The following is a 70980-nucleotide window of genomic DNA, read 5'->3' as shown; positions in this document are numbered from 1 at the left end:
AGCGCGAAATAAAGGCGCTCGGCTAGAAGGCGCTCGACCAAAGGGCGCTGACCAGAAGCATTAGAAGCGACCCCGCCACAGGGCGCCCCATTGGGCGACCAGCTCGGCTCGGCACCCCTGCCGAGCCGATTGCCTTGACCAAATGTTCAACTCCTGCCTAACCCCCTGAGGGACCTGATAACTCCACTACAACCTGCCGCTATCTCCAAGCCATCAAGGCATAAGATCTCCGCAGGTATTTGGCACGACCTGCCATTAATGCATGAGACCCCCTCAAGTCTCCGATGCACTCAGTCATTTAATGAACACGGCTCAAGACGATCTCCGGATCACTGAACCATCAAAGCGTATGGCTCTCCCTGACCGCCGGTTCACTCGGTAATAAATGCACTTACCATCCATGGATCCCGGGCCTACCACGGCCGGCGGTTCAACTACTCCAACAGGTCCGATCGACCGTGACAACTCCCTGGTTCCGGTCTGATTCGGCCTTATTTTCCACTACGCCATTAATGGGCCAAATCGTGCCCAATTATTACAAAAGAGAACAAACTCCCTGTCACCTCCCGGGCAACATAAAATCCTTCTATAAAAGGGAGCCTGGGAGGAAAGAAGGGGGGACCGGGAACACAAGAAAACAGCACAGACACAATTGGGCACAATATTCTCTTCATCTTCTCCACATATCTCTTCCTTGCTCTCTCCACATATTTGCCCCCTCTGACTTAAGCATCGGAGGGCCGGCGCCGGAGAGCCCGGCCACCGGCTTTTTTGCAGGACAGGACAGGACACACTCTCCCTCACTCGTTCACCCTCCAGGAGGACGCAGCCGGCCGGCGCACCGCCGTCCGCCCTCCCTGCGGCGGAGCTCCTCCTCCCCTGGCTCCGTGGCGGCCCCCGGGTCCAATTTCCAGCAACAGGTAGATAGGAAAAAGAATGTAAGGGGCCAGAGGTCGCACGCTGTATCTTCCGATGCAAACGATATGCAGAAACACTATCATCGTGGAACCAAGCTACAATTACCGTTGAATCCTATCAAGACTAATGTCAGTTGCACCAAAATGGAACAAGGCAGTACAAAAGTCCCTCGCTAGCAGCATAGTAGAGAAAGGAATGGCACCAGCCATTAGGATTCATCCTTAGGTCTCCTTAGAATGCTGAAGCTTGCACAAGCAGAAGGTGGATGAACAGATCCATTAAAATTAATTCTGCAAGACTCCTTCTTACACTAACCTCTTTATCCTCTCCATAGAAATATGTCCCAATCTCTCATGCCATAATATAGAGGAATTTTTATCTATAAGGTTCCTTTTATTACCAACTATATACATAGACAAATAATTTTGCTCAAAATCGGAATCTAAATCAATTTTGAATTAATTATCAACCATAGTACCAGAACCAATAGGAATCTTATTTTTGAAAAGTCTCATTTCATTTTCAAAAAGAAAACCATATCCTTTTACAACTAGTCTAGACATAGAAACTAAATTCCTACTAATATCTAGAATATAAAAGGCATTAAATAATCTAAAGCATATCTCGATTGCAGAATTATCCTAAAAGTTTCAATTGCCACACCTCATGAACATCCTTTATTTCCTAAGTAGGCCCATTGTTCACTTGTTGTTAGTTTCCTTCTGTTAAGAAATCCCTGCATAGCATCGGTAAAAAAAGATTCATGACACACAAGAGATATAAGATTACCTCTCTTTTCAAGCCATTTGAGATAGTTTTGGCAGTCTTTCTTCACATGACTCCTTTTCTTACAAAAGAAACAGCTTACTTTATTGCCATCAAATTTTGGTGGCGCTTTATGCTCTCTTTTTGTATGCAGGCCATTCCTGCTTCTTTTGGCTTTTCTTTTATCATGAATAACCATGTGAGCACTTTCTGGTTGATTGTGCTTCATCATTATCTCTTTCTGAACACACATGGCCAATAGTTCATTTATAGACCAGTCTTCCTAATGTGTGTTATAAGAGATCTTGAATTGTCCATACTCAGATGGTAAGAAGTTCAGGATGAAGTGAACCAAGAATGGGTCAAATATCTGTATCTTTAAAGACTTAAGTTGTGCAGCTAAGTTTGTCATTTTCCTGATGTGCTCACGTATGCCCTTAGAGCTATTAAAAATTTTAGCTATGAATTTCAACATCAAGGTACTAGCCAAAGCTTTATCTGAATGAACAAATTGTTCTTCAATAACCTTCATAAAAGCTTTGAGCATTGTTGCTGGAAATTGGATCCGGGGGCAGCCGCGAACCGAGAGGGGAGGAGCTCCGCTGCCGGGACAGTGGGTAGCGGTGCGTCGGCTGGTGGCGTCCTCCTGGAGAATCCTGCAAGAAAGCCGGTGGCCGGATTCCCCGGCGCCGGCCCTCCGAAGCTTAAGTCAGAGGGGGCTAGTATGTGAGTGGAGTAAAAGTGAAGAAGAATGTTTGTTTTTGTCCCCCTCTTCTTTTCCCCAGGTTCCCTTTTATAGAAAGATATTATGTTACCTGGGGGGTGACAGGGCAATTTGTCTTTTTCGTGATAATTGGGCACGATCATGCTCATTAATGGCGCTGTGGAGAATAAGACCGGATCAGATCGGAGTCAGCGAACTGTCATGGTTGATCGGACCTGTTGGAGTGGTTGAACCGCCGGCCGTGGTGGGCCTGAGGTTCGTAGATGGCAAGTGCATTGATTGCTGAGTGAACCGGTGATCAAGGAGAGCCATACGCTTTGATGGTCCAGCGATCCGGAGATCATCTTGAGCCGTGTTCATTTAATGGTTGAGGGCATCGGAGACCCGCAGGGGTCATATGCATTAATGATAGGGCGTGCTGAAGGCCTGCGGAGGTCACGTGCCTTAATGGCTGAAGGATGGTAACAGAGTACGGTGGAGCCGTGTATTTGGTTGTCAAACCTTCTAGAGGATTAGGCGGAGGTTGGATATCTGGCTAAGGCACGGGCTCGGCACGGGTGCCGAGCCGAGCCGGTTGCTTAGCGGGGTGTCTCGTCGTGGGGTCACCCGTTTTTCTGGTTGACCGCTGGTCGGCGCTTCCTGGCCGAGCGCCTTTCTGGTCGGCGCTTCTTGGTCGAGCGCCTTCGGACTGGCACGACTTGGGTTTTTCCCCAACACTACCTCCCGACTTCCGAGTTCTAGCTGGCCACCAGCTTGAGCGCGGGAAGTAGTTTTAGCCGGGCCATTATGAGTCGAAGAAAATTTCGAGTTATCGCGCGTTTCGAGGTGGTTTTAATAGGCGGCGTCTCTTCCTTCCCGAGACGTCTCATTATTAGAGTACCTTCTCTGAAGCGTCCTCGCGTCGTGGGCTCATGATAGGGCCGCACGATCCGACGAGGCGCTTCTGTGTTCGAGGCGTCAGCCCGAATTGAATGTGGCGCTCCGTCTTTCGGGCCAACACGCGTCGTGATCTGGACGAGGAGCAGCGTTTTTTTTTTTCTTGCTGATCCGGGCCGTTGGAGGGATTTATATAAACCCTCACCTGGCTGCCTCCTACTTTCTTATTGTCTCCTTCCTCTAGCTTTTCTCAGTCCGAAACAGCCGCTCCGCTATTACCTCCGGCGAACTCCCTAAGGTGTTTCCCTTCGGAACTTTCTTCCCCCTTTCTTCCTTTTCTCTCTCTTTTAATGGGGCTTGGTCCGAATGAGGTTGGGTCCTCTATGGATGAGTTGGAGGTAGAGATGTGCGAGGAGTGATTTTTTCCTCTGCAGGGGTTCCGTTTGGAACCCGCTGGGTTGGGGGACCGGGTAACGAATCCCCCTGCAGGCCGGATCGGAGTGTACTCGGAGGCACTCTGGGCCGGCCTACGATTTCCTCTTCACGGGTTTGTGAACGAGTTGCTCGGGGAGTACGAAATTGTCCCCGCGCAGCTCGTTCCGAACGCGTGGAGGACAATCGTCGGGTTCCTGTCCTTGTGTACGGCATTCGGGATTCCGACTTCGGTGAATGTCTTCCGAAGACTTTTTTCACTGAAGTCCAACCCGGGGGATGGAGAGTGGCTTTACATCGCCTTTCGGGCGGGTCGGCCACTCTTCCATGGTGCCCCGTCATCCATCCATAATTGGAAGAGGAAGTTCTTTTTCTTGAGTTCCGAGCAATCATGGGGGTTCGATCCTAGGTGGAGGCGTGGCCGGCTTACTAACCGACTCCCCAGGCTTTCCTCGTGCGAGCAGGGAATCCTTGACACCATCCGTAGCCTCGGGGATGGTGTTCTTCTAAACGGCCTCGTGAACGAGGAAGCTTTGATCAATATTGGTCTGAGCTCGGCGCGCCCTCCGGGTAAGGGTGGTAACTAGGGAATAATTCTTTTTTGTCCTCCCTTCCTTTTGCAATATTTGGCTAATTTGTTCGTCTTTGCAGATATTGCAAAAATGGTGACCAAGAGCGACGTCCTGTACGCTCGTTTCCGAAAAAGAGCAGCTGAGCTCACGGGAGAACCAACTGAGCCGACAAAGAAGGCGAGGATCTCGGCTGCTGCCGAGAAGGGCGCTCCTTGCGCCGAGCAGTCCAAAGCTGATCGGGGGCCGGGCCCAAGTTCTAAGGGCGCGAGCTCTACCAGAGCTACGGTGGCGCTCCCTTGCCCGGCACCAATCTCACGAATCCCTGGTCGGGAGGAAGTCTCGAGCGCCGACCAAGGAGGGATGGGCTCCGCGGCTGTTTTCGCGCTCTAGTGCCCTGCCCCAATCTCACAGCAATCGGATCGCTCGCCTGTCCGACCTCAACTTCCCAGCCCCAAGCTGGGGGGCAACCAGGAGGCCGCGGAGCCGGACCCGCTGAGCTCGGCAGGGCCTAGCCAACCGGGTCCGTCGGATCATCAGGGCCACCAGGAGAGGGTGCCCTACGCTCCTAGCTGGGCAGTTTTCGAGGGCGATTCGGCTCTCGACGACCCTCAGGCGGCGCGCGAAGTTCTTCGGGTTGCACTGCTCCCGGCCGACCGAGCTAAGATCCGGTCCATGAACTATGGTGCTTTCATGGACTCGACCCTCTGCTCTTCCATTCGGGTAAGTCGACCTTTACATGTGAGTTTGTTTTGAATGAGATTTGTTTCTCATGTCCCCCTTTTGCAGCGCCTCCACGAAACTGAAACGATGATGCACATTATCCAAGATTATCGGGACCGAGCCCGAAGGCATCAACGAGGGCGTGAGGAGGCTGAGGCAAAGTTCCTCGCATCCGAGGCCGAACAAAAAGTGTTCCGGGCGAATTGGAGGCGGCCGAGGACGAGATTCGGACTCTGATCGCCGAACTCAAAGAGGAGAAGGGCGCACATGCCTTGGCCAGATCTGAAGTGCGCGCCGCAGAGGCACGTCTGGCCGAGGCGACGTCGACGCTCGCCATCCGCGAGCAGGAAGTGAAGGAGGCTTACCTCAGGGCCCAAGAGTCTAAGGCCCGTTCGTCCGATGCGCAGTCCTTGCTCGCCGTCCGCGAACGGAAAATAAAGAATCTGGAGCGGAAGGCCAGGTATCATGAGGCTCGGGAGAGGGAGGCCCGGGAGCAGGCTCAAGACGCCGTCAAGCTCTTTCGTGAATCGGAAGAGTTTTGCGACCTGCTCGAAGAGGAGGGCGTGAACGGGCTTACTCTCGGCTTCAAGGACTTCCGCAACCAACTGCGGCGACTTCTTCCAGACTTCGACCTGGACCTGCTTCAACCAGGAGCAGGGGTCGAAGATTCAGAGGCGGAGGCAGAAGCTCCGACATCTAATGGGGCCGACCAGGAGGGTCCGGCTGAGGCAGGCGAGGCTGCCCTCGAGGTCACCGAGGTGGCTCCCGAGGCTGCTGGGGCTACCGGGGAAGAGGCCTTGATCGCAGAGGAGCCAGCCGCTCCTGAAGTCGCCGAGGACAGTAGGGCTGAGCCTTAGAGTTTTTCGTTTTTCTTTTTGTAAATCGGGATGACCTCCATGCTTGTTAAGGCCGAGCCCGAGCTTTGTACCTAGCCTACGGGCTTTTTTGAATGAATATACACATTTTTTCTTTTGTAAATTGCAACTGCCTTGCGCTTTGATTTTTGGTAGACCTAGGTTTTTTCCACTTGGATCCGCTTTAGGTTCCAAGGACTTGGGCTCGCGGTCCCAACTTCGTCCGCTACGTAGTTAGACTTAAGTTTAGGCTCGGCGTATTTATCCGGTACGAGCTTAGGCCCGGGTTTCCATTGCTCGAACCTTCGACCAGTGATATCGCGATGCTCGTGTCTAGAATACGCTTAGGCTCGGGAGGTCTTTTCGAGCTTGGCTCAGAATTCGGCCGAGCCCTAGGACCGAGGGTCACTAGACTCGAACTTAGGTTGCCGAGGCGGACAATTGGACTTCCTCCGACAACCGGGTTGAATGTTCGTCCGATTCCTGTCTAACTAAAAATATGCTAGACAGATCGTTGTTAGAACCGACGAACAAAAGTTAAATTTAATTTACTCTTACCTGTTCTACTCGAAGAATAGTGGTTGTAAGAGGTCGATCCACAGGGAGGCGATTGGAGTTGCATAAAAATCAGAACGTTCACTCGGATTTGAAATCGATTTTTGAATGATTAAAGAAAAACATTATTTTGAGGATGTTGATGGATTCTCTAGTCTACTGGAGAATGTTTTTTAATTGAAATTAACTAAAAGATAGGTATTTAAATTCGAAAAGCATTTATATATTTAACTAATTAAAGAAAAGCTTTAGCATAAATTAAAATGGATGAAAACAAGAAGATTGAAGTGAACACAATTTGCATAAAGGAAGATTTAATGTATTGCATAAAAAGAACAATTAAAAGATTTCATAAAAAGAAAACAGAAATTAACTTGAATCTAGAACAGGGATTGCATGAAAGAAAATTGATGGATCTCATAAAAAGAAAATCTGATTACAAATAAAAAATGGAGATTAGAGGCCTAATACTCCTTCTACTTTGCAAATAAAATAAAGAAAATAAAACAAAAACAAATCTCTTCTCTCTCTCTCCCATGGTGGAAAATACTAATTCCCTCTTTTTTTTTCTTTCTTCTTCCCCAAAGAAACAGAGTACTCCCACTCCCCTGTTTCTTCTTCTCTCCCTGGACCCGCCGACCACCACCAAGCCGAGGACTCCCCCCGGCTCTTCTCGTTTTCCCCCTTCTTATAGATCGCCACGGCATGGAGAGGAGGAGAAACGGGCGCGGGATCTCGGGAGGTGGATCCAGATGAAGAGCGCCACGGGTGCTTGAATGCGGAGGAGGCTGGACCGGCCGGCGTGATCCGTGGATGCAGATGCTTGGGATTTCAAATCCGGAAGAGATGCGGAATCACCGAAAGCTCTGTGGACGCCGGATTGGAAATGGATATGGGATCCTTTCTTCTCCCTTGTTTCCGCACGGGATGAAGCTTTGGATCTTTGAAACGGGCGGCCGGAATCGGTGCTGGGAGGAGCATTCATGGCTTGGATCGGGGCGCTGGGACATTCACCGTGTGAAGAACGTGGGCTGCTGGGCGCGGAAGAAAGGAGACGCGGTGCGGGATCGATGGGTGCTGATCACGGATGGCTGGTCTTGGGGGATCCGATTGCTGGGAGGAGGCGTGGATCACGGACGCGGCGTCGGAGGCTGGAGATGTGGACGTCCTGGCACGGATGCAAGGGAGTCCGACTTGCTGGGAGGGGCAGATGCTTCACGGGCGGAAGAAGGGGTCTTGAATCCGAAAAGGGGAGATGCGTGCATGGGAGGCTTGATCACGGAGGAGGAACCGTGGAGGAGACGGGAGCGTTGTGATGCGTGCGGACGGCTGGGAGGATCTGGGAGCTTGGATCACGGTTCTGAGATGGGAGCTGGGAGACCAAGTTCCATCCAGTTAGTTATGTAGAAGAAAATAATGTGATATGAAATTTGGCTTGTAGACGGACGCACTAAGTTCGTCACGGGTCATCTGTTCTGACTAGAGGTCAGTTGCAAGTCTTTCAAGTCATGGGTCACCCATCACCTTATAGTTATGACATGGCCAATTTAGATTTGCCCAAAAATTATTTTCCAAAAGCACAAAAGAAATGGATCCGATTCGGACCCGAATCCGACTCGGACCTGATTTGAAGTCAAATTTGTACTCAATGTGCATTTTATCTCTAATTTATACTAATCCATGTGAAATCCAAATATAATATTAATCTAGTGAATTTATTATTATCGGTTAACAATAACACTAATTTTAGTGACATATAGGTCGCACTTTTGTGCTCTCATCATTGAACGTTCGGCAGTTCGTGATGAGGATTCACCGAGCCGCCGGTATAAACTAGGCTAACTACTGAACGATGCATGTAGGACGGGTGAGGCTGAGCGATGGTGAGGCCGAGCGATGATTGGCCCGACCAGATACCTCGACGCTGGTCGGGGGTTTATTCGGGTAATTAATTAACCAAGAATGAAAATGAATGAATTAAATGTAGAGACATTAATTGAACAGGTACCTGGTACCGTGAGCGTCTTACGCCGAGGCTGTGAACTCCGCCTGGCGATTTTGAGGACGCTCCTCTGCTCGGAGTCCGTTCTTTGGGGACGCCGGCATAGTAGAGGGATTCCGTTGTCGTTAAAGACATTTGTTGCAAATCACGGACTTTTCGTTGATCGCGAACAGGATATCAAGTCGAGCTCTATGACCGATGGGGAACAAGCCGAGCTCGAGCTCGTTGGCCGATGGAGAACGAGCTGAGCTCGTTGGCCGATGGAGAACGAGCCGAGCTCGTTGGTCGATGGAGGCCGCATCACGGACTCACGAACATCTTCAGGGAGTCTACGTAGGTACTCCGTCATCCTGAAATATCGGGGCATCCCGACCGTGGTCAGGGTAGGAGAACGAGCCGAGCTCGTTGGCCGATGGAGAACGAGCCGAGCTCGTTGGTCGATGGAGGCCGCATCACGGACTCACAAACATCTTCAGGGAGTCCACGTAGGTACTCCGTCATCCCGAAATATCAAAGCATCCCGACCGTGGTCAGGGTAGGAGAACGAGCCGAGCTCGTTGGCCGATGGAGAACGAGCCGAGCTCGTTGGCCGATGGAGAACGAGCCGAGCTCGTTGGTCTATGGAGGCCGCATCACGGACTCACGAACATCTTCAGGGAGTCCACGTAGGTACTCCGTCATCTCGAAATATCGGGGCATCCCGACCATGGTCAGGATAGAAGAACGAGCCGAGCTCGTTGGCCGATGGAGAACGAGCCGAGCTCGATGGCCGATGGAGAACGAGCCGAGCTCGTTGGCCGTTGGAGAACAAGCCGAGCTCGTTGGTCGATGGAGGCCGCATCACGGACTCACAAACATCTTTAGGGAGTCCACGTAGGTACTCCGTCATCCCGAAATATCGGGGCATCCCGACCTTGGTCAGGGTAGGAGAACGAGCCGAGCTCGTTGGTCGGTGGAGATCAAGCCGGGCGAAGTCTGGTATCGTAAGACAATTAGGAGAATTGGTGAGTCCGGACAAGCATATATAAGCTGTTATAAAATAAAATTTATGATTAAAGAGTGGGGAATCCCTCGGGGTTCTACTGGTAGTACACGCGGAGATTTTCAGAACTCCAGCTTCTTGGAATGGGAGTCCCATCTAGAGACTCCAGCTTGTAAGTTCCGGGCCGCCGGATGCGTGTGACTCGGTAAGGTCCTTCCCAATTTGGAGCCAGTTTCCCTTGCTCAGTTGGTCGGGAGGCCTCGGCTCTTCTGAGGACAAGGTCTCCTGCTTTGAAGGATTTAACTTTGACCCTGGCGCTGAAGTATTGTGCCGTCTTTTACTGGTATCTCGCCATGCGAACTCGGGCAGCCTCCCTTGTTTCCTCGATCAGGTCGAGGTTGCTCCTGAGCTGTGAGGAGTTGGAGCTGGCATCATGATGCTCTACCCTCAGAGAGGGGAGTCCAATCTCCAACGGGATGACAGCTTCCGTTCCGTACGTTAAATTGAAGGGAGTCTCGCTCGTGGGGACACGGAATGTAGTCCGGTAAGCCCATAGGACATTATATAGGTCTTCAACCCACTGTCCTTTGGATTTATCGAGCCTGGCTTTGAGCCCCTACAAAATAGTACGATTCGTTACCTCGATTTTTCCGTTCGTCTGAGGGTGCGCGATCGAGGTGAAGCGGTGGTCGATGCCGAGCTCGGAGCAGAATTCTCTAAAACGAAGGTTGTCGAACTGGCGGCCATTGTCTGATATGAGGATGCGGAGGAGCCCAAATCTGCAAATTATTGACTTCTAGACAAAATTCCGCATCTTCTGCTCGGTGATCCGGGCGAGTGGCTCAGCTTCCACCCACTTGGTAAAATAGTCGATGGAGACGACCAGGAATTTCCTTTGTCCGGTAGCCAGAGGGAATGGTCCCAGAATGTCAATTCCCCATTGGGCAAAAGGCCAAGGGGAGCTGATAGAAGTTAACGGAGCCGAGGGTCGGCGTTGAATATTGGCGTTTCTTTGGCATCGGTCGCATCTTCGGACAAAGTCCACAGCATCCTTCTGGAGTGTTGGCCAGTAGTACCCTTGGCGCAAAATTTTATGGGCCAATTCTCGTCCTCCCAGATGATTTCCACAAATTCCTTCATGGACTTCACGCATTGCATAGTCAGCCTCTGTTGGGCGGAGACATCTGAGGAGGGGAGAGGTGAAAAATCTCCGATAAAGCTTTTCCTCATGCAGTATGTACCGGGTGGCGGAACGCTTTACTCAGCGAGCCGCACGTTCCTCAATGGGGAGGACTTCGTCTTGCAGATAGTCGATGAGCTCGTCCATCCAGCTTGGCTCGAATTCAATGCAAAGGGCCTGCTCGGGCTCCTCCGTACTGGGCTTTTGGAGATACTCCAGTGCCGCCGTTTTGGGGAGCTCACTCATGCGAGAGGACGCCAGTCTTGACAGCTGGTCGGCCCTAAGATTCTCTGACCTGGCAACATGTTGAATGTGGAAGGAATTCAAGGTCGAGATGAGATCCCGTACCTTTCGATGATATTCCTGCATTGTGGGGTCTCTAGCTTCGAAGTCACCCAAGATTTGGTTGACAACGAGCTGAGAATCGCTGAAGGTCTTTAGGTCCTTCACTCCTAGCTCTCTGGCTAACTTGAGCCCGGCGACGAGAGCTTCGTATTCCGCCACGTTGTTGGAAGCAGAAAACTCGAGGCATAAAGCTTGCTCAGCAACCACCCCCTCCGGGCTGGTGAGGATGAGGCCCGCTCCGCTACCCCCCGAGTTTGAAGAGCCATCGACATGCAAAGTCCATGCCGAACTCGGGGTCTGCTCTATTAATGTAGGCTCAAGTTCGGGCTCGACCTCATCCGGTATGGTGCACTCGACTATGAAATCGGCGAGTGCTTGCGCTTTGATCGCCGGTCTGGGTTGGTACTCGAGGTCAAATTCTCCGAGCTCGACGGCCCATTTAGTAATCCGGCCCACACGGTCTGATCTTTGCAGGATCTGCTTTACCGGCTGGTCGGTCAGCATGATCATTGTGTGGGCTTGAAAATAAGGTCGGAGCCTCCGAGCTGAGATGACTAGGGCATAAACAGTCTTCTCCAGCTTGGAGTATCGGGTCTCAGCGTCCCTCAAGACCCGGCTAGTGTAGTATACTGGTTTTTGGAGCTTGCCTTCCTCTCGGACCAGAACCGAGCTTACTGCTACAGGGGAAACAGCTAAATACAGGTAGAGGAGTTCACCCTGTTGAGGCTTTGTGAGCAGGGGAGGGGAAGCAAGAAGGTGCTTGAGCTCTTCAAAAGACTGCTGGCACTCGTTCGACCATAGAAAGTTTTTTGGCTTCTTAAGAGTCGCAAAAAATGAAAGGCAGCGCTCGGCCGAGCGGGAGATGAATCTCCCGAGAGCCGCAACTCGGCCCGTAAGCCGTTGTACCTCCTTGACTGTCCTCGGAGGCGTCATCTCCTGGAGCGCTCGGATCTTTTCAGGACTGGCCTCAATTCCCCGCTGTGTGATGATGAAGCCAAGAAATTTGCCCGAGGTGACTCCGAATGCACATTTGGCTGGGTTGAGCTTCATTTGGTACCTTCGGAGTGTGGAGAATGCTTCATCAAGGTCGGTCACGTGATCTTGCGCCGCCTTGCTTTTCACCAGTATGTCATCAACAAATACCTCCATGTTTCGGCCTATTTGGTCTTTAAAGATCCGGCTGACCAGCCTTTGATAAGTTGCCCCGGCATTCTTTAAGCCGAATGGCATTACTTTATAGCAGTAGGTACCCCGTCAGTGATGAAGGACGTCTTTTACGGATCTGGTTGTATCCGGAGAAGGCGTCCATGAATGCCAACAGCTCGTGCCCCGAGGTGGAGTCCACGAGCTGGTCGATGCTGGGGAGTGGGAAGCTGTCCTTTGGGCAAGCTTTATTCAGGTCGGTGTAGTCCATGCACATACGCCATTTTCCGCTAGCTTTTTTGACGAGGACCACGTTGGCGAGCCACTCTAGGTAGGATATCTCCCGGATGAAGCCAGCCCCAAGGAGTTTGTCAACCTCCTCGGCTGCTGCTCGTTGTCATTCAAGGGCGACGCCTCGCTTCTTTTGTCGCACGGGCTTGCAGGTTGATTTTACTTGGAGCCGGTGGACCATGATCTCTGGATCTATCTCCGGCATATCCGCGGGCGACCATGCGAAGACATCCATGTTGTCTCGCAAGAAGTTGACGAGGCGATCCCTTTCGCGCTCATCGAGGCCAGAGCCGACCTGCACGGTTAGCTCGGAAAAGTTTTTGCGCAAAGGAACTTGGATTAGTAGCTTACCAGGCTCTATCCGCTCCTTCTGAGGGTCGACCCGTGCCTCCAGGGTCTTAGCTGAAGGCTGGTCGGTTGCTGGGATCGGCACCTCGGCTGGTCGTTTCGCCTCATGGGTCGCCAGGTAGCATCGTCTTGCTACCACCTGGTCCCCACGAACTTCGCCAACTCCTTGGCTAGTGGGGAATCGCATGAGCAGGTGGCGAGTTGAGACTACTGCTCGGAGGGCATTGAGACCTGGTCTTCCGAGGATGGCATTATAGGCCGAGGGCAGGCGTATCACAAGGAAGCTCATCCTTACGGTACTTTCGCGGGGGGCGAGCCCGACCGTGACCAGGAGGTCGACCTCGCCCTCTACTGGGACTGAATCCCCAGTAAATCCGACCAACGGAGCATTCATCCTCCCTAGTTGCTCTTCTGCCATTCCCATTTTACAATAGGCATCAAAATACAAAACGTTCACCGAGCTTCCATTATCGATTAAGATGCGTTTTACATCAAATCTACTTATAATCATGGAGATGACCACAGCATCATCGTGGGGAGTTTCGACTCCTTCCAGATCTTCATCTGAAAAAGAGATGGCTTCCGAGGCGCGTAGGCGCTTTGAGGAGGTTCCTTCCCTTGAAGCTTCTCCAACCGAGGGCCCGCCTCGGATGGTGTTGATGGTGCCGGCGATGGGCCTGTTGGCGTTTGAGCCTTCAGGCTGTGCGGCTCCCTCGGCTGGCTTCTTTTCTTCACGCCGGCCTCGCACAAATCGATCGAGCACCCCTCGGCGGATGAGCGCTTCGATCTCGTTCCGGAGCTGGTAGCAGTCCTCAGTATCATGGCCATGATCTCGATGGAAACGACAGTACTTCCGGGGATCACGCCGAGCTCCAGAATCTTGTTTCGAGGGTGGGAGCCGGATATAATCCCGACCCTCAATCTCCATGAGGATTTCGGCCCGAGGAGCAGTAAGGGGAGTGTAGTTTTCATACCTTCCTTCGGGTGCATGGGCCCGTGGTGGAAACCTCGGGCGGAGTGGTGGCCTCTGCTGGGACAGTCCCCGTAATCAGGGTGGACTCTTCATGCGGGGCGGGTTTTTGGCTCGGTGCGGGGACGGGCTTCTGGGCTGGCCACGCTCCTCGCGGCGTCTTTTCTGTTTCTTGGGAGTCTGCTCAGCCCCGCTCCGCCTAACAGCCACGGCTTCCTCGGCCCTGGCATATTTCCGCGCCCGCACAAGCATTTCAGTGAGGTCCACAGGGAATTTCTTCTCGATGGAGAAGAGGAACCTGTAAGACCGGGCTCCAGTCTTTAGTGCCGACATGGCGATTGACTGGTCAAGCTCCCGGACTTCCCATGTTGCGGCAGTAAATCGGTCCAAGTACTCCCTGAGGGACTCTCCTTCCTTTTGTTTGATGTCAAGGAGGGAGTCCGATGTCCGCCGCTGGGGCTGGCTGGCGGCAAAATTACCGGCAAACTGCCTGCCGAGCTGCTCAAAGGAGGAAACGGTACTCGGCTTCAGCCCGGTAAACCAAAGCCGGGCTGGTCCTCGGAGCGTTGCTGGAAAAGCTTTGCACAGCATGGCCTCCGAGGCTCCTTGTAGGGCCATTAAGACCCGATAACTTTCTAGATGGTCAAGGGGGTCGGCCCTGCCGTTGTAAGTGATGCCGAACCAAATTTTAAATGGAAGCAGAATAAGAGGGGAAGAGGAGGAAGAAGAAGAGAAGAAGGAGAAGGGAGGAGAAGAGAAGAAGAGGAAAATGTGGGGGAAAAGAAATTCTTAATTCTTCATTAAACCCTAATCAAGAAAATAGTTCCCTATATATAGGGCCCAAATACACAATTTGCATGAAACCCCCCTTACACAAAAATAACTCCTAATAAGCCCACAAAAAACACAAATAAGCCCTAAAATGCAAATGAACCCAGAAATAAAATAAACCACAAATAAATCCCTAAATAAACCCAAAAATAAAATAAAATAAATATGCAAATAAACGGGTCTGATTCAATCCGGGGGCTCAGGATCATCTGGATGAAGGGCTCTGATGTCCCCATCAGTAAGGCTCCACCTGCGGCATCTTGAACCGCGGTGGGACTGGCTCGTCTTCAATCTGCTGGGAGAAGGGGGACTTCATGGTGAACTCGAAGTCACCATTACTCCCGGTTTTCTCCCATGGAGTGCCTGAATCTGGCGCTCCAGCTTCTCGACCTTTTTGTCGAGTTCATCATTCTGGAGGATCGCTGCAGCGGTTTGCTCCGGTGCAGGTTGCCCTGGAACTGACTCAGTCTCCGAGGGCTGTGGCCAGCCACCAGGGCCTCTTACTGGATGTTCTCTCCAGAGGGAGGCCTGGACTTGAGAGTCCTGACCTTGAAAGGGAAGTCCGCTTGTAGGAGGTACCGGTTGAACTGGGGCCGGAGGGAGCGGTGCCGTCGAGATGCCCCTGGGTTGCAAGCTTTGGACAGCGGTGGCCAAGGCCTGCACCTGTTGCACCAGGGCATCGAACTGTTCCGGCCGAACTTGAGGAGTTGACTCGGCCGGAGGCGGCGAGTTCTGGACAGAGTGTCCAGGACTAGGTGGAGGACGTCGAGAGGCATTAGAAGCCCCTTTACTTCTTAGTTTCATGGCAGCAACTCGGGCCCTTCCTCTAGCGCCAACTGTTGCTGGAAATTGGACTCGGGGGCAGCCGCGAACCGAGAGGGGAGGAGCTCCGCTGCCGGGACAGTGGGTAGCGGTGCGTCGGCTGGTGGCGTCCTCCTGGAGAATCCTGCAAGAAAGCCGGTGGCCGGATTCTCCGGCGCCGGCCCTCCGAAGCTTAAGTCAGAGGAGGCTAGTATGCGAGTGGAGTAAAAGTGAAGAAGAATGTTTGTTTTTGTCCCCCCCTTCTTTCCCCCAGGTTCCCTTTTATAGAAAGATATTATGTTACCTGGGGGGGTGACAGGGCAATTTGTCTTTTTCGTGATAATTGGGCACGATCATGCTCATTAATGGCGTTGTGGAGAATAAGACCGGATCAGACCGGAGTCAGCGAACTGTCATGGTTGATCGGACCTGTTGGAGTGGTTGAACTGCCGGCCGTGGTGGGCCTGGGGTTCGTAGATGGCAAGTGCATTGATTGCTGAGTAAACCGGTGATCAAGGAGAGCCATACACTTTGATGGTCCAGCGATCCGGAGATCATCTTGAGCCGTGTTCATTTAATGGTTGAGGGCATCGGAGACCCGCAGGGGTCATACGCATTAATGATAGGGCGTGCTGAAGGCCTGCGGAGGTCACGTGCCTTAATGGCTGAAGGATGGTAACAGAGTACGGTGGAGCCGTGTATTTGGTTGTCAGACCCTCTAGAGGATTAGGCGGAGGTTGGATATCTGGCTAAGGCACGGGCTCGGCACGGGTGCCGAGCCGAGCCGGTTGTTGGCGGGGTGTCTTGTCGTGGGGTCGCCCGTTTTTCTGGTTGACCGCTGGCCGGCGCTTCCTGGCCGAGCGCCTTTCTGGTCGGCGCTTCTTGGTCGAGCGCCTTCGGACTGGCACGACTTGGGTTTTCCCCCCAACAAGCATAGTACAATTACTGATGGCACCTCTAATGCTCCTACTAACTCGAGACTTAGAGCTCTGGAGGTGGAGTTCCTCAAAAACACGTTGGAAAGAGGAGATCGGTCAACTGATGAGGGTTCGTTAACGGGTCTTTGACCCGACCCGAACCCAACCCGAACCCGACCCGAACCTAAGCATGTCGGGTGCGGGTTTAGAACCCGACCCGAACAGACCCGTTTTCTTGTACGTGGCACCTGTCCCAGCGGCCATATCCGAAAGGGGGCGTGGAGGAAAGGAGGAGCCGGGGGGAAACATTTCTTTAGTTTTAATGGCTACGGCTACTTTCCAGATCTTCTGGCCTCGACTACCTTCGAGTCGTTACTCCAATAGCCTAAAATTTCATGCTTCTCTCGCTTCCCTTTCTCCTTCTTCTTCTTCTTTAAAGCTCTGTTGTTCTACCGCCTTCCTGAAGAAGGGCAACGAACGATTTCCTCGGCAACCCATAGCATCATCAGAAGGTACAGTAAATTCTTTAAATTATTTCATTTATCCGTAGAGTCTGAAAAAATTCTATTTTCTAGTGCTTACAGAATAACTGTTAATATTTGGTAGACTTCCATTAAAGCTGGAACTAAATATTGAAATGGTTTCGTGCAATTGTGTCGCATGTCTTTAATGAATAATGCGGAGTTAATGAATGAAGAGATGTTGGTGCGGAGAGATACTTATTATGTTACTTTTGCAATGGAAAAGATTCTTTTTATTGCAAAAAATGAACTGCAAGGAGGTGTTGAAGGGATCAAACAATGGTCTTGTTGTCAACATTTTAGAAGCAATTCTCTTTACCATGATATGAGATTGTACAGAAGCCTTAAGCACTAGCCTCATTTAAGATTGGAAAAATTGGTTTGGCCTCAAAGAAATAAAGTCGATCTTTTGATGGTATTTTGGGGGAATCTCAACCTTCTAAGTCCTAAAACAGTGCTTTGTTTGCTCATCTTTGTTAGATAGGAGTTGCCTGTGTTTGATATTTTGGAGCTGGATCCACATGTATGTAGATACTCCAACAAACTCTTCTCCTTTTCTAGTATAGACTAAGACAGCAAGGGAAGGAGGAAGGGTTTCTCTTTCTCCTAAGAGGAAGAATTGGGCATAGATTTCGTATTATTCTTAAAAAAGCTGAGAGCAATTAAATGATTTTCTCTTATCTCCCCCCCCCTATAGGAGGATAAAATGGGCGGTAGACTCGAGTGGAAAGGGATACACATGGAATACAATCATGGCCCATAAGGTTTTAAAAAATAGAATAAGATTTGCTTAAGATGCAGATGCAGCACCCTGAATAGGAGTCTAGCTAAAAAAAAGTTTTTCCATATTCTGGGCGAACTGTGGCGCCCAAAATAAATGTTTCCTGCTTCTAGGTTTTTTTTTAAATGTCTCTTGGGGGAGTTGGGGCCCCTGCTGCTCCTCTAGATCGGCCATTTTTTTGTAGTAAATGTATGATTGACCGTGCCACTTTTTTCCAATCCTATTGTTGCTAACAATCATGATCCTGCTGCTCATCCAACATATGTGGTGGCATCACATGATGTTGCAGCATAATATTCATCTAAGAGCTCGAAATGATGAATGCTGAAGACATGGAAGAACATCACGAAATATAATTATGTTTTTTTAGACAAAAATCTTCTAGTCATGTTATAAAGATGACTGCGATAGTTTTACATTAGGAAAAATGAAGTTCAATTCTAATGTTTTTCTATAGATGAATTATATGGAGAGGTGTTAATTTGCTGCCATCAGTTTAAATTTCGAACAGAATTAAGTATGCATTTAATATTGAAATATGATGAGGTTATATATAAATAAGGAATTAAGGATTTTTATTTATGGGGTTTTATAAATGAGGACCCTTGATGAATTGACCAATTTTTTGTTCTCTATAAGGTTTTGGAACCACTTCACATCTTCACTCTACTTGTTCTTGCTTCTTACAATTTTTTCCTTGAACATGTAACAAAAGTGCTGGTGTTTTTATTATAACCTTCATTTTCTTGAGAATAAATTATAACATTTTCTTTGAAAACATCCAATAAAATATTATAAATATTTGAGAATATATTTTAACATTTTCTTTGGAGACATCTGATAAAATATTATTAGCATTCAGTTGCTATCGTATAAACTCATCAATGCTTTCCAATATAGTGACATTTCAAAACACTTGTATGAAGCTCTCTTTATGGGTGTTGGTAGCTATGAAACTATATTGTGGTAAGAAAGATGATTTGTAAGCTTGAGTTTTCATCTCATCGTTGGATATTTGAATATTTTGATGTATATCAGTATATACATAAGTTAAGCCTTGCTTTCCTTTGATTGCTTTACTTTATTTGTGTTCTTTTTTCTTCCTTTTATCCCTTATCAGTGGAAGATAAGATATGAATTTTTCTAATAGAAAAAAGTAACGCCCTCTGCATGATGGATTGGAGGCCTTATCTATGAATCAGAAACTCAAGTGCTCTATTCTGCGACTAGTATTTTATGTGTAAAATAGGATGATGAATAGGTGAAAGAAGCAACTTCAGCTTGAGCAATGCCTACTTGACTATTTGAAATACTGCAAATTATTAAGTTGATGTTTGTGTTTCTAGGATGTGAAATGGCATTTGTATCCTTTCCTACTCTAGATTGTATGATACTTACATGCCATTGTCTCATTCAATTACCTGACAAATTCAATGTGAGTTATTAAGGATGTTTGTATGCAAATATATCAATCTATGCTTTGTGCATGCAAACCCTTTTTTCGATGAGATTTGGTGATTGATGGCATGTTGCAGGGTTTCCTAGTGAGTTGGTTGAAGATTCAAAATTCGTTCCTTTAAATGCTGATGATCCTGTCTATGGTCCACCTGTAAGTCTCCAAGGTCTAAATTGATGATTAATTATCTAGACTAGGGATTTCCCATGGCATTAACTCCTTGATTATAAAACTGACTTTTGTCCTGAAAAAACTAGCCATAATCCTTTTTCTTACAACAATTTCCAGTTGCATGCAAGTACATGTTGAAACAAATGAGATTTCTCCTTGAGTTTCTCATTTTTTCAGTAAGTTTAAAATTCAGCAAGCCCTTGCTATTAGTCAGATTGATTAGAACAGTAAATGGGACTTGTTTTCTACAATGTTTTTAAAAAGAACTCGAAATTATTATATCATAGGCCTTTCCAAGACATGAACTTTGTAGAGTTCCAAGAAATGGAAGCTTTAAATTAAATTTGTAAAGCTCATCAAAAGTGATAGGAGTTGTTCACTCTGTATTTCTTTTACTCATCATCTTGAGGATTGTAAGCTTTCATCCTATATCTCTTTTAGAAGGCATCAATGTCAGTGAACTTTTAGATATACCAATTCTTGCCATTATTTTCTAGTCTCGAACAGCAACTGTTGGAATAAGTTGCAAAAAATATTTTCCCTCTCTAGCATTAGAAAACAATTCAAATCTAACTAAAACAATATAACTAGATGCCTAGGATTGAAAACCTTCCCTTACTAATGCCATACTGGCCAATATGCATCATAGCATCTAAGGATTGGCACAAAGAACCCCAGCATGCCCTGATTTTAGCAAGCGAAGCCCAAACCTTTGCAAGTCATATATCATTTACCGTACCATACCTATTGGCAAGATTCACCATCTCAGTACCGAATTCTGTACCGGTGTTACACTAGCATAGTGTCGATACGGTACAAAATTTTTTTTAGCGTACTGAGTATCAGTACGCCATCCGTACCAAATATCGATACCAAATCGGTACGGTACGATATGCCCCATACTGCTCGGTTCGGGCCGGTATAGCATACCATGCCCATTGCTGATTGATACAAGCCCATACGTTGATATTTAAATCCACAAAGCATGCATGATACAACAGTATATCGACCTTGTTATGATGATCTTAATTCAGGTTTTTCTTATTTTTATTAGTGGAAGTCGATTTTGTTATTTTTTTCATTAAATAAAATTTGTAGATAAAAAAATGTAGAAAATGGAGATGCAGGGGATCAAACCCTGTACCTCTCGCATGGAAACAGTGCGCTCTACCATTTGAGCTACAACCCCATATTAATTTGTTCCAATGGATGTTTCTTATTAATCATGATTAGAAGATATTTCACAATCTTCAACCTAGCCCAAATATTTCTCAGATGCTTTTTACCATTTGATATACAAAAGGACTATGGAAGATATCCACAACTTGCTTTCTAGGATAGACTAGTTGAGAATCACCATGACAATAACTGTTTCTCTGCTTCATTTGCTCATCAAAACTAGAATATTGGTTATATAATAGCATATACTTTTCATGGTACAAAAAACTTTCTTAATTCTGCAGAGGAGAACCATCAATATGGTCTCAAGTTCTTAACAACCACGTCCTTCAATGGAGATGGATCGTCATGAACTTTTTACCACCCTACCCTGTTATTTTCACAAATATCAAAATTTGACAAAATAGGCTTTCAAAGAATATCAGTGATCATTCTCGTTTCCTACAAATGGAAGGGATACTGAAATAAAGCACCTAGTGGGTGAATTAATCCAAATGGGATTACCAAAGGAATAAACATAGTTTTTTAGATGAAAATGTCATCACTTTCAAACACATCATTCGAGAAAAATATTAGAGGTTGTGATGGACCACCATGTTCAGATTTGAATGTCTGCAATATTTTAGATGCATCGAATTTGGAGAAGCATCAGTGGAAGTGTCATCAATAAACACTTGCATGGTTTGTCATCAATAAACACTTGCATGGTTTTACTTTCAGATGTTTGAGAAATAGTGAATGTGAGATGCTCTTAAGGAACCAAACCAATATTATTTTTTCCTTTTCCTAGCTCTAGCATACTTGCAACCGTAAATCCACAGGTTATTCCAGCACATTGACTGGCAGATTTTTTTTCCTTTTTTTCCTTTTTTGGAGAACTAGTATAGGAAAAGGCCCAGCCAAAATCAGGGTGAGGGTGGGACTTCAACCTAGGTCATTACTACCAAACCCCTAATGACTTTACCAACTGAACTAGCTGGCACCCTTGACTAGCATAATTTTTTTGATCCAAGGTTTCAATTGAACAGAGATACAAGTGTTAGCTTACTTATCATGATAACTTTCTGAAGCCATTTGTTCAGCATTAGAAGATAAAACCTAGCTTTTATGTTCTTAATTTTGAAGAGGGATGTTGGAAAAGTTGAAAATTTAATCTACTATAAAGGGAAGCAATAGTTTACCTTGTACAATGTGTAAGGATAAGTCATAGTTAATAATGTAACATGTGAATGCAATATATGATCAAAACATCCGTCGCCTACTGGAGGAGTGTGGCTCCTACGAGGTCACACATGTTTATCGGGAGACAAACAGTGTTGCGGACTGGGTTGCCTTTTTTGCCGCTCATCACTCAACGGGTTTCACCTGGGTGGATCACGAGTCTGTGCCAGAGCCTTTTTGTAGCCTTTTGTTTTCTGATCTTATTGGCCGCATTCATACCCATCGGGTGTGAGCCACTATTGTACCAAAAAAAAATACTATTCTTGTTCCTGTAAGGACCCTTCTGGGCATGTATATAGTTCCACATCAGCTATGTACTAAATAGATCTTGGGTATTTGTACAAAGCCAAGGAACCAAAATAAGACCTTCTAGCTAGCCTTTTTAGGTGAGGTCTTGGATCGTTACATACAATATCAGAGTTGACTCGACCCATGGCCTATGTGGACTAGATGACACTGCAGTACAAGCTATTTTGGGGCTTATCATGAGCCGATCATGGTTCTTGTGATTGGATTTGGTTGAATTTGGACCCTTAGCCTAGCAAGGATACTAGGGCTTAAAAAAGAAGAGTATGCGAGGACCTTTGCAGGTATGTGTTTAGTCCCACATTCGCTATGTACTGCGTAGATCTTGGATATTTATATTGGGCCAAAGAATTGAAATAATACCATTTGGCAAGCCTTTATGGGTGGTCTTAGGTCGCTATAGTTCCTGTATATAGTAACTTATCTAATTTTACTACAGTTGCTTTTATGAAATATTGCATATATTGGGGACTATATTAGAGTCCCCTTTAATTGCTGGTTTGAATGTTTCTTGAAAATGTTGTTTGTTGCATCCTCTCTTAAATTCTATAAATAAATTTCCTTTTCTTGCTGCCTCAGCATTCCAATATTCTTGTATTTCACCTTTTGTGAAGAGTAGTGCCTAGATGTTGGTTCATAAAAATTTGCAAGGTATCTAGTGTTAGGCTGAGTCACTAAAATTTTCTGCTTGTTCAGAAGTATTGGCATCATATGCTTGTTGGTACTCTTATAGGTTGCAATGTGAAATTTCGATATGCTGGTAAAGAATCTCATAATCCTATGAACCAAATCTCAGGAGATTCAATGTCTTCTTGTATTTCTTTATTTTCTCTAAACTACTGATAACCAAAATTCATTTAAAATCCTCTATATGTGACTATGAGACATTGATGGCCTTCATTTGGGGTCTACAAATGGTTTAATAATGTCTTCGGGGGGTGCTTACTAATTGGTTGGATATGTCAAATTTTGGCATAACTAATATTAGATGTTTGAGTTCATATGTAGTATTATTTTGTGTAAAAGAAGAAGCACAATGACAATGATTTTTCCTTGATTCCTTCTATGAACCTGAAACCTGATAAGCATGCACATATGATTGTCAAATTAAAGTAGCTATTTAAGGATTCCTATTTTGCAGACTTTGGAAGTTCTGACACTATGCACAAGTGCATAATGGCAGCTTCCATGATGGTTATTAAACAAGATAGATGTTCAGTCTCGAGAAATAGTTTTTACTTCATATCACATTATTTTGATGAAAAATCTTACCTATCATTATGGAAATCCCATTCAGTTATCCCACTTTATCAAACTTTGACGTGTTGGACAATTTTCATATTGCAGGCTTTATTGCTATTGGGATTTGACGCAGATGAAATGGACATGGTACCTCTCTCACACACAAGAATGAAAGCCCTCTTTTAGCCACTTAACACGAGAATTTCTGCGAAGATTGATTCCAACTAAGAAAGTGGAAGTCAGCGGCTAATTATAATAAGTATGCTATAGCTAGGATTCAAAAAATGGTACTTGCAGTGGTACCAATTTTCTGTTGGACCAGTATGGTACCAGTTCGTCCCTTGGTAGCAAGAATCTTCCATTTAGAATGGTGAATGGCTTCCAAATTTTCTTGAAAACTTATCCTTGCACTCGCTTTCTAAGTGTTTTTGTACTATTTTTTAGGAGACCTGCTTCCACATACCTACACCTAGCATGCTTCCGATAACTAAGATCGATCCCATATTGCTCATGGTATGGCATTGTGTACCGGTATCGTAATCGTATGCAATTTTGAGTTTTTTTTTTTAAAACAATTTTTGTTATCATTTTTTTGTTTTGTAGGCCTACTATGCCTATTAGGGTGATTTGGTTCCTTTTTTTAATATCTTCATGGTATTTGAACAGATGTGTCGTATCGGAGTGTTGATATCCATACCAACACCTAAATTCTTTATAAAAATTGCCGTCCCATTCAGGATGCCCCTCGGTGCCAACATAACTGGGCTTAATGCTGTTGATATCAACTTGCTTTGAATGAGATGCATGGTTTGGGCATCATCCTGGCTGAATTGGGCGTTGTATCAGCTGGTTTCCATTGCATGGCTAGTACATCTCAATTTGAACACATTTTGGTGTCCCAGACCCCATCCAGGTCCCGTTTTCATGCTAGAGTGGTACGGTACTGATGGTACCATCCCATTTCAACGGTATTTAAAACCATGGGCTCTAGATACCATGTAGAAGTTTCTTGCAAGTTGCTTAAGGCATAGATGTGTTGATTTATCTTTTCTAGTAAGCAGATATCCACATAATTTCTTTTATATTTTTCTTATCTTTTTATAAGATTTTATAAGCATTTAAGATTAACTTAGTTTCAGGCGGACATTCAGATCATTAGATCTCTTATTCATCATAAACATCTTGCTTCCTGGTGACTGTTTCCACCTATGATGTATGTATGTTTCAATTGCAGATTAAGAACTTTCTAAGAGAGCTAGATGGTGAGTTTTTAAAGGTAACCTTCACACAATCATGCTAATTCTTTTTGTTTCTTGCCATTTTCGCTCCTAGAAACATGGATGTTCCAACTATATGTCATCCATAAACAAAAAAGTTGCTTCAATTACATATATAACAAGTTATTTATATTGATTCAATATGTTTGATTAAGCATTTGTGTTTTTAATCTGATGCTTCTCTATGCTTCTTTAGATTATTACTAGAGGCATATTGCTTGGGACAAAGCTCATTATGAGGTGGAACTATCTAAATGAAGCTGATTTCATGATATATTTTATTGCGCAAGCAACGCTCATAGCCATATTTGAAACAAAGTAACTATAAGTTTTATGCATCCAATTTCACCACTCTTTCTCATCCAATTCCATGTCCTGTGGCATGATAAGCCTTCAGAATTCCTATATGTTGTCCTTATGCCCAAAAGGCAGTGAAGTTTTTTACCATTTCACCCACTTTTTTAGGTTCTTCTTTCATTTATCTTTACATGTAGATCCAAGTCTCCCACTTTACCAGGGGTATCTCCTTTTAGGTTATAAAAATCACTAGCAGAACTTCCTAGTTTTACCAGAGAATTCAGTGAATTTATTCACCTCTGCTTCTCTCATTTTCAAGAAGCAAAATGTATTGATATTTTCTAACCAAAGAGGGAATATGAAGTCTATTCATGTTGTTTATTACCTCAAATCAATGGTAAAATTGCAAATTTACTTTTATTAAGAATTTCTACTATTTTCTTGCTTTTTTAATCACATTTTAGTTTATCTGCATTGTAGATTAGCACATCAACTTTTCTGCTTATATTTTATTGGTACTAGGAATAATTATTGATTGAGCATTCAAAAACATGGTGGGGTGGTGGATGGCCAAATAGACAATAAATTGATACTTAGAAATCCGAGTCCAGAGAAATCCTAAACCCCTGTAACCGTCCATGATGGCATCCAAACAAATCTCTCTTTCTAGGAAAATCCAACTGATCAGCAGATCATGGGGTTAGAATTTCTAGATTCTATAGGAAATATGAATATAAAGAATTTGCATCATGTATAGACTTCAAGTGTCAATCCTCCATTAAGATTCAGTTTTTTAGATTTTTATTGCCTCTTTTTATTGTGCACATGTTTACCTTTTTCTTGAAGAGATATGCACATATTTATGTTAATCTGCTATTGTGCGGAAGAGATGCAGGTATCGATATGTCAATGTGCATTTGATGTTTCTCAATTTCTAATGCTAATTCTGGAACTGTCTTGTCTTCAGGTTATTTATTGTACCGAAGATATGATGAAGCTATCAGTTTGGGATGCAATGCATATTGAACAATGTGATCTAGAAGATGTGAAGGTTAAGATACTAATTTATTGTTATTTATATGTTCATCAAAAATTTTTGGCCTTATTCAAAGTCCATCAAAGTAAAAGTATTGAATAGTGGAATTACAGTAAACTGCCAAAGAAAAAAGTATAGATTAAACCCATAAACATGGTATTTCTGTATATTATTCTAGTGATATATCTCATTTTGCATGGCCGTACCAATCATACCATGCAAAATGCTAGTTCATTATATATTCAAAGGTCAATCTGCATCCTTGGTATTTCCGTTAGTAACAGGAATTTAGTTCCTAAACACCTCACTATTCCTAGACTTCAGAAAATCCACAATTCTAATCCTAATCCTAATCTAGAAGCCCGTCTCTCATTATCTTCCTTGCTATTCATGCTGATGCTATTCATGCTTCTGAGGACCCAGCAAAAGATCTCCTGTTTGATCTCTCATCATTTATCGGACTGAAAACATTATTTGTGTCATAATTCATAGACTATATCAACTAACTTGCATTATAATTCCTTACTTTTCCAGTGGTAAGTATGTTTTCTCAATTTACAGATTGCAAAATCATTGCCAAGAATATGCTTCTTATCTGGCTTAAGTGGCGAAGAGATGATGATGTTTGTTGATGCATTTCCAGAAACTGGTATGAAATATTCATCGTTCAATCAGCATATCTAGATTTCACAGTCAAATAAGTTAAGCAACTTATCTTCAAGTTGATATTTAGTTTGATGACAGGTTCACAAATGTAAGAAGAGCTAATATTCAGAGTTACCTTGTTTGCTTGTGCTAATCTTGATTAAGCATGCCTTATACACTTTTTTTGGTGATAAATAACCTACTTAACTCAGTGGTTAGAGTATTGCTTTCATACGGCGGGAGTCATTGGTTCAAATCCAATAGTGGGTAGAACTTATTAGCACTACTTAAAGTTAAGCATGTCTATCAGTCGATTTCCCTCATGCAGGAAATCGAACGAGATCTTCTTATTCATTCGTTTGACTTTCCTTCTTACAATAGTCTTGCTATAGAGTTGAAGAATCAATTAGCCCGGGATTTTTTATTTAGATCTTCAACTACTTTCAAAATCAGTAGTGGGCATCCAAATCAAAGATCTACACCATTGATCATGATTTATCTTACTAAAAATACCTGGAAACCAAAAATAACATGTTTTCATGGTCTCTAACCTGTGCATCATGGTCTCTAACCTGTGCATCATGGTCTCTAACCTGTGCATCATGTGGCCACAAAAATGGACAATTTTTATTGTGCTAGTATACTAAAATACATGATAAAAAATTAAATTGAAGCCCACCTTTTGGCCATGATTTAGACATATTGAAATAAATATTAGTTAAGAATTAATAAAGTTTAATGCTTAAATTAGAGCAAAATATGTTCGTATATCATTTTAACCGTTCATTTTGCACCTACTTGATGCATAAGCTAGAGACCTCCAAAATATGTAATTTTGTGTTTTTAAGTATTTTTATGGTATAAATCACAATTAATGGTGTGGATCTTCAATTTGGAGGCCTCATTATTTTATTTTAGAATCAGAAGGAATAGATGCCCTCTCCTTTTGAGAGGAGCATAGTCCATATGTGTGTGGGTGTGCATGTGCACGTGCACATGCAAATGCGTGTGCGTGTGTATACATTTTTAAGTATATACTTCTTTTACTTCAGAGGTCACCACTCCATCTTTTCAAGTTAATCATTATAATTTTCTCCTATCTTAAATTTAATGTGCACTAAAGTGCTTGTAGACTAGTATATATAGTGAATCATCATTCTTATGAAGACCTGTTGTTCAAATTTACTTTTTTACCATCAATATTTCTCTCACTGATAATAAAGATTTCAACCATTAGATTTAGATATAATGACTGAGATTAGCTCAAACCTTATGTGTAAGAGCTTGGGAAGACCACATCCTCTCATCAATCCCTTGGCAAGCTGCTGTTCATGAGCAACTCAAGTTCAGCTTGAAATTAATTGAGCACTTGAAGCTAAGCTCAATTACGATCGAGAGAGCTTGAGCACGGCCTCACTTGCTCACATCCCTCTTCTATTCATAAAGATGCATTGAGTTAAAACATAAAATAGTGAGATAACTGGAGGTTGAATATGTCTTAATGCATAAAACAAGAAGCAATTCTTTAATTCATAGAGAGGCATACATGCTCGATCAAGAAGGATTTGCCGCCACTAGTATGAGATAAGAATGTCTGCACATGAACGCATTCTTCTATTATATTGAACAAGCTTGATATTTTTGCAACACATTATCTACATTATTTCTTGCTGTTTTATATCAGTTCAATTCTATGAACTTTAATGCCACACATGATGTTATTTCTATGCAGGACTGAAACCAGCTGTATTTGCAGCACTTGTACCTAATAGTGCAGATAAACTACTTGGAGATGTGATTGAAGAGATCATGGGGGACCACGAAATGCTGGTTCGGTTCAACTTTCGTGATCTTATATCGCTTTGGTCTATATTATCAATTTAATTTTCTTACAATATTTCTCGCATGATTCAGTCAGGTAAGCAGTCAAGTTAGATTACGCCATTATACAAGAAGAAAAAATGATCTGGTCATAGTAATGTCTTCGCCGACACAAAGTACTTGGGCCAACCAGTGCAGAGGAAAGAACTGCTTCCAGAAAGACTTTGTCCTGGTTTTGTAGTCCCTGTAAAACCAAAATATGAAATTTGTTCGAGGGCATAAAGTATCATGACGGCCATCTGTAGCTGCTTCCGAAATCACTAGAACTGTATATTAATACACTATTATATGAAATATACATACTTATTTGTTCATTCGTTAATGGAATGTAAAATTTGCTGTTGAAGTGTGAAAGAAACAGTGAGAAAGAAGGGGAAGAAAGCAAATAAGAGGTTCACTCTAATTGCAATTATCTGGCTAATTCATTAATCTGGAAGGGCATCCCGAGATAAGAGTTCTGTGGGAGAATTCCATTTTTTGCAAGTCCTTTTGTTACAAAGTATTCAACAAGCTGTGTATGTTCAATACAACCTCCTTGTACCGTGAGAATGTTAAGAAATTGTTTGACACGAATTCCATGAGTCTTCCAGGTTAAATTTGAGATTTAGCCTTCTAACATGACTTGTGAATTCCATGCTTGCTAGTTTCTCCTTTTTTTTTTTTTTTTTTTTTTTTTTTTTTTGAAAGGGGGGGGGGGGGGATGTAAAGTCGGAAAACAAAACATCATGGAGAGCCCTGGGCAGCTCTCCCTTCTGCGTCCACAGAGTACCATCTGAATGACTAGCCACATAAGAGGGCATCCAATTTGTGGCCCCATTGGCATCCTCCCCGTCGCTGCACATGCTTGCTAGCTTCAGAAATGCCCTGAAGGTGCATAGTTCCATTGTTCACAGTAACCGCGTGCGATGCCCAGCCTCACGTTATCCACATATGATTGTTGTTGATACACGATTGCCAGTCTATGTATCTGCAGAATGATTTAAAAAGTTGGTGGGAGCAAACTGGACAAAAAATGGTCTTAAGATTTTCTAATCCATTAGCAAATACATTAAAGACAGTCTCTTAATAAGAAAATTTTAACTCATCTTTGATGGCATGTGAAATGAGTAGTTTACTTAATGGCAAGATTTGAAAACCATGTTAAAATACAAAAAGAATGGAAAATAAATAAATAGTGAAAGGTATCTCGTTAGTAGCCAAGGCTGTAGAGATAAAGAGAAACAGAATAGGAAAAATCCATGGTTAGATTTATTTATTTATTATTCTGAGGGCAGTTCATGGTTAGATGTTAGAGACAAAATATAGAAGTTGAAGAAGCGATGACTTAGGCATGGAGGAACTGGCATGACAGATCTACAGACCAAGAGCACCACTTCAAAGATGGGGTTCTTCATGGGGGAGTTGCAAACAATTAGCATTACCTTAACAAAGCCTGTAGGTCCTTTGTTAAGGAATCAAGTTGTACTGATGTTCTTATGGTTCTTTTTTTGTATGGTGCACTAATGTTCTTCTGGTTCTTATTTCTCTAATTAAGCCATTAAATGTTTTCCTTTTCTTAATGTTATCCTAGTTGACTTAAGAGATTAAGTCCACTACAAAGAATAAGGCAAGTAACATCATATAACTAGTCACCCAATTTACTTGGTATTCAATATGAAACTTAATCTGAAAATCTAGAATTTTGAAGTACATCATTAACCAAATTAGCTAACAAAAAATACATTCAGTTTATCAGTTTTGCATGTCCCATGGATAAAGACATAAGCAGAATTATGGTCATGGATGTGACATGATTGCTTAGACAAATCGACTCCTATATTGTCACGTCCCCAACCCGAGATCGTGAGTCGGGGGTCGCGTCAACTGCCGCATATTCAAAGAGAACTTTCTCCACTAGCATATAAGGCATCTCAACATGATATCATAAATATACAGCGAAATAATTTAATTAATAATACACAAACTTTATTTGATTAACTAACTCAACTTACAATATCTCACAATTCTAACATTAGTTTAAGATAAAACATCAATTTAAATAAACTTTAATCTAAGATAATTTGTGCCACAGTTCTTTTAGTCACTGTTCCATATTGAAAACCTTAGTAGGCTACTTCTTTGAATCTATAAAAAAAAAAAAAGAAATCGTATAATGAGCTAAACAACCTACTAAGCAATGAACACTCTAACTAGATAAATCAGGCAATCAAATAGATAATAATATGCAAAAAATAAGCATATATGTAGCACGAATATACAAATCAAATCTTTTTTAAAATATTAAAATTCTGTTCATATATTCAAAATTTTTCAAATATTTATTTCATCTTATCGATCCTGAGTTATGACCATATTATCCTATGGCAGGGTCATAACACCGACTAATTATCTGGCGGTGAACTGTGCATCATCTTACAGCAAAATCGTTTAGGACTGCTGGTCTGCTGGCGGTATGTCATTAATCATCTTAGACACAACCTTCAGGACAATTCACGTGCCAGCATATTAGTCCCCATTGGTGCGGTTCTCAACACAGCGAGGTTGAAATTCAAATAGTTTTAGGTTCTACATTCCAGTTCTAAAGTCATAAGGTATCAAATCAATCAATCATATTCATAATAAGATCGTATATTATCATAATATTTCAAAATAATATTTTTCATAATAATATACTATCCATCAAATTTATACATCATCATAATATCACTCAAAAGTCATGAATATAATAATTTAATAATTACTAATAAATTTTAAAAAGATAAAATTTTATTAATTGCTGATAAATTTAGAAAAAGTGAAACATTACTTGCGCTAAATTCAATCTTTCTAAAAATCCAAATATCATTTATAAATTAATTTTTTTCTAATCATCAAATTCAAATCGACCGTCAAAAACTATGGCCACATTTTTTCTATGGCAAACACCGACTAATCTTCTTGTAGTGAGCTGCACGTCAACTTACAGCAAAGTCCTTCAGAACCACTGGTCTGCTGGTAGTATGTCACCAATCATCTTGGATACAACCTTCAAAACAAATCACGTGCCAACATAATAGCCCCCATTGGCAGGATCCTCAATATAGTCTAACTATGAGTCTAAATCTAATAAAATTCAAAATTCTTTTTCTCAAAACATATTCCATATTCCGAATCAAAAGATGCAATATCGAAATCAATAAAACATAATCCATATCAAAACCAATATGTTCCATAAAAAAAAATCATACAATATTCTTAAAAAAGGCATATAACATTATGCATCAAATTCATAAATCAAGAATAATTCGATTCAAAAAAATATTTATAATTTTTTGATAAATCTAGAAAATGGTTACATTACTTACCTTACGAACACAATTCAACTAGCAAATAATATTCAAAAATTATATATATATTTTTAGAATTTCATCATAATATAAAAAAACTTAAATTCTTACACATGCGCAAGGCTGACCAAGAGGGAGTGCCCGACACCTTGGCCGATCAAAGTAAAATTCATCGAATCATACTTGAACTAAGGTACAGATGGTTTAACAAAGATCAGCGTGATCAAATCTTACAGTATTTGGCCGGAGCCAAGATGGGGCTGACACACCACCCGACAACCCTAGATCAGGATCCTTCACCAAGGTTAATTCAAAATCACTATGAACAGTCCCTATTGGATCCAACTATCCTAGAGAGAGTAGAGAGAGAAAGTTTAGTAGAGAGAGAAACTTAGAAAGAGAGAGAATCTTAGTTCGAGTTCAGTTAGAGGTTTGAGTTTAGTTGTCAATGGCACGATCAACCTAGATCAATTAATATGTCTAGCCATGAATCAAGAGAGAGAAATAAGAGAGAGAATAAGATTGAGAAAGCATGGGGAAGAGAGAGAAAAGAGGGAGAAAGGAAGCTTCTCTCTCTAACTAAGGAAGAGGAAGGAAGAGGATGGCTGCAGGTGATGCCTGAGATTAGAGATCTATGGTCGGCCAACAGGCAGCCAAAAGCACCAAAAACACCAAAAACACCAAAAACACCAAAAAACAGTTTCGACCTCTTGAACTATGAAACCAACGCATCTCGGTGTTTGGAGCTCTGGCCATAGCTTCCAACCACCATGAGGGATCAAGGTAAGCCTCCGGCAACAAGCGTTGGCAATGGAGGCAACCGGAATAAAAAAAAAAAATAGGGCTAGTTTTCAAAAATAGGGGAAGGAGTGCATTCCCTTTTTGCCCAAAATCTGGCAATTACCGGCTGACATCGAGGCTCCAAAGAATCTGAAGGAAAGAAAGAGGGTGGCTCGAGGGAGATCGGATCTTTACTTGGTTCTGGCGGCATTTGGATGCGGCGGCGACCACCGAGCTTCGGAGGGAAAACCGAAGAGATCTTCAGCAAAGAGCTTCGATTTGGGTTGGTTCCTTGGTGAGGAGGAAGAGAGGATGGGGTGGAGTTCTAAATACAGCTCGGCTGCGACCGGAATCCGATCCGTCTGACCAACTCAGGGAGGGAGAAGACTCCCATCAGGAGTTCTTTTCCCTCCAGGCACGTGCACGGCACGTGCCATTTTTTTGGGGGGGGGGGCCAATGTGTTGGGCCAGTCAAGTGGACCGGGCTCAGTTTGTTGGTTTTACATACATACATACATACACACACTTTTCAAAGAAAATTTTACGATGGAACAATTTTGATCACTATATATTTTTATTTTGAGATTAGGAAGGAATCCCACTAAGAGAGTCATACTACTGTGGAGTCTCTACGTGTAATAGCTTGTTTAGATCGAAATCTTGATGATAGCACCACTCAAGTCTCAAGACCTGAATCCCGAGGAATATGATCATTGAGGTAACACTTAGATCATCACACTCCTATAGTTAGACAAAGCATTACCTGCAATCATCACACATGCTATTCCTCGTAGTACAACAATTATACTTAAATTTGGGCCTCTAAAAACTGTGACTATGGAGTCTTATTTTGGAAGCTCATCTAAGGGGGACCGTCACCTTGTGATTTAGTAAACCTATGAAAGCAGGTCCACTTCACTTATGACACGTTTCGGCAGTTCCTTAGACAAAGCTCACTTATGGCCGGAGATGAGCTGATTAAGGCAAAAGCCCGTATCTGGTCCTAATTTTTGTAGATGAGCTGATTTAATACCTTTAAGAAATGCCATGATGTATGTTATTAGCATATAATACAATGTTAATTGATGAAACTAGATTAGAATTAGAAATAAGAATTGCAGAGGACAGTTGATGATTACTCAAATTTGAGTTACTGCTTTTGGGATTTGGGAGAGGGTAGTGATGTGAAAAATGCTGGAGTGCTGAAGGATGGACTTTGAAGCCTACAGGAGGAGGGAACCAGTACAGGAACATGAAGACATTGGGGGAGGGGGATTTGCTGTACTTCTGTTTTTAAATGAGTCAGGAATCAGAGTGCTTAGGTTGTAGGGGTTATACGCAAATTTGGAGTATCAATTAGGTGGTTAAGAATAATTTATCTTATAGACAATGGGAACTTCATCTTGCCTGATGCACCTAATTGCTGTGATCGATCATATTCTACATCTGGGAGCAGTCCTTAAACAGAGTTCGGGGCCTTTGACTAACACATCTCTGACTGTGACAAGGTTGTATTTTTAGTCATCTTTGACCATCATAATAGTAAAATCTAAAGCGGCTTAGTCATCTCTGACCACCTGTATAGTGAAACTTAAAGCAGCAGCTATTACTGTGTCAGAGTAGCATTATGAAGAACTGCAGCTCTGACATAGGCAAGAATAGCATCAGATTGCAGCAACTACACTAGCATTGATAATGGTGGCACAATGCTAAACTATTCATAGATGGCCCATGGTTCAGAAACTTTTGTGATTGAGTTAAAATAGAGACCAAGACCTTGAAGCAACTTGAGGGAGAATACTCTTTCAAAACTTGATTTTACAGAAAGCATCTTACATCAAATGGTGATTATATCAGCCAACAACAGCAGAATGCAAGTGATGGCCGTACCCTAGGTTCCTAACACAAGTTTTCATCTTCTCCTGTTTAGGTCCAAACACCACTAGTTGCAATTGACATTCACATTCACATTCTGAAAATCAGAGTGTATTAAGTCATATATCTTTTAATGGTCCATGCTTAAGCATAAAGGAAATTAAATATTGACATGACACTTGAGTAACAGAATAAGCATCATATAAAGTAACATGCAGTTTTTCTTTTTAACAATAATGAATGGAAGGCAAGAATATCTAGTCCATGCCCCAAATCAGCAAGCATGCAATTGATGGTTTGATGTTACAAAACACAAAGCTCTTCAGCATTATAAGAAGTCAAAACTTAGATTATTGGAACTTGGTGGTTTTCCTTCCCATGTTTCTGATGGCCCGAGAAGACCTTTCCACTAAGTTGAATGTTGTCAACAGGCCTTAAAATACCTCAGGGAGGAGGTCAAATTCGATTCTAATCAGTTTTGTGCAACAACATAAATTTTTACCTGGAGAAATCTTGGAACGTATCCCTGTAGACTAAAGATCAAATTCTACAGATAATTCAAAAACTTTAAGATGAACTCATTTAAGAACAGCGGTATCACCCATGTCAGCAAAATTAAATTATCAAGGATTACAACTACAAAGAATCTTAAGAAAAACTTTGACAGAAAATGAAAACCCATTCAACTTTCCTTAACTGATGAAGCAAAGAATTTCTAAACGCCAGAACAAGACCTATCTTACCAAAATGCCAAGTTATAAATAGATAAAAACCGAGAAACTTAAAAACAAAAAGATGAAGTAGAAGGTTTATCCCAATAGAATTGTTCACAAAGCAGGATGACTCGATGGAAATTGTGAGGAAAACCCATACGAGTAGAACAACAAAACATCCAAATTGTAGCAAAATATAACAAACAAAGGGTGATCCATATAGTTCGAAGCAAAGAATACTAAGTCCAAGTAGCAAACATCACCAACAATCAATACAATTAGAAACCCCCCCAAAAAAGAAGAAGAGCACATAGGACAGATAGAGAGATGAGAGCAGTACTGAGAATAGGAGGAGAACAAGCGAGACGAGAAGGAGGGAGAAAAGGGAGGAGGAGAAAAATACCTCAGGTGGAGGTCGGGGTTGGTCGGTCGGCGCCGGAGAGGAGGAAGGAGGAGAGGAGGTTGGAGTCGAACGCTCGGCACCGGAGAGGAGGAAGACGGGTGGCAAAGGCAGTGCCGGAGAGGAGGAAGACGGAAGCCGAAGAGGAGAAATAGGGCAGAATGAGGGAGGGATCGATCGGGGTCGGGCACTGGGTTTTAAGGGTTTCTAGCCTTAGACGACGCTTAGAAGTGTCGTCTTTGATCGACGCTTATACGCGTCGTGTTTACTCGACGCTTATTAGCGTCGTCTTAGGCTGGGGACAATAATGACGCTTAAAAGCGTCGTCCTAGGTCCAGTTCCCACGCTTCGCAGCAACGCTTTCGCTAGACGACTATGGCGACGCTTTTAAGCGTCATTTATTCTTCAAAATGCCGACACTCTTCAAAAGCGTTGGCAAAAGTTGGCACGGCAGAAAATTTTGCCGACGCTTTTTCCTAGCGTCGGCAAAAAAGGGTCGGCCTTTTCTAATTTTACTGTAGTGTACGTAAAAGAATTTTGCGTAGGTGCCCATGATGCTATCAACGTTACCCTGGACCATCCGCATTAATTATTAAAGAAAACTCCACTCGGCAATTGGAAAGTGGCATTCTGTGGGTTTGGAAAGGTAAACAGTATCCTGCATCGCATGCACCAACGCGGTGTACCGCAGCAATCAAGTCGTCTCATTTCTATAGGCTAATCATTGAGATTAGTGCACGATGAATACAGCATGCAAGAATAAGATGATCTGATTGGCATAGTGCATGGCCAAATATGATGCATGCAGTGCATGATATAATTTTTTGTTTTTAAGGCATTGCTACGGGACTGAGTTGTATTGTCTGAGCAAATTGCCTTTGTAAAATGAGACGTGGCAGACAGCATACAAGGATTCACATATAAACTAGGGCTATTCTGCAACGTCTCAAAACACCTTTTTTTTTTTATTTTTAAATTTCCCGGTCCTCCTTTTGTGTGGTGGAATCTCAGATGACTCATATAAGGACACTCCCTTTGTTCACAAGATCAATTTTCTATTTTCCTTGATGCTCTTGGTATCGTGAGCGGTTTGCATTTTATTAAGAAGCAGCTGTCTTCCGCCGCTGGTTTAAAGGGAGGATTGTGCGTATAAATACTTGCTTAATAGCTGGCCTTGATCCATCATTTAGATAAGACAAAACAGCTTTTGTATTCAATGGCCGCTCGACTTCTCGGACTTTTTAGAAAAATTAAAAAAGAATTCAATGATCCTTTTTTTTCTTTCTCTTTCAGTTTCTTTGGATGTGCAGTTCCCGATCATCTGCTTCTAAAAGAGTGCCAACCGTCGGTCACTGTATAGTTAGAGAGAGAGAGAGAGAGAGAGAGAGAGAGAGTGCCTAATCGAAAGTTGAACATGTCTAAACCTAAATCATGTTAGATAATTATGTAGATTCGTACAAATATATATTTAAACTTATATTCGATATGCATCGAAAAGATCTTGGATATTTATAGAAAGCCAAAAAATCTAAATAATATTTTTTAACTAGTCTTTTTAGATAAGATCTGAGTTAATACAAATGGTATCTGCAGATTTGGTCCATAACCTATGTGCATTAGAGGATACTATAGCATGGGCCTATTTGGATTACCATGAATTGATTGTGATGTTTGTGATTGAACTTGAATGGATTTGAATCCTTAGCATAGTGAATGTGTTAGGGCTTAAATACAAAAAATATGCAAGAAGATCCATACGGATATGTGTCTAATTTCACATCGATTATGCATTGGGTAAATCTTACCTTATAAAAGATCAAGAAACCTAAGTAACATCTTTCAGCTAATATCTTTGGATAGAGGCCCTTAGTTGGCTATGTCACGTACCAACTTAAATGTTTGGTTTCGAACATGAAGATAATATTTAAGAAAAGATAATAATAAAAATAAATTTTAGTATTTGGAGTATAATTGTATGAACTCAGGTTTTTCATTTAAACTAAGCAATCAAAAAATCTTGATTTAATTTTTGGATGGCATATTTTTGAGTATTTTGGGTGTGAATAAAACACTCATGAAGCCTATCCTACATGGCTAATAAACTAAAATAATCTAGTTTACTATAGCAAGATGGCTAAAGCTGACATGATTGAAGTCTCAGACAGCAAAGTGAGCCTGATTGCAAAGGCAAAGCCAAATTCATAATCCCCTAGTGCTTCCTATAAGGTTGCATTTTTTCCACAAAACATATCCTCCATGTTCTCATCAAATATATTTCCTTCTATTAACGTTTTTTTTAAAAAAAAAATTGGGAGGGTGGTAAGAGAGGAAAGGAGAGTCCCCACTCGATGCATTGGGGATAACAAAATAGGAGAACTTTTCTTCTGTACTTATTGCGAGTGCGAGTGCATTAGATGGTTGACTTTTTCTCTTTCGCAAAAAAAAAGGTTGACTTTGATGATTAACTTGATAAAAAGCCTAAAAAGGTGAATGATGGATACTTAATGGTTGTGTAGATTTACATCCCTAACAGTTTGGAGTCATTTCTTCCGACGGATCTCTGAGTCCCCACCCACCTTTCAGAATCATGCCTTCTGACCTATGTCTGAATCTAATCCATATTGGTTGGACCCACATGATGTGAACCATTTCATATAGGTGGCCCGCAGGTAAAGCATACAACAAACGTTGGCATGTTACTTTAATAGGTCTCATATTTGGTATTCCAAGTGGCCATGATGCACAGCCAAAACAAATCAGATGTGTGACTCTTTCTCCTTGATCAATCCTTCGAAATTCATAATATTAGACTATTATAATTTTTAAAATCATATCATAAAGATTGTTATGATCATTAAAATGAATTATGTTTCTGTTGAGAGAAGAGAATATTGGCTTATATAAATTTCAAACAATAATGAGATGTTAAAATTAAAAATTTACACTGTTGATTATTATCTATATTATTAAAAAATATTCAAAAACTAAAATTTATGTATTTTAATGATCTTTGATCTGTATACAAAAAAGATACAAAAATAAACAATTAAAACGATATGAGATCAGCTTTTATTATGATCTAAGTATTAAAATTTGCTGATTTTAATTTATACATATTTTTAAGATATATATATATATATATATATATATATATATATATATATATATATATATATATATATATATATATATATATATATATATATATATATATATATATATATATATATATATATATATATATATATATATCAGGATTAATACGATAGATTTAATTTAAATATTTTATTATGTATGTATAAGTATACTAGTACAATAGAAACTGACCATTTTTCGTATCTGTATGATGCACAATTTAGAGACCGTCAAGGTACATGATTTTTGGTTCTTAGCTAATTTTGGTGGCATAAATACTAATGGTATGGATATTCGATTCGGATGCTCCATTAATATTTGGTAATTGAGAATAGTGGATAACCTTTCCTCGCGAGAGAACCATAGTCTATCTCATAATAATTTTAGAGCACAACATAAAGAGAATAAAAAATAATAGCCAATATTTAACTGTTGTTCCATCCTCTGACATTTGTTAATTGGCAAGAATAAATAGCATTTATACAAGTTTTCATTGTTCATTGGGATATAACAGTAGCTTTTAAATTCAAATTCTATATGAAGTAGCAAAATAAATTTTTTATTTTCCTTGAACTAACCCTTTGTTTAAATCCAAAGATAACAATAGCTTTTAAATTCATCTGACTAATATTTCCTCGATGAGCTACTTAATCCATTTCAGTTCACTTATACTATTCAAGGTGAGGTTGAGCCAGCTTGGGTTAAAAATACAAATTCATGTTTGATTTAAATACAAAAATTGTTTGGTTATACCCAAACTAACATATAACTTCACAAGTTTTGGGTTGTCTTAGGTATTACTAGCTCGAGGTTTGAGTTAAACTATAGATTGCCCCAATTGATGCCTCACATTATCTTCATTATATTTGGGATTGCCATAGGTCAGATTTGATTATGTTCATACCAAAATATAAATTATATGCCAGAGCCAACCCATCCCTGATTTCCAACAAGGTGAGGTGGCCCATGCAGACCAGTATGAGTGAGTGGTTGAGGCTAGATACATAGAGCAGTAGATGGTAATAGAGAGCCAAAAGAGAAAAGAGGATTAGCTTACCATTCATCAATATCCAAATCTAGGCAATATTTAATAGCTGAATCTGAATCCAATATCTTGGTGGGCACATTTTCGAGGAAAACAAATGCAAAAATTTAAGAATCATATCGATATCGTAACCGTAATTGTAAATTTAAATTAGAAAAAATTAAACTCTTTTATCAAGGTATATGCCAATGCTAAACCCAACTTACACATTGCCAATCAGCACAAAGTTGTTCTCCACTTTTATTTCTGCTAAAAAAAATGACTTCATGTGAATCCAATGCAATCCTAACCCTAAGAGAGAGGTGCATATGGCCTCATGTTATGCAGGTCCCACATGGCTCCTAGACCACATTGTCATGATTGAATCCTTCCATGACACCATCAATGCCCCCATCATCCCAGCTGAAGCGATCCATACCATCCCATCAACACAAACTCACCCCACATACCAACATATCATCAAACAGCATCACATTTCTTAAAAACCAAGTAGCGGATCCGCCCATCGCCGGCCATATTCCACGGGCCCTTACGGCAGGCCAACTTTTCGGATCTCCCATTCTCCAATCTCCATCCCTCTCTGCCTCCACACTCAAATGGCCCGCACTACAACTCAGCACAGAGGCCACCGCTTTTTAGGAGTAAAAGTAAAAGTGGATTCGATGATACCCGTCCATGTTTATTTCTTTACAAATAATAAAAATTTAAATATCTAATTAATATTTATATCGATATTTATATCTTGAAAAAATTAAATATAAATATATATCTAAATATTTATAATTTTATTTAATTTTATCTAATAATTATAAATTTTTAATAAAAATAAATAACTAAATTAACATGTTATTAACTTGGTCTCTTGTTCATTTAGTAATATTTTTGATTATTTTACTTTTAATTATTTTTCAGTAGATTTGTATTCATATTTATTTACAAAAATATAGATTTTTATTCTACTAATATCTAGAGCTGAAGTTGGGTCGAATACGTATCGAATACAAGCATATCTATATTCATGTTTGTTTTATTTGACACATACAAATACGGATACGGATGTTAGTGGGATGTAAAAATTTATATTCATATTTGTTTTGAATGGATGTAGATACCAATCGGATATTAAAAGTATAAATATAAATACGGCTATAAATTATATAATTAATTTTATGATTATAAAATTAAAAATATTACTAAATAAATAATAAATTAAGTTAATAGCATATGGTTATTTATTTTTTAAAAAATTAATGAGTGCTATATAAAATTTAATATAATTGGAAATAAAATGAGATATTCGAATACGAATATAGATATTAGTTGAATATTTAAATTTCTATCTATATTTAAAATAAATCTAAATATAAAAATAAATTTGGAGGAATATTATCAGTTCTTGCCAGTGACAAAATACACACAGCTAAGCGCCATGGCCTCTGGCCCCCGCGGATCCTCAAGCTTTCCCGATTCGACGATTACGTAAACCCGCCACCTTTTTCCCTCTCCAGGTAATGCTACGGAGCCCAACAACATTACCAACAAGAAGCTACATTTGTGAGATGAAACAATAAGGGAACCATTTGGTACAAAATTGGGGCCCCGACGTGCTTCGTTTTAATTATTTTCCAATTTCACCCTTATATAGCTCCAAAATATCGCATTCCGCCCCCTCACCCCGTCCGCTTTCTTCTCCGCCCCGTCCGCCTTCCTCAGATTCGGCGGCCCGGTCTCCGGTGGCGCGCCGACCCCACCGACATTACCTCGTACCGATTATAAATATTTCGTGGGACTTCTCCGCACTCCTGCCCCCCCGTTCCCTTCCTCCGCCGCCTCCGGAGATGCTGCTGTACGAGACGATCGCTGCCGCGGAAGCGGCGCTGGGGCGTAATCTGACCGCCGCCGAGGCCCTCTGGTTCCGCTACTCCGCCCAGATGCCCGACTACCTCCTCTACTCCCACAACCTCATTTTCCTCTTCATCGTCTTCACTCTCGTACCCCTTCCCCTCGCCCTCCTGGAGCTCCGCCTCCCCTCCACCCTAGTCCCCTACAAGCTCCAGCCTAAGGTCCAACTCCCCCCGGCCTCCTTCTTCAAGTGCTACAAGGACGTCATGCGCGCCTTCCTCCTCGTCGTCGGGCCTCTCCAGCTCTTCTCCTACCCCTCCATCAAGGTCTCGCTTCATTCTCATCTCCCCCGACCCCACCCCCCTTCTTCTAGGGCCTTCTAGGGTTAGGGTTTTCGCCTTTTTTGGCTGGATTCCTCTTTTTACCCTCCGCTTTGTCGAAAAGTCTCAAAAAGATTTTTTTTCCTGGTTTTTTAATGGCTAAAAATGATGCAGTTTGTTGGGATACGGACGGGGCTGCCGCTGCCGTCGGCGGCGGAGATGGCGGCGCAGTTGGTGGTGTACTTCTTGGTGGAGGACTACGGGAACTACTGGATCCACCGTCTGCTGCACGGGCGGTGGGGGTACGAGAAGATCCACCGCGTCCACCACGAGTTCACGGCGCCGATGGGATTCGCCGCGCCCTACGCCCATTGGGCCGAGGTCCTCATCCTCGGGATCCCCTCCTTCGTCGGCCCCGCCATCGCCCCGGGCCACATGATCACCTTCTGGCTCTGGATCATTCTCCGCCAGGTTGAGGCCATCGAGACCCACAGCGGGTATTATTACTGAACTTTTGATTGCAGTCGCATTCTTTTCTGATTCTTCTAGTTTATATCGTTTTTTTGGCCAACATAATGGACTTTATATTAATTTAGGAGTTTGATGAAAGGAGAATTTTTGAAAGCGTTGCGTATGGTCCACTTGATCCTGTTATGAGGTGATGATGTTCTGTTTGTTGATTGTTTAACCATGTTGAGCTCATTAGTAACCTGCTTATATTCTTTTTTTAGTATTAAAGTAAACAGAATTCAGCTTTGAAGAAGGGGAAGTTTTTTCTTTTTTTCTTGTTTTTTGCTTCCAGGGCAAGCATCCTTTGATTAGGGATAGAAAAAACACAACGTCCATCACAACATCAATTTATGCGTTTTAAGATTTACCAACTCTAAAGATTATACAAGGGACTGCTGGTATTGCTGATCCTTTTGATTTCCCAGCTTTCAGAGTTTGAGTCCATTTGCTTTTCTCGTCAATATCTGACCACTTAGCATCATTAATTATTTGTTATGCACATGATTTGGCTATGGAAAAATGCTCAGCCTGTTGATCATTTAACCATGCCATGGTTATATGCTACTACTATAGGTCACACAAGGAGACTACTAAGGTGCCTAGGCCTGGCGATAGATGATAGGATGAAAAATATCATATATGTTTTTAGTAATGAAGGAAGTAAAAACAGACAGTAAAGAAGAGGGAAGCATTTTGCTTGGAGGCCAGGCATACTCCAGGTGGGAGAGCTTGTTTATAATTTCATTATTAAGTTTTCATGCTACCATTAGTTTTTTTTTTTTTTTGAGATCCTAATTTCTTCAAAAGCGAGCCAAAAAAAATTCCATCATTATCTGACTCCTTTATATTCCTGCTTTTGCAATTTGAGTCCTTTTATTAACCTTGTCACTCATCAATCAACAAAATGAAGAAAATGAAAATCACTTCTTAGAACCTTGACCTTGTCACAGCGCCAACAACCTAAGATATGTTATGTTTACAATTGGCTTGTGACATTCGCATTGCTTAATCATGTGTTTTGCATATCCAGCCTAATCCTTGCCATCTTGTTGTGCACAAAAATAACACGAAAAAACAAACTTGTGCATGACAAAAATAATCCTTGCCTAATCATGTCTGTCAGTCCTTTGTTCGGTGCATGACATTCCACCACAATAAATCAAACTTGTGCTCAAGGTTGGTATGCTTAGAAGAATTAACTTTTTGGTGTAAATTTCTCATTTTCCTTCTGACAAAATCCATTGTCTTTACTTGTGTCTGCTGTTGCTAGCAGTTTCATGACTGCGTAAAATATATGTAGGTAGAACCTCCATTGTCGATTGATGCAACCATTATATATATGTGTTTATAATTGCTTCGATTACCGATGTTTGACCATACCGGTTTGTATTTGCCATTTTTCATGAAATTCAACAAACCCAATCCATCTTTTTTTTTTTTGTTTTGGTTTGAAGGCATGTATGTATCTTGTTTGATCAAAACCACATATGAAACAACTTGGATAAATTTTTTCTGTTTTGGCTCTTTTATTGCCATATCACCTTAATGGCTTTTATATTTATTTGCTTGCTATATGTCTTCTTCAAAGAAAAAGAAAACAAAATACAAAGCTTAATCTCATCATCTGGTTGACAAGCACATCAAACTGGTTTGATATGTTGGATCTTTCAATATCCAGTCATGCATTCTTACCTCAATATGCATGCACATAATTGAAAAACTAACCCATGGTTTTAGTGTATCTGCAAACATTGAGTAGTTTTCCCTTTTCTAGGTGGATAGAGCCTAACAGCATCTTGTATGTATCAAACATATGGTAAAACTGAATTTGTTCATAAAAATGAACCCATCCAATTAAAAACATAATCTAAGTTGGCAAACTACTGTATTTGTCTTGGTTAGCGATGCTCTTGTTGGTTGGTGATACACTATGCCCTTTTGTGCTTTTCCATTATTTATTTACTGTTTGCTTCATGATACTCATTATATGTTGCATATTTGTTGAACCTTTTTGCAAGAAATAAAAATGTCTTGTGCTTGCTCTTCTGGAACATATGGTCTCCAAGAGATAGATAGATGTTGTTTGATGGGATAATCAATCCATTTTTACAAATAATAGTGGCAAAAAAATCATTCCTAAAAGATGATTTTGACTACAAGTGAGATTTTCAAAAACTATTGGTGATAGTCTAAAACAAAGTTATAAGAATGACATGCATTAATAGGAGATGATCAACTAGACAAGTCATACTCCAAAAAATGGTAGTTCATAGGATTCTAAGGGAGCTTACTACTAGTTTGCAAGGCTAAAAGGAGTTCCAATGAGGCACTGGTAGTTTGATGCTACACATGCAGCAATTGACTATACTGATTGTGCAGAACAGCAGATAAGATCAGCTTCATACTTGAAATAATAAGGGACCCAAATCATTAATCTTAAATTTATGTTGTAGGCAATGTTTTATGAAGTTTCCTGACTAACATTTTATTGTGCCATCAACACTGAAAAATAGGACGATGTTATTGCATGAAGGAAGCTAGATGAAGAATGCATAAATATGTTAATTTTTAGTGAACAACATATCGGTAATTGCTTGCCAGTGATCTAACAATTCACAAGGATCTCGATTTGGCCTTCATTGGGACAAACTTAACATGTATTTTTTGTTGGGGGGATGGTAGAAGGCAAGATAGGGTTGTAAACAAGAATTTACTATTGGTTTATATCGTAAACATGATGGGGAAAGTTGACAATGATACTATGGATGCTACATCACACCATATGTTTGGTTTGTCTTGCATAATATGGACCATATCTTGTCATGCTGGTACAGCAGGCTATAGTGCAGGCTTATATGTAAACAGATTGCTGCATTATGTGTTCAGCACAGTTAGCACCTTTTTGATTAACCATACATGTATGTATGTATATTAGCCGCTTAGACTGTAACTCTTTATCAAGTATTTTATATGCTCTCTTCTGTTTTACCAAAATAATAAGATTCCTATTGTTTGTTTTGATGTAGTATACTGCTAATTGATGTTTACCTATTTTTTTCTTGCTTTCTTATTTGGACATTTCGATTACATGCATATGCATTATAACTTAGCATGCTAAATTTGTTTAATAGGCAAGAGATCAAATAAGTGCTTAAAACATGTTTTCTTCTAGAAGGCAATCAAAATTAGTCTAGATTGTAAAGGTAAAAAAGTTGTCCTAGTTAGTGTCATTCCTGTCGCAGATTGTCTTGGTACGTAAAACATGTTTCATGTAGTATGATTGGTCTTACCTGCATAAGGAGCATAGCTAGGGCTTTCCACAACATGTTTGTCTATTACCTTCTCTTATATGTTTATTTAAACAGTTGAATCCCTCACATGAAGCAAAACCCTTAATTTGCATCTATGAGGATTTGCCACCACAATCACTAAATAAATTAATAATATGCTATTGAAAATGACTCTATCAAAAAGTACAAGCTATAGAAAAAGTCTCTTAGTTTTGCTTTTGAAAAAATAGTTCCTAGTTAAGTGGTAGAGTTATCACAATGAATAGCATAATATCTATAAACAAGGAGAAAAATTGGTAAGAATTCAAAAGTTATTATTTCTAGAAAAAGCAAGTTCCTGGACTTTTTTAGTTGAAATGGCAATTTGTCAGTGGAGGGTTTGTAACAGTTGACTGAAATGACATGAGAAGAAATCAAACAACTTACAATTAGGAATTGCATCATTTGGAAAAAAAACCTATAAAAGCCGAAAGACCTCAAATTCTGAACCTTTGTCAAAATAGCAGAAAAGTCGAGCTTTTGCTGGAAAAAAGTTAAGGGCCAGAAGCTTTACCAATTTGCAGCCAGTAGTTTGACATATAGGAGAAAGAAACTTTGTTTAGGAGATCATTAAAAATCTCTAGCTCAGAAGCCTTAGATACGATCAAGATGGGCTGCCACAAATAGATAGTTGACCTAATGATGACACAAAGCTAGGAAGAGAACCTATATTGTTGAATATGGCAAAAAATAGCAATTAACATCATCATCAGCATCATTGTCATCCAAGCTTTTTTCATATTATATGGGTTTGGTTATAGAACACAATTGAGATGGCTCGAAGGAAGGGTTGAGCAAATCTCATAATTGGTCAGCTTAATATCAATCCAATAGAAATTGGTGTGAAATTTCTGGCCAAGTAAATAAAGTCAAGAGAGGGACATGTCATGAAACTTATGGGGCATCAATGGTAGGAAACTTCTTCCAAGGGTGATGTACTTGCTTCGGAAACTTTCATATCATCTTAACAAGTTGTTGTCTTGGGCTTGAGGGAAGGGATTGAAGGAGTGCTTTTTTTGGAATTGTAGAGCAGATAACCTCTTCTGAAGGCTTTTGAGCATGTAGGTCATTTGAGCCATTGTTGATTTAAGATGGCTTGTGCAATGCAAATGTATGCATATAAATGCTTCTTCAACCACTTCCAGCATGCCCATAAACTGTTGATGTTAGAGTCCAAGAAATCGGGACAACCAATGGCAAAATGAGAAGCAAGTTGGGTCGAGTCAGATACAACCTGAACCCAACATGGTTGTATCTGCTACTACTATAAGTCAGTTTAAAAATTGGAAATTTCACCTTGAAAATTTAAATATAACACCATTTTTACAAATTTTACAGTTTTTCTCACAGCTAGTATTTTATTACTTTGTAATGTTAAAGGATATTAAAGTTAATATGAAATTTCTTTCTTCTTAGTAAATGTTACATTTGTTTATGAATTTTACAATTGGAGATGTGGATATGCTTCCCATTGAAGGTTTCCAAAAGATGTTTTTTTTTTCTTTTAAGCATTTTATGTAATAGATTCCCAAATTAATGAATATAGGGTGCATTCGGTTCATGATCGAAATTAGAATCGGAATAGATTGAAATGGAAATTGGAATAGCCATATCTCTTTACACGTTTGGTTCGTGATCGGAATCGGATTTGAATACTAAGGGAGAGTAGGGATTGGATTTTGGAGGGGATTGGGGCATACCTATTCCCCCCTAGAATCAGAATGGGACTCCCCCCAACCAAACGGTTGGAATGAGAGTCACTCATTCCTATACCCATTCTAGAGTCCAAATACCCCCAACCAAACATGCCCTAGTGTAATCAGATTCTAATGAATTAAGTTGCACTAAATTTATTTTAGTAACAAATTATTTAGTTTAAGTCTATATTTCTGGATTTTATTAGGATTAATTAGTTCTTGATTGTGTGATCGGTCATTTGAAGAAGAGATACATTGCCAAATGAACAATGTGAAATGACTTATTAATTTCAGGCTGCAATTTCTAGTCTTGTGGTTGCTTCTATCTTTGCCAAACATCCAACTACAAGCTAATTCTAGTGATATACTATCTTGTCCAAAAATGAATGGTATCAGTTGCGCATGCTAATTTACATGATAGGACACATAACTGGAAAAACATGGATAGATTGGAGCTTAATGTATTTTGATGATTAGATCATAGCAAAATATAGTATCATGCTATTAAAACCATCCATTTTTGTATTAAACTTGATCTTAGGTTAAAAACCACCAAAACAAAATCTTTTGTTTCGAAGCTTTCTTTTATGATGTAGATCATGGATGATTTAAATCTTTAATTTGGAAGGTCCATCCTGGTGTGCAGTCATAATTCACATTGGGGTGAAGAGAAGACCCCTTGCCTGCGAATCAGGGCAGCCCAAAATCATAGTGGGAGGTCATGATGTATAGGCAAAGGACCACCAAAATATCTCCTTTTCTATTTTTAGGCATTGTAGGCCTTATTGCTCTTATCCAATTGGTTAGATTCGCATCTGTGAACCCCAAAATTGATTTTTGTAGTGGGTGTGAAGTCCTTGCTTAACTCCCGGTGTATTATAACCACACCTGGAAACCAGATTTATGTATGTATCATATTTAACTATACAAATTATAACGGGAGTATGCTGTGGTCTTTGGGTCTGTCAAATTTGCCCTTAGTGAAACATTAAATTAGTTTTCCTGGAAAACTTCAATATAAGATAACCATGAGTATGAAAGAAAATCCTGTTAAAAAGTTTATAACTAGCTGCCTAACTATCTCTTTAGTATCATCTCTAACTTTCGCAGTCTAGGAGAAGCTCAACATTGGAGATCCTCTCATTAAAAAGGGAATGCTAGTGGATTCCATTTACCTCCTTTGCTGCACCAACAAAGAGTCCATCAACTATCTGTTCCTTAGATGCAGGGAACCAAGGACAATTTGGGACCAAATCTTACAGGCACTGAATATTGACAGCTAACCATTTTCTATGCATGCTCTTTGGTCAACTTCACATCGAAGAAATTTCCAGAAAGTGCTTAGGACATTGTTTGATCCCCTGATATTGCAATCTGCTGGACAATTTGGAAAGAAAGGAACCAACATATCTTCCTGAAGAAATTCAAACCAATATCATTCATTCTAAAACAATACACAGATATGTTCGATTGCTGGTTACCTTCAAATCCTAGAATTTCTAATTGTTCCAATATATCTCAAGAATTTTATGTGATATCTGATTGTGATCTGCATTGATTTCTTTAGTTGAATAAATTAGGGAAATAAATTAGGGTGGGTTTCCTCATCCGTTTTAATCAAAGAAAGAGCATATCTATATCTAACCGATGTTTTCTCTTCCCAAGTTCTCTATCCAAACCCATTCAAATTTATGATATGATAAGTTCTCATCTTGCATACCCAGTATAATATGTATATACATATATGTGTGCACATGTTTATATATAATATATGTAACGTATATGTGTATGCAATAGAGATAGAATCTCTGTAACAATCATATTTGAGTTAATATAGAAAATTGATGGCTTTATTGTTCGATATTTCTCATGTATTTATGTTTTAGTAGGTCCACTAATTATATAGTAAATATTACAAAGTTGAGTCCCTGCTGGTATCGAAACTGCTTGCATAGAAGTATATATTTGTGTACTGTATGAGAATTTTATCAATAAAAACAAAAAGGGTAATCAGAAATTGAAGACATTTCTTACTCCAAAGATGCTAATCAACAAAAGCTTTCTGAATGCAAAATGTTAAATTATTGTGATTCTCAACTCTAAAATGCCCACAACGTCTATGTGTTTGAGTTCGAGTAGCCTTCAGTATCTTCAGAAAGCCACTGAATCATATCTACATTGAGGTTCTGAATGATCATAGACTTGCTTATGAAGTAGCTTAAAATCAAGGAAGTTTTTCAATTCAAACTGTATATAATTTTTTCAGAAACTCCTATTTGCATCTTGCTGGCTTGTTATCCTTTTCATTCTTTCTTAATATCTAAAGTGATTCACAACTATTATTGCCTGTGACTAATGTTGGTCTTATAGATTGAACTGAATAGAGCCAGTTTATCAACGAAAAAATGTAAAACAGTTCTTGCAGGTCTCTATGGATGCTAGACATGCAGTTAGCCAGGATTTTCTTGGAAAGAATGCTCTTGAAGTCATTGCTAGATTATCTCTTTCTGAACATTAGTATTTTTGTGGATGGGCAATGTTGCTTATCTCACAGCCTGTGTTTTCCCTTTCAGTCTATAAATTTAATTTCTTATCTCTATTCTCTTCTGTTTCGATTTCATATAATTAACCATCCATATGCTTCCAGTGTCCTATAAGTTTTTATGCTTTTTAGCATGAATACGTCACCCGCTGAGAAAAGTATAGATATCTAAAGTTAAATCACTTGCTCAAGCAGTTATTGAATCCTATTATTTTTTTTGCTGACAAATGTTTCAAACAGCTATGACTTCCCTCTAAGTCCCACAAAATATATCCCATTTTATGGAGGGGCAGAGTACCATGATTATCATCATTACGTAGGAGGCCAGAGCCAGAGTAACTTTGCTTCTGTCTTTACCTACTGTGACTACATATATGGGACTGACAAGGTTCGTTAATTTCTTACAGTTTTAAGTGTGTGGTTAGCTTTAAAGGGAGAGATCTGGTATATTGATGCTATACTTGTTTCTTTATCATCCCAGGGTTACAGGTATCGCAAGGCCCACCTTGCAAAGGTAGTTCTACTTCTTTGCCAGTATCTCTACATATTATGTGTCTTCATTATAGAAGTATCACATATTACTTTGTAACGAAGCATACATGGACATGCATACTAGTTTCTGAGAACAAATGTTAATTATTTTAGCATCTGCTAGATGCTCTCTCTCTCTCTCTCTCTCTCTCTCTCTCACGCATGTGCGTGCACGTCCGTGCGAGCACGTCAAACATGACATGCTTGAATGTAAATTGTTTTAGCATCTGTTTTCACAAGCCTAAACTAAATGGTGATACATGGATGGTAGTATGCAAGTTATTTTCCTTTATCTGGAAAAAAATTCATGCATTGAGACTTTCAAATTCTATATATTTCATTATACAAAGTTATAGATGATACCCATTCCATGCATTTAGGTTCAAAGTTGTAACTTCATCATTGCTATTTTCTTCACTATACTAATTTTGTTTGTCATCTTTGACAGTTGAAGGAGCAATGGGCAACGGGTGGCCAAAATGGAGAAGCCAATGGTTGGAATCAAAATAAGAAGTCTGAGTAGGATTAGATCTTCAAGCCCTGTGCTTCAAAAATTTGTATGCGTATTCTGGCTGGTAGGTTTTGGCTACTTGGTACCAAATCCAGGTCATCATCCATTTTGGGGGCGTATTAAATGCAGCGTTTAAGTAGCACTCATCTGAGTTCATCTCCTCTCTTTTCTACTGATGTTGTCTTGTTGGTTGCTCGTCTATTTACAAAAAGAACATCCAGTGATGGCACTTGTTCAACTGATTTAAGGCAAGAAGATTTCCCCTGCATTTGGTACCAAATTTTTGTTTCACTTTGATTTTGCTCATGTTGGTAAGCCAGCTTCCTTCTGCTTTAATCAGACAGCTATTGTAATGAAATCATTAAATAACCTTGGGACAATCCTTACTTCAAATGTATGGAATTCATCATTGGTTAAATTCTCCCAACACTGATCAGTCAAATGATTCCTCATATAATTATGGATATTTATCTATATACTTTTTGAAAATTGATTGATTGCAGGAGCAATCATAAGCCATGTTTTCTCAACCATGCGAAACAACAATCTATTCGTCACCTTGAAAAATCATTCTTGCATTACTTGCTGATCATATCCAATCATAAAGTTTGTCCTGCGCCTTAGCAAATTAGCAATATCAAACCAAGAAGGCAACCATTCAAATGGCTGATAGCAACACATGCGGAAGAGTTGGCTAAGTTTCTTATTTAGCAAGTTTGAGGGCTAGGAAAAACATTGAATTTAAGCAGGCAAAATTTGCCTGTCACTTGAATAATGTGCTGACGGATGTAATGCGCCTGGTATATCTTCCCAAAGAAAAATTTAAGGTCAGCGTTTTCTATGACGCCATGGCAGTTGTGCCAATCAACTGGAAGCAACACCAACCAGTATAGCAGGCCACAATCCCAATGATAGCCAAACCAGTTTTAGGTGAAAAATTAGTCACAACCACAAGATAAGAGAACCCAGCATAAAGTTCAATTATTGACTGTTACAGGCCTATATGGATGCCTCCACTGCATCCAAATCCCGTCCAACAATCAAGATAACCACGCAAACTCACTCAAAATGCAGTTCTATCTAAAATTTGGTCCAGAGCTCCGATATTCAGCCCCAAAGCATTATGTTAAAGTCACCACCAATCATTCAGTACCTCCGAGGGCCGCGGTCCAGGAACCTCCCGGACGGGCACTCGTATGCCCAGTGACCCCTTCCACCACAGTTGTGGCAGATTACTAAGGGACCCATGCAGTCCCTGCTCATGTGGCCGAATTGGTTGCAGCTCCGGCATACCACATCCCGGTATCCACCACGAAGCCCGCCGCCGCCGCCGCCGCCGCCGCCCCTTTCACCGAAAACATCTGCCTTTGGACACTGCCTGGCCACATGCCCGGCAACGTTGCACAGGTTGCACACAGGCTCATTTTGGCAGTCACGAGCGAGGTGCCCTGTCTTCCTGCAATTGTTGCAAGCCTTCTCGTTGGTGCAATCAGCAGCAATGTGTCCTTGCTTGTAGCAATTGTTGCAGAGCCTTAAATCCCCAGGCGGCAGCTGGGGAGCAGTACAGTCCCTCGCAAGATGGCCAACCTTGCCGCAGGTATGGCAAATACCCTCGTTGGGGCACTTGCTTGCCGTATGGCCAGGCTCTTTGCAGTTCCAACAGAGGGCCTTTGTAGTGCATTCTGCCGCTATGTGCCTGATTAAATGGATTACATAATAATATATCTAAAACCAATGAAAACTAAGGAATAAAGCAGGTGAATGTTTCCGGGATAAGAAATGATGAAGGCTAGTAACAACAAGTTAGCAAAGTGATCTCCTGAATGAACATGGGAAAGAATAAAGTATGTATTTACAGTTAATATGCAGTTCAAAGGTAATCAGATGTCATTGATGATTCAAATTAAACTGCAAAACCACAATCCCAAAACCCATTCAAACTTGCTATTACCATTATACATTGTATTTGATCATGCAAACTGCATTGGGATTACGACTCATATATTTGTTTTCACTTTATGATGCGCTTTGATGCAATGTAAATGATCAAAGAGATGACATGCGCCTACACTGCCGTCTACAGTAAGATCCACCAATCAAAAAACAAAGTACCGGCAAAATCCAACTCACAAGCCTACTAAGACCATGTAAGTATATAGTGGAGACATATTATATTCTGATTCTTACCCTGGTAGGCCACAATTATTGCAGACAGCCACATTTGGGCATTCCCTAGCATAGTGTCCAGGTCGCTTGCAATTCTTGCACAGATCAAGACGCCTATAAAGAAACAGCAAAACGAGAATTTTCAATATCCAAACTATTGCACTCTCTGTTGACAAAAATAATTTAAAAAAACATCACTACATGCATCCAGGACCATCTTCAAGTAATCAATAATATATTTCTATTAAATAGTAATTAAGTTAACATGTAATCATGTCTTCTGTTCTTATTGCCAGAATTGGGAGCGGAGCAGAGCAGGTGCAGGTGTGGGTCTGCTGACACTTGAAGGAGGCACTTATGAAGCAGGCGCAGGTTTGAGTTACCAGAGAATTTCCAAAGCAGGTACGTTACCTTAGGTACTAGTTTCCAGCTACTCAGCTTTTGCTACATTGGCAATTAAATTCATGCTAGCAAACTGAAAATGCAACATCAATAAAGTAATTTTCCATATTAACCAAGCAAGCAATATAGGTGCAAATTTTAGCATATTAACAAAGCTCATTCTTGGATAAAGGAATTTTATCTGGACAAGCACAGAATCAGCAAGAACATGGTTAGAGAAAACCCATGCTCATTCTTGAAAACTTCATACAACAAGCTTTTCCAAATACCTTCGTCAACCTCCAAGACAGGTTTACTTGTATTCCCTGCTTTATGTGCCAACACCATTTGATTTGATGAAGCACGAACAGATCTGTTCCCCATCTCCATAACTTCATCCACATGCAATTTCTAGCCTTCCTGAAACTGATTCATGTCTATCCTAAATTCGAAGTCCAAGTCACTTATAATTTTGCTGCTCTTCAATCTTATCTTTAATCTTAGGGTCCTCTTTATTCCTAAGTTATATGGCGCATGCAAACATAACATCCTTATTTTTTGCAACCAGCAAGTGGAGAACAGACAGCATTCTAGAAGTGCATATCCATTATCTCCATCAAGCAGCATGCACGCGCACACAATTCTTATCTTGAATGGCAGAGCCCTCTTTACAACTCAAATTGTAAAACTAGAACAAAAATTAAGGTCCTTCGTAAGCAGCAAATGGAAATCAAACAACACTATAGAAGTGCATATATATTACCCCCACCAAGCCACAAACAAGTACATGGACACCCATGCACCCAGCCTCATATTTATGCACATGTACAGAGATATCGAATAAATTATAATGCATAGAAAGGACTTGCTGAGATAACAAAGAAAAAAGAAAAGAAAAATGTCACTTTGTCCCCCAAAAAAAGAAATGAAACATTACTTTCAGAAATCCACTGGACAATTGACTTTGACATCAATATTTCAGGTCTAGTTGCTTTCATTAAGGTGGATCTGGAGTCATGTAAGCAATGCATGAAGCACGATGATGTATGAGGGTGCATTTAAATTAAGTAAATTAAATCAAAAGACATGAGATAATCCAAAAGCACTTGATCATGATCAAATGTGTAAAGTAACCCATTCAGAAAAATATGCCTCCAAGTCATGCTATGTCTCAATCTGGTACTAGCATGGTATGCATCCTTTCAAGCTGACCAACTAGAAGACATCTACTTATGTGATGTAAAAACCAAACTGGACCTAAAGAATATAACAATTTTTTCATGCAAAATTAGGACTACATTTTTTCCTATAGAAACTTTGATGTACTATCATGGTCCTATAATATGTCTGTCACAATACCAGATCATAATGTAGCATACAAATATCAGTTATCACTTAATCATTTGCACCTAATTACTATCTTTTACTTATCATTTCTTTGTTGAGAATCTTTTCTTTAACAAAACATGCTACGTAAGGTCACTGTTTGAGTTGCTTAGTTTACTTGTCCTCTCTATTCTTTCACTTTCCCTGCAATTCCTTAATCATACTTCCAACGTCATGTAATCTCTAATTCTACACATGCCATTATGACTGCATTACAAAGTATTCTGCAATAAGTACCTTGTGATAATTTCTGTATAACACCTATCTCCTGCTTCAGACAGCAAGTGCTTATGTGGATATTATAATAATGATTTCCAAAATTATTTTAAAATAGTTTCAATTCTATTTTACTTCAACAACTATATACAATATTTATTCCAGTTGCAATTTTATTTCAATGCTATCTAGGTTTGTTGTATTAATTATATTAACAATCATCGTTCAAGGGATTTAAACTTCGCTTTTCACAACTACTTTTATGGTGTATTCTATTCAGTAAATAATATATCACACTGTAATAAATTAGATTTCATTGACAAATTATGCTTGCTTTGTTTTAATTCAAACATCTCAAATCTGATATACATGCATATATGGATATTGCAAATCCTGATTTAGATAATCTATATGTCAATTTCTTTAACTTCTGTAATATGAAAAAATTACTTCATAATATTTTGCTGATTCAGAATTGCAGGTTTACCATTTATCAGGGGAAAAAAAGGATCTTCCTTTCTTTTACCTTCTGTTATATTATATATATATATATTGATTCTATATATTTTCTTTTCTAACATACCCTTAATCTTTTGAATAGCAATTTGGTCGGCCTGCAATTTCAACTTAGGTTAGTTCACTTTTAAAGCATACAATGGGTTTAAGTTTTCACGTTACAAGCACTTAGAGAAAAATATGCAAATGGTTGTACACAATCTGATTGGTCAATTTTTAATTATGGAACCCAAGAAAACATATGAAAATCAACAACTCTGCTATATGAACTCCAATATAAGTATATTATGCACAAGAGCCCAAAATATTAACTTTGTATTAAAGCATATTGCTAATATTCAAGAACATGCACCGGGATGTATGTTATTGATGAAGAAAAGAACTACATCAAAAACTAAATTGGACTTATAGAAGAAAGCTTTAGAGGATAAGAGATTAAAATCAGTAGAATAAAGACTGAGTATATGAAATGTATTTAGTGAGAATGGAAACAAAGATGAGATTCCGACTCAGATTGATAGACAAGAGATACCACATAATGATTGGTTTTGTTATTTATGATCTAGTAAATGACATAATAAAATTAGAGTTAGTTGGATAAAGTGGAGAACTGCTACAGTACTATATAATTGACACATACTTGGAAAGTTAAGGGAAAGTTTTACAGAACAATAATAAGGCCCGCAATGTTATATGGATATAATGTTAGACATAAAGAGGAAAACAAGTTAAGTGAGGTAGAAATGAGAACGTTAAGGGTATGCAATAACAATAAAAAGAATAGATTGAGAAATGTATGTGGAAGATGAGCTGTAGGAGTTGCAGAAGTTAACGATAAAGAAACTGAAAATTGATTGAGATGGTAATAAGCAAGGTCCGCCGTACCGGTACCGGTCGGCGTACCGGTGGCCGGCCGGACCGGTACGGTACCGGTCCGGTCCGGTACGTACCGGCTGGTACCGGTCCCGTACCGGCCGGTACGCGGTGGTTTCAAAAACCACAGCGCGCGGCGCTGTGGTTCTAAAAAAAAAAAAAAAATCGTACCGGTGCGAACCGGCCGGTTCGCACCGGTACGAAGTGCGTACCGGCCGGTACGGGCTCCGAACCGGCCGGTACGCACCCGTACCGGCCGGTTCGGATAAAAAACCGGAAATACCGGTTTTTTATCCGTTCCGGTACCGGTCCACGGCCGGACCGGTACGTACCGGCCCGTACCGGCCGGTACGGCATTCCATGGTAATAAGCATATAAAACAAAGATCCAGGGGGTCTCCAATAAGGAAAGGTACTTCAATTTGTGTTGAAGGTTGCAGGAAAAGGAAGGAAAGACCTAACTAATGTAATATGAATGGAGGTTATAAGAGAAGACAAAGAATCTCAGAATAGCATCAGAGGTGGCTCTAAATAGGAATACTTGGTGAATAAGGCTATATAAAAATGAGCCCAAATAACTGGGAAAAAATCTGAATGGTTATACTTTTGGTATTTCGTTCAACAACCTATTTGAGTTTTTATCCAAAGGTTTGATAATTTACTATCTACAATAAGTTAGAGAAGTTCAAAAACATGGTTACAAGAAAGGTTTAACCAGCTTATTGCGGTTTATGAAACCCAGCAAAAAGAATATCTTCATATGATAATGCATTATTAGTTCCATGCAACTTGACTATATTACCCAAAAGATTGACATTATAAGTTGCTTGTCTTTTGAATTGTTGCATATACCGTCCATTTGACAATGTCTTTATTTCAACTAATGCTGTATCATGTACATAATTGTCAAGTAGCCTAGGCAATTGTAGCCGAAAGATTAAGCTACAACCTAGTTGATTTCCCAAGCAACAGATAAAGTACAAAGTGATGTAGGACAATCTACGGGAGGGAATCTATAAGGGCTTAGGCTAGGAATAGAATAAAAGCTTGCTGAAAAATTCAATTCAACCTGATCTCTAATTAAAAATGAATTAAGAAAGTAGGAAAAAAGGTTTGTCAAGGTTTTATAGGTTCACATCTAGTAGCAATTCACTAGATCTGATCAGGTTCAATTGGATGCTGTCGACTGCAGAGGAAAATGCAGCGAAGGAAAAGATAGAGGCAATTAAAGCAAAGCACAAAAATAAAGAAGTAAGAATAGGGAGAAAGAAGATAGAAAGAAAAATAAAAATGGACTCCCATCTGGTCAGACATACTATACCAATCAAAGTAATCTTCTAGATATGTGATCCAATCAAGAAAATCATGTGGTTCAAGATCCACAGTGGAATCTTCATCAAGGACATGTTCATAACTCATAAGGACATTTTTGATAATCAGATATGCCCCATGAATTGGATTGGATGCTATGGTGGCTTTCCAAAGGTTTGGATACCAAACAAATATAGGACAATCTATGGTAGAGGTGTATAAGGACTCAGGAAGCAAGGCTTAAATCTATAAATTGCTGAGTTTTGACCTGAGTTTTCAAAATATTTAAACTATGAAAGTTGAAATTTCAACACCAAAACTGACCACAAATGTGACAATGAACCCAGAATATAAAATTAGGGTTTAAGTGTGAACAAAAATCTAAAAGAAGCAAACACGCCGATTTGAAGGACTGTTGAATGAATGAAGTAAACATCAATTATGCATAAAGTTGATCATGCTCAGTCAAATTATAATGAACTCAGATTGCAGTCACATAAATTTTGTTCCTCTCATTAGGCTCCAAATTATAAGTAAGCTCATTAGACATTCGCATGGCAACTCATAAGGCCCTATCAACTAGGAAAGAGCCTGCTTGATTGTAAAAAATAGGGTTGACCTTGAAGCTGCATACAAATAGACTTAAACCATCTCTAGTTCTGCATCCTAATCCATATAAGTCTAAGCTAACATTCAAGAGAAGTTAGTTTTCCCCAAGTTGCTAATATTTGGATCATTTAATATGACCAGGAAAAAAATCACACATAGTGTGCCAATCACTTCTCTTTTATTTTTTTTTTCTTTTCAAATAATGGATTTTTAATTTTGTCATGCTGGAATGCATAATCTATCATTTTGATATAGAGATTAACCAATAATAATTAGATGCTTCTACAAAACTACCTCAAGATCCATATGTTGCACTCCTAAAGACTTGAGATTGAAATTTACACACGAGCCAAGGAGGAGGCAAGGATATATATAGAAGAGATTGGATGATGTACAACATTCTTGGCACACAAACATAAAAGGGAGGCAGAACAAGGGTTCTGTCCTATATATCAAGAAGAAGACAAAAGAAAAGTTTGAAGTGAGAGCAAACAACTGAGAAATTTGAGTGGTTTCCTGAACTGTTTTCTCAATTGTAGTTTTTTCCCTTGTGTCAGCTGTTCTCCTTTTTTGTTCCTTATTTTTCTAGATGCAGCTAAATGAATACTACACACCGCTTTTTTAGTATTTTATTAGCGTACAATTCAAAGACAAATTCTGCCACTTTTGCTTGTTGTTAAGTAGCTGTCCACCCTGCAGTGTGTGAGCCGCCGTTGCACCAAAAAAAAAAAGTAGCTGTCCAGCTGAAGCATGATGTTGAACAAGCGCTATTTAATAGGAAGCCTTGAAAGTTTCATGTTTGACATGGCCCAGCTGATCTACACCCAATTGGTACATGAGGTGTGCATATATTAAGCCTGAAGTAGAAGTGTCCACAAAGAACTTGAACCACATAAAACCCTCATGAAGTGGGTGATGCATTAGATAATGTAGGGCATGCAAATCAAGGCAGATTTGATGAGTTCAAGTTGCATGTAAGCGGCTAAATTGTTCCTGAAATACTAATGATTCATGATATGGATCTATTATACTGATCAAAATAGCCCTGAACATTCTAGATCGCATTTTTGGATCAGGATTAGTCTGAAAATAAGATCCAAATCTATATTATACATCACACAATCCTGTGCATCATAAAATTCAACTTGATCATGTTATTTATAAATTAGATCATATGGAATTCTATTTCATATAATTTATTGGATTACATGCCTTTAAACTTGCTTGTTTATCCATAATAATCTTGAGCATGTAAAAGTAGCAAGTTAATTACAATTTTTGAAACAAAAAAATTTGGAATTTATGGATTTATGATCAAGAGGAAAATTTTCATACTTTTGCAATCTTTTTTAAATTTGATACATTTCTCTCATAAATATTCTACCTAAAAGAATAATTCAATTGACAGGATCTGTATAGATACCTTGAAAAAGTAGACATGATGTTTAATACATCAGACATGCTACATATAGGTTTATGATGGTGGAAGCTAGGATTGTTATATGTACAACCTCTTAGTCTTCACAGATCTAATAATTGACTCATTTTTCAATTTTTGCATTTATTTCATATTTTTAAGATTTTTGTTGAAATCAAAAACAAAACTTATGATCAAAATCCCTCGATGATTTATAACTTGATCCTGATCCTAACAACATCCAGTGGGTCCGCATTTCAGTTTTTTAGCTGCCAATAGGTACATATGAGGCATTTGAGCAGTGATTAAAAGCATAGAAAGAATAATCATCCATTTCTTCCACATGAATAGTCCATGTAGCAAACAAAAAAATATAAAGTTTGCATGAATAAGTCCTATTTCATTTTTTCACTCCCTATATATATATATAAAACAAAGAGGCATCAAAGGAAATCTAGAGGGCTTAAGAGACAACTTTTGCATTTCAATAAAACATTGGCATCTTTTCTAGTGGGACATTAGTCAGCATATAAATTATTTTTTTAATATGAGTTCTCCTCAATTATGCAGTATGAAATGCATTTCAGACAGACATAGGAGTCACCTTATCTACAACTGCAGACTATTACATCTAACTTTAAACAAAGTATGAGGGAAAAGCACATAGCTGAAACATAGCAATATAGTTGAAATCCAAAATAGAATGGGTAAGCCATAGGTGTATCGCGTATCACATGAAGGATATAACAGATCCATATGATACTCAGATGGGGAGAGGGGTGGGGGGGGGGGGGGGGTGGAGGACATGAAAAATGAATAAAGACCTGGAACCTCGGCGAACATCCCTCCTGTATGGAGCATCACGATATGAGGATCGTTCAGTGCGGATCCTGCGGTCTCTTGGAGGGCTGCGGCTGCTTTGACTCATCTTCAGTCTTTATCCTTAACACGACCAGCTGCCACCAATATGCACTACCACCAACAAAACGGCCAACACCACCACCACTACAACCACCACCAACACCTTCCTCCCTGTCCACAACAAAACCAGACATCCAAAGCCACCTCCATGAGTCCAAATCAAACCACCAATTCTTTCCTTCCAAAAAGAAACAACCCAGATTCCAACACTACAACATAGGCTGCACCAAATAAATTTACCAAATTCTCCACTCCCCATTACTACACCCTTCCCCACGATCCGTTTAACTTTTAACCCCATTGCTTCAACTACTCTACTTCAGTCAGTTAAACAGCCAAACAAGACCCATTATCCAAAAAAAAAAGTCTAATACAAAACAACCTCCTCCGCTATTAGACACTCCTACACCCCAAATCTCAGAATTGAGTATCAACCTGGAGCACATATAATTTTTGACCCAATATGGAATCAGCATCTGAACGAAGCAATAAATGAAAAACACTTCAAAACACCACAAACAAAAAGGCAAACAGAAAAGAGAGGGGGCAGAATCATCCAGCATGTATTCAAAGTAAAAGCATGCTTTCTTTTTGTTAATGCATATTATTATCCAATTATCACATATACAATAAAATAGTAAACCTATTTAGGAGGTGAGGAAAACAGCTTCAGATGACAAAAGGACAAATTAGACAAGAAGCAAATTCTCTTGTCCAAACATTCTATCCCGAATCCATTTTGGTAAGCGCACTTTATTAGTTAGTGACCTATTCCCTTTAAAATCAAAAATACCTTATCTGATATCCAACACAACTGCAATAACAGGAAATAGACTGCATATAAAATTCAATTGACACGAAACTTCAGAAAACAAATCAATTTCCAAGTCCCGAACTTTTTTTTAAAAAAGGACAAATAAAAGAGTATCATTAGCAAATATTGAAACTCCAGAAACAGAAATCCAAGGTGTTGAAAACAGAAGGCTTTTTTTTTTTTGCCAGTAGAACTGTAGAAGAAAAGAAAAAAGGACTAGATTAGGAGAAAAAACCAGATTACCCCACAAAAAATCATCAAATTCCTAAAAAAAAAAAACTTTTTTTGGAAACCAAAGAAACAAATATAGAGAAGCAGGAAACCATAAAAATGAAACACGAATGTCAGAACAAATAATTCCCCCTCCGTCCCTCTTCCCCTTCCTTCAATTCGTTACAGATCTCAACGGCACCACTAATCAGAATAATCTGAGGACTAATCTCCATAAACAAGTAATGAATTAGCACCAAACGCACATCGATCTACCGGAAACAAGAGAAAAGGAAGAAACCTTTTACCATCCCCGCATCACAACCCCCTTCCGATCTCTCCCTTCCCCTCTTTCGTGAGTAAATTAACGTACTGCTTGTGAGATACCGACCTCTTAATGTCTACTGTCGGAGCCGGCTAGGGTTTCTCTCCTCCCTTCTCCGCCCCCTCTCGCCTTCGATTCTCCCACGGCAAGTTTTATCCGAAGAATACGATTAAAGTGCAAAAATAAATAATATCCCCTTTTTTATCCCACCCGGCACCAAACAATGGGCCGGGACGGGGCCCAGAGCGGAAACACCGCCGCCCATCCAAATGCGGTTCCCATGACCTTAATCAAGCGACGACGTGCCGATTCCCCGTTGGTTTCCCCGGATAGCGTTGACCCCGGCCACGTCACGTGACACGAGAGCGTCCTCCGAAGTCCCTCCATCTCTCCCCCTTTTTTTGTTTTTAGAGAAATATCCTTCTACAAATTCATATTCTCCTAAAATTTATATTTATTTTTATATTTTAATAAAATATTATTTTTACACAAATATTTTTAATATAATAGTTCTTCATTAATAAAAACCATATTTATTTTAATTAAAAATAAAATAAAATTTTAAAATTATTTTTTTTGTTATCCTCACGGTCGCCTTGTAATTTTTTTAATCTATCTATTAAAAATATTTTTAATTATTTTAATTTGAAATTATTAATTTTTTAGCAGTATTAGATGGCGTAGGTGCATATGCAAAAATATGAATAAAAAAATAAACTAGCAAAATAAGTATTTTACAACAATACATATATAAATATTAATTTTAAAAAAAATATTTATATAAAATTAATATTTATGAGGATATTTATTAAAAAAATTAATAGCCTTCTTTCTTGATGGTCGCCAGGCAGAGAAGACGTGGAAGCCGCCCTACTACATGGTGGTGGGAGTGGACATGAGCGGTGGCTTTCTGCCACCGCGCGTGCTCCAACTGCAAGCAACCTCGACAACCCCAATCACCCAACATGCCGTCTATGTAGTCAGAAAAGCTTCGCCCCTCCATCCAAGTACCTCTACAGCCTACCGGTAGTCACAGACCTCTTTTTCCAACTTCTCTCTCCTTCTCATGAGTTCTTGGCTTTCTTGGATGCCGCACGTCGATTGGAATAAAGAGGAAGACGAAACTGTAGAAGATTTTATATCCTTACCTCTTAAAATATAAAATATAATAGCATAAGATCATGATAAATGGGATTGCCTCGTTGATGGTCTTACTGTTTTTAATTAACATCTTGATCCAAAGTGGGGATGCATGTATTGAATCATCCAAAACCATATCTTGGAGCTCATTTTCATGCATATTTTCTTAATTATCGATTTTCTCATTCCTCTTTTTTCATTGTAGCATCAACTTCATAATTATTCTCCTCTTCTATTCTCTTCATCTCTTTGATCTTAAGCATTAGTTGTTTTGGTCCTTTGCTTTTAGCTCTTCATTTCTAGCCTTTTGATTATGTGTATGCTCAACCAAAAAGCTATTCTCATGAATTAGTTTATTATTTTCTTCTTTCAGTTGGAGCACCCTTTCCGTATTATCCGTTACTAATCTCTACGCCTTCATAGTCATCTTTTTTTAGCCTTTGTTGTTACTGCTTTTATAAATATTTTGCTTTTAGTTTGGCCTCTTCAAGAACTTCATCCTAGACTGGAAACTTGCAGACTAGGCCAACTTTTCATCATTGATGGGCACCAAAGAAGTAATAAGAATCTCAATTTCAAACAATTAAAATAAACTCTTGTAGTATTGTTAACAATAAAATAAAATATCAAATGCATAAGTGACAATATCTGACTTGAAGATATTTTAGATAACTCTTTAAATAGAACTTCTTTCTTTTTATAATGATCCCGAAGTTCCTCATTAAGATAACGAGGCATGCTGTTATAACTACATCTTTATCCATATTAAATACAAGAAATTACTTTTCCATCCCTCTAAAGACCCTATTGTAACAGGAGGTCCCGGATGACCCAAAAAAAAACTTTCGGTCCACCGTTTCATGGATCTTTAATTCCCGGTCCCTAAGTTATTGTTTCCTTTAAAATATAGTACCCAAAGTGCCCCCAGGTTACTTAAGTACCCCCATGTTACCGGAAGCGGGAAAAAAAATCCTGCATTCTGTTTTCTAACTGGAAGACACTATGTTTTTGTCTACCGAAGATGCTCCCAAGTAAAAATCCCACTTGCAGCCCTTAAGCGTGGATGCCCCTGGTGATCCCACGGAAGATGTTTATCGAAGATGGCTTTGGAGGAAGATTTTGAAACGAAAAAAAGGGTGAAAAAATAGGCCGCAATAGGGTATGCGTTTTGTCTCCGTTCTTCTCTGTTTTGTCTTTGCCAATGGAGATTGTTTGGTTTGGGAAGAGACAGGCACCCATTAGGATGGATGCTAGATGGATAGGGAGAGAGCATGTCGAGCCTTTGTGTTGACCTAAAAACGTTGAGACTCCCTCTTACTCTTTACCTGTTCCCTGTTTGAGAGAACGCTGATAGTCCCTCTTTCTTTGTGTAGTGAGATTCTGCTCCACTATATTCCTAAGTCTGTTTGCAATTCGGAATTATCTGTTCATTGCCTCATCTTTTTTTCATTGTCATGGCTTCGGAAGACACTGCTAGTTCTGTTTTTATGACCATTTGTTGTTATAGTAGCGAAGCTGTGATTATTTCCATCTCAAAGGACGCAATTCTTGATCAAATTTTTAAGGAAATAGTTGAAAGGTGGAGACATTTATCTTCTACAATGATAGAAGTTAAGTTTTATATTCCAAACAAGTCTAGAATGCTTGTTACGCTCATGAGCGATAAGGATGTTCGTAACATGCATCAAATACATGTCAACTTAAATGCCAAGGTGATCGAGATGGTTGTTACTCATTCTCCAACCGTGTTCAATATATTATTCGAGAAAGTATGCGGTGATAAACCTGTTGAAGGAATGCAGAGACGACTCATGGAAGGTTGGAGAGACCAATGTCCACCTAAGCTTCCGTTACAAATGAACAGGGCGAAGTCGGTTCGAAGGTCGACTCCGAGGCCGGACAGAAAATATCTCCTTGCTCCTCAGAATCGGGTCGGAAAAGTTCTACTTTTCCAAAAGGGAACGGCTTAACAAAGGAAAAGAGGAAGATCGAGTACCGTTGGGAAGTGGTTTGCAGTTCTAGGGTTTGAAACCGGGGCGTAAAAATCAAGCGGAATCGGGCGAGATTTTTATGGAATTTTTTTTGTCGGAAGAGAAGATTAAGATACGAAGATTGGGGACGAATGAGAGCTGGAATCAGTGAACTTTGTATAGGGCTCGTTCAAATGAACACAAAGCATACGAGGGAACGACGGAAGAGGAAAAAGGTCAGGGGTATTTTGGTCTCCTTATGGCATTTCATATGTCAATGGACCGCTTATTAAAAGAATAGTCAACAGGGACTATTCGTTATAAACGGGTCTAACTTTGGACCGCTAAGCAACTTCCCCTATTAAATATGCTCAAACAACAATACCTGCTTATCATATCATTGGTTATTATACTTACAAATGAAAATTACGAATAATTTTTTATAAAAAAATTACTTGTAATAAAAAAGTGCATCCATGGAGATAGTTAACTTTTCTGCACTTCTTCAACCTCACATATATCTTTTTTGTGGCATGTCAATTTCACTTAGCAAATAATTATGGACAGCTATACGTCATGTATATCTCCATAAAATTTTGGGTACTTCTTAATTTGTTTGAGGGAAAAAGATGCAGAAAATATATAGCATTTCAAGTTAGATGAAATCTGTTGTCAATCTTTCATTTGCCTTTAACCTCAGAAGTCTCTTTCAATATTTTCTCATGGGACAAAATTGATTGGAGAAGACTTTGTATATACTTCTAACTCTTCAACACTAGTTTTTTCAGATATTTGTATTTCATAGCCTTTACATGGTAGCTTCATTATGAGTTCCACACCCCTCTGGCAAATGACACCTTCTTTTGTTTGTAAAAAAAAAAAAAACACCTTTCTTATCATTCCATAACTCCAAAATATCATCCAACCCACCTTTATTCCATCAAATGTCAGGAACATCAAGGAAATGGTAGAATGGGGTGTTGCGAAAAGTCTATGGTGCTTTTCAATCATACTTTCTACCACATTAACGTTATGCTATTTTGCAAAATAAGTGACATAGCATCTTAGATCTATAAGTTCATGCCCATCATTTTTCCTGCACCCCTCTCCCTTTCAGCAAAAACCATATCATTATGCCCATTTCTAATTTCTTGCAAAGTTTTGTATTTTTCTTCTCCTCTGCTTTCTTGTCTCTTAGCATTTTTTTCTTCGTTTATCTTTTCTCTTTATCCAAATTCTTATCATTTTTTTAATAATTTCTCATTTCCCTTTTCCCTCATTTTCTCTCTATTTAACCTTTATTGATATAATCCTTTTTCTCTATTGTCATAATTAATTTGTAAAGGACATGTTAAGGTAGAAATTGATTGCCATGCGTTTAAAAAGAAGAATAAAAAAAAAATCAGATCTTAAATGTAGGGTCGATGACTACTTTTTATTGATGTAAGAGGTCTAATATATTTATTTCGGTTAATCATGCAACTTGTTGATTGATCGGCAATGTTATTTATGGTTAATAGAGGAGAAAACTTATTAATTCTTCAATTGTGTTCGCAATTGTGAGTCAGAGATCATAAGAACATATCTAAGTAGTGTCTTGTGTCAACGAAGCTTGGTATCATGATAAACTTTGTCACATATCTAAGCATACCATTTCAAGAAATAAGGAGAAAAGATTTTTCTTTTCATTATGCTCTTGAGCGAGTGTTGAGTAAAAAACTTTTCACTATTATGACACAAAGGGAAAAGAAATGTAGAACTATTTTTCTATAGTAAGACTCAAAACTTTATATATTACTAAATAGAAATTCACCTCCTATCTTTTATATTTCTCTAGATGATCCAAAGATTCCTATGAGGTATATGAACCTTCACAAGGATGAGTGTATTTTGTTAGAAAAAATCAAACTTCAAGATGCACATGAATTTTTTGATAGAACACCTAATACCATTACACACTTACACAACTATATTGTTGCCTTACATAGAATCTTAGAATTAATTATGGTGTGGAATTGTGATACTTTCAAGAGATGTACCTGAAATGTGTGACATATCTTGAAGATCCAAATGGGAGGGGACTCTTATCCTCTATTTAGTAAGAAGGATGGATTGGAGAAAGGATGGATGGAAGAGAAAGGATGGATAAGGGAGAAGATGGATGGGTCTTCCAACTATCTATAAGAAAATATAAAATATGTAAATAAATCTATCTTATCCTATAAACTTAAGTTTTTAGGATAAGTGGTGATTTCAATATGATATCAGAGCAGAGGTCCTGAATTCAAACCCTATTTTCGTACTCTTTAACCTCAATATTAAAAAATTCACATGTTGGGCTCACCCATTAAAGAGAAATCCAGCCCACATGTGAGAAAAAGTGTAAGAAAATATAAAATATATAAATAAATCTACCTCATCTTATAAGCTTAAGCTTTTAGGACAAATGGTGATTTCAACACTATCCTCTTATGTGTTTAGTAAACATAAAAAAATGGAGGGAAATGATGACAAGAACCCACTAGGAGACCTGCCCTAGGAACCCTTGAATCAATTTGCTATACTTGCCCCGAGATCGCTAGAAAACAAGTTGTAGGAGATCAGATTAGAACTCTAAGGCAACTAAGTCCTTAAAACCCTAATCCTTGAAGATGCCATAAAGGTTGATCACTCCCTTTGATAAGTTAGAATTTTGTATTCTAATCCAAGAACATAAGAGAGCATAGCAAAGCTTGCCAACACTTTAATTCATTCATAATGATCCTTTGGTTACATATGGCAGCCTTTATATAGGCTTCAAACTAAGGTATTGGAAAGGACATCATCCCCTTTCCAAGGCAATAAGTAAAAAACATTTTCCAAGTCACAACTTCCAAGTTACAACTTCAAAATAATAAATGACACAACTTTCAAGGTTCCTAACTACGAAGTACATGAATAACTTAAGAAAAACAAGTTGACAAGTCAAAACTTCATGTACAAGTAATTAGGAACACAACAAGACTCAAGCCCAAAAGTACCCACGAAATGGGCCTAAATAGCATCTCCACGTGGATCAGCCTTGTTTAATGGCTCCAAGCTTTGTTCTTCAGCATTTACTATGTAAAGATAAGTGATCAATCTTCGTGAAGCCTTAGAGTCTTCTAGAGCAGCCTCCTTCTCTTGAATTTCCATGACTAGTCCATATAAAGCTTCTTTCATTTGTTTTGCCCTTGCTCTAGTCATTGGACCTCCAATTCCTTATAATGGATCTTTGGAATTAGCTTGAACCATTCGGCCAGCCCCTTGATCTCTATCATTCCCTCCCTCCTCGAAAGGATTCGTCCTCGAATCACCTACATCAAATAAGGATAAATCAGCAACATTAAAAGTAGCACTAATATTACTAGAGTTGCTAGGCAAATCCAGCTTGTAGGCATTGTCATTGATCCTCTCTAAGACTTGAAATGGTCCATCTCCTCTAGGCTGTAGTTTGGATTTTCATTGCGTTAGAAACCATTCTTTCCTCATATGCACCCAGACCCAATCACCAGGTTCAAAAACAATCTTTACACGTCCTTTGTTGGCTTGCTTAGCATATTTCTCATTCTTCTTTTCAATGTTAGCCCGAACCTTGGCATGTAAATCCTTCACAAATTCTGCCTTTTGCTTTCCATCAAGATTAGCACGTTCTTTAGTAGGCAAAGATAGAATATCCAAGGGAGTTAAAGGATTAAAGCCATATACAACTTCAAAAGGTGAAAATGAAGTAGAAGAATGAACAGTTCTGTTGTATGCAAACTCAATGTGTGGTAAACATTTTTTCCATTGCCTTAAGTTCTTTTGAATGATGGTACGTAACAAAGTAGTGAGTGTCCTATTAACTACTTCAGTTTGTCCATCCATTTGAGGATGTGCAACAGTAGAAAATAAGAGTTTAGTTCCTAATTTATTCCACAAGGTGCGCCAAAAATGACTTAGGAGCTTCACATCTCTATCACTAACAATTGTCTTAGGCAAACCATGCAAACGAACTATGTCTTTAAAGAACAAGTCAGCAATATATGTTGCATCATTGGTTTTAGAACATGCAATGAAATAGCCATTTTGCTAAATCTATCAACAACAACAAATATGCTGTCCTTTCCACTTTGAGACCTTGGTAATCCTAAAACAAAATCCATAGAAATATCAATCCAAGGTTGGTTAGGCACGGGTAAAGGTGTATACAAGCCATGTGGTAAAACTTTAGATTTCGCTTGTCTACATGTAATGCATTTCTCATAAACAGCTTGCACATCATGCTTCATGTTAGGCCAATAAAAATGCTCATGCAAGATATCTGAAGTCTTTTGCACACCAAAATGTCCCATCAAACCACCCCCATGAGTTTCTCTGACAAGCAATTCACGAATGAAACAAATAGGTACACACAACTGATTTTTCTTAAATAGAAATCTGTCATTCCTATAATACTCACCAGATGCACTCTTTTCGCATGTATTCCATGTTTGGCAGAAATCAGAATCATTGGCATACAAGTCCTTAATCAATTCAAAATCAAGTAACTTAGTTTGCAAGGTAGTAAGTAAAGCATACCTTCGAGACAACGCGTCAGCAATGATATTTTCTTTTCCATGTTTGTACTTGATGAAATAAAGAAATGTTTCTTTGAACTCCAGCGACTTAGCATGAAGCTTACCCTGGGATTTCAAGAACTTCAAGCTCTCATGATCAGAATGAATGATGAATTCCCTCGACCACAAGTAATGCTGCCATGTTTGAAGAGTTCTCACTAATGCATAAAGCTCTTTGTCATATGTTGGATAATTCAAGGCTGCCCCACTTAGCTTTTCACTAAAATAAGCAATTGGTTTGGAATCTTGCATCAAAACAGCTCTTATTCTAATTCCGAATGCATCACATTCAACTTCAAAAGCTTTATCAAAGTTAGGCAAACTTAATAAAGGTGCATTAGTTAGCTTATCTTTCAAATCAGTGAAAGCTTGTTCATGCTGATCATTCCACTTAAAAACAACATTCTTTTTAACAAGTTCATTTAAAGGTGCAGCAATAGAACCGAAATTTTTAACAAACCTTCGATAAAAACTTGCTAAACCATGAAAACTTCTTACCTCGTTCGCATTCTTAGTTGTAGGCTAGTCTCTGATTGCCTTCACCTTCTCCTCATCCATTCTAATACCTTAAGAACTAACAACAAAACCAAGAAATACAACAGATTCCATGCAAAATGTACACTTCTTAAGATTAGCATATAATTGGTGTTCTCTCAATTTGCTAAAAACAACATGCAAATGTTGTTCATGTTCATCTAAGTTCTTACTATAGACTAAAATATCATCAAAGTAAACTACCACAAATTGACCTATGAAAGCATGCAAAACATGATTCATCAATCTCATGAAAGTACTAGGTGCATTAGTTAAACCAAAAGGCATCACTAACCACTCATACAATCCATATTTAGTTTTGAATGCTGTCTTCCATTCATCTCCCACTTCCATACGAATTTGATAGTAGCCATTTCTCAAATCAATTTTAGAAAACAAACAAGAGCTATGTAATTCATCAAGCATATCATCTAATCTTGGGATAGGATATCTATACTTAACTGTTATTTTGTTGATGGCTCAACAATCCACACACATGCGCCATGTTCCATCTTTCTTTGGGACTAGGATGACAGGAACCGAACATGGGCTAAGATTTTCTCTGACAATTCCCTTTTGCACCAGCTCATCCACTTGCCTTTGGATTTCCTTTGTTTCTTCGAGATTAGCTCTATATGCAGGTCTGTTTGGAATGGTAGAACCGGGCATGAAGTCTATTTGATGCTCAATGCCTCTTAAGGGTGGTAGTCCATTAGGAATCTCTTTTGGAAAATACGTCCTCAAATTCCTGCAATAAAGTCACAACAACACTAGGCAAGGA

General features: G+C 39.9%; 3 protein-coding genes across 7 annotated transcripts; 2 read left to right on the top strand and 1 right to left on the bottom strand.

The window, feature by feature from the left end:
* The first annotated feature begins 16472 nt into the window (after positions 1-16472).
* LOC103718601 (vacuolar acid trehalase) lies at positions 16473-28553 on the top strand. Of its 3 annotated transcripts, XM_008807499.6 has the most exons (8): positions 16474-16738; positions 19064-19137; positions 23209-23250; positions 24338-24379; positions 25645-25728; positions 26275-26362; positions 28091-28188; positions 28273-28553. In XM_008807499.6, the coding sequence occupies exons 1-8, from the start codon at positions 16549-16551 to the stop codon at positions 28291-28293; spliced, it is 639 nt and encodes a 212-aa protein (XP_008805721.4). In that variant the 5' UTR covers positions 16474-16548; the 3' UTR covers positions 28294-28553. The 3 variants fall into 3 exon arrangements, with proteins under 3 accessions (XP_089780050.1, XP_089780051.1, XP_008805721.4); XM_089923924.1 differs by lacking the exon at positions 23209-23250 and having other exon boundaries at positions 16473-16738; XM_089923925.1 differs by lacking the exons at positions 23209-23250; positions 24338-24379 and having other exon boundaries at positions 16473-16738.
* Positions 28554-41165: 12612 nt separating this feature from the next.
* Positions 41166-51213, top strand: LOC103718600 (very-long-chain aldehyde decarbonylase GL1-10-like). The gene is made up of 5 exons (XM_008807498.6): positions 41166-41681; positions 41850-42172; positions 49994-50141; positions 50235-50267; positions 50733-51213. The coding sequence occupies exons 1-5, from the start codon at positions 41352-41354 to the stop codon at positions 50805-50807; spliced, it is 909 nt and encodes a 302-aa protein (XP_008805720.3). The 5' UTR covers positions 41166-41351; the 3' UTR covers positions 50808-51213.
* A 538-nt stretch (positions 51214-51751) lies between these two features.
* LOC103718599 (uncharacterized) lies at positions 51752-62202 on the bottom strand. 3 transcript variants are annotated; one of them, XM_039126774.3, is made up of 4 exons: positions 62006-62202; positions 60494-61025; positions 52983-53075; positions 51752-52491 (listed from the first exon to the last, which is right to left on the bottom strand). In XM_039126774.3, the coding sequence occupies exons 2-4, from the start codon at positions 60595-60597 to the stop codon at positions 51942-51944; spliced, it is 747 nt and encodes a 248-aa protein (XP_038982702.3). In that variant the 5' UTR covers positions 60598-61025; positions 62006-62202; the 3' UTR covers positions 51752-51941. The 3 variants fall into 3 exon arrangements, with proteins under 3 accessions (XP_038982702.3, XP_038982701.3, XP_088579572.2); XM_039126773.3 differs by having other exon boundaries at positions 60494-60701; positions 62006-62115; XM_088723446.2 differs by having other exon boundaries at positions 60494-60701; positions 61916-62066.
* Between the last annotated feature and the right edge of the window lie 8778 nt (positions 62203-70980).

This window comes from Phoenix dactylifera, chromosome 6, assembly GCF_051530095.1.
Source record: "Phoenix dactylifera cultivar Ajwa chromosome 6, Ajwa_hap1_PhDact_Kaust_v1.1, whole genome shotgun sequence".
NCBI lineage: Eukaryota > Viridiplantae > Streptophyta > Magnoliopsida > Arecales > Arecaceae > Phoenix > Phoenix dactylifera.
This window is presented reverse-complemented; position numbering and strand designations above follow the sequence as displayed.

Bases quoted from the DNA above. Each gene is read 5' to 3' on its own strand.
- LOC103718601 (XM_008807499.6), top strand. From the start codon at position 16,549: ATGGCTACGGCTACTTTCCAGATCTTCTGGCCTCGACTACCTTCGAGT. The intron at 16,739-19,063 runs GTACAGTAAATT...GGCATGTTGCAG, and splicing joins ACCCATAGCATCATCAGAAG to GGTTTCCTAGTGAGTTGGTT. The intron at 23,251-24,337 runs GTACCTCTCTCA...TTTCAATTGCAG, and splicing joins ACGCAGATGAAATGGACATG to ATTAAGAACTTTCTAAGAGA.
- LOC103718599 (XM_039126774.3), bottom strand. From the start codon at position 60,597: ATGAGTCAAAGCAGCCGCAGCCCTCCAAGAGACCGCAGGATCCGCACT. The intron at 53,076-60,493 runs GTCTTTATTCAT...GTTTCTTTATAG, and splicing joins GATGTTCGCCGAGGTTCCAG to GCGTCTTGATCTGTGCAAGA. The intron at 52,492-52,982 runs GTAAGAATCAGA...CCATTTAATCAG, and splicing joins AATAATTGTGGCCTACCAGG to GCACATAGCGGCAGAATGCA.
- LOC103718600 (XM_008807498.6), top strand. From the start codon at position 41,352: ATGCTGCTGTACGAGACGATCGCTGCCGCGGAAGCGGCGCTGGGGCGT. The intron at 41,682-41,849 runs GTCTCGCTTCAT...AAAATGATGCAG, and splicing joins TCTCCTACCCCTCCATCAAG to TTTGTTGGGATACGGACGGG. The intron at 50,142-50,234 runs GTTCGTTAATTT...TTATCATCCCAG, and splicing joins ACATATATGGGACTGACAAG to GGTTACAGGTATCGCAAGGC.